The following is a 72089-nucleotide window of genomic DNA, read 5'->3' as shown; positions in this document are numbered from 1 at the left end:
CACATGGGCACAATGTGTTAAGCCCATTTCTGGTGTCCCCCGCCGTGATATTGCTGGAATATTGCTAAAAGCGGCTTAAAACTAAACTCACAACATCACAAATGGGCTTCAGACATTGTACCCATTGGGGGGATTCGAACCTGGGTCTTCGGAGTAAGCGGCACGGTACGTCGAGTCATATTACCACAAGCAACATCAAATACAACGCTTTACACTACTGCGACACTAAACCAAAACCTGTTGTCAACATAGATTGATATTAAACACGGCATCGTAACATCAAAAACACAATAATGCGGATCTCTTCAGTATTTTAATATAAAGGTTCCTCATCAATAGATGGTCACACAAATGTCATATTTCTTGTGGAGTGTTAAGGAAGACAGCAATCAGTTAATTTATTAAATCGTCAGTGTTGCTGTCCCAAGGCACAGAACACACGGCTCACATACACGCAGTGTTAGAGAGACTGTTGTCTGATTGACAAGTAACTTCTGTCAAAGTATCTCGTTGTTGGAAACAGAAGGGTAGAACTGCAACAAGCAACACATACATACCTGTGTATTAGTGCGGGTCCACATTGGTGATGATACCGAAAAGGTAAGCGTATCCTGCCCCACCGATGGCACCAGTCGTAAACATATGTTGTCTAGTCATTTGTTCACCTGATATAATTCGGGAACGTATCAAAAAGTCAAAATAGGGAATTGCATCGCACATCATGTTTGTCAATGATGAATCAAATTTGGAAATTTCCTCCACATGTCTACCATAAAAGTTACTGAAAGCTTTACTCCTAACAATATTCCGTTGGATGTATTACTAAGTTAGGCACAAACCCTTTCTCTGCCTAAGTTTAAACAACTGACAGAATATCAACAAGAATATGTACAACACTGAACTAGACATGACGCTCCTTGTTCAATGTTGGCAGATGAATCGAAACATGTTGCCAAGGTTTCAAGTGCCACTTGCACCTTCTGGGATCAAACCCGATAGTTTATAATAGTTTCACAGCTGAAGTACTGGATATTGTAGAGTTCATATTCTTCTCTGATTCTATTTCCTGCATGACAAGGTAAGGATGTCTTCAACGGGATGACTCAACTCCTAACTAAATGTGCATAATCGGAAATACTCTAGGGGACATCACCCATCCAATGCCAACCAAGTGAACATTTAGTTATACATACCTGGTTTGCTACCAGGGCATTATAAAGTTGAACATGAATATTTACTGAAACGAATAAGATCTACCGTCCTCTGTCCTTTGTGATGAGATTCACAGTAAAGTTGGGCTGAAGGCTTTTTCGTCACAAGGTACATTTTGTTTCATCTCCTTGAAAGGTTCATTTTAATATATATATATATATATATATATATATATATATATATATATATATATATATATATATATATATATATATATATATATATATATATATATATATATATATATAGATAGATAGATAGATAGATATTTAGATAGATATATATATAGATATAGATATAGATAAAGATAGATAGATAGATATAGATATCACGGTAAGTCCCAAATACCTACTGTAAGATCTGTTAAACCTGAATTGTGAATTATTAAAGGCGGTGTCATTCAAAGCCTTATAGTGGTGTTAAAGATTTGTAACCCTACCATGTTATGCGAGACTATCTATAGGGAAGTATACAACACTAACTGATGTTTTAGTTCCTTTTATATTTGTTCAATGTTTATCAGCAGTACGTGCAACAAACGTGTGGTGGAAATCCGCTGGAAATCACGCAGGACGCTCAAGCATGATAAGTCCAAAATACCCACTTTTAGATCTTTTAAATCTGAATTGTGATACTCATCTTTTCTATTGTCCTTTGTTTACAGATTCTTTAAAATAACGTTTCATCTCGATATGGCTGGAATATTATTTACAAGGATTATCGCTGAGGTCGAAGTTGGAGAATGTTTTTTGTGATTACAAGCACTTTGGGTCTGCAGTAATAAAAATACACTGGTCCCATACTTGGTTGCAGATTTGCAAACCAAGGTTTCAAGAAAGTGTAGTATTAGAAATACATGTAATAATTTCATTGTTAAAGTTTGCTAGGCTTGAAAACTGAAATGTTTAATGTACATGTCTATGGAAACATAGAAAAATATGTGGATTTTGATAAGCAGTCTCTGTCACAGACAAAACTCAATGTCTGTTTTATTGACACCTATGTGTCTGCCTGCCTGTCTGCTAATGACAATATGCAATACACAACTTCAATCATTGACCACATGCAATTTGAGCTTGAAACGTATCAGGCTATACACCATAAACAAAATACATTGATTTATGGCTCGTGCACCTGAGTTCTGTCTCTGTCATATTATGTAATTACACAGACAGGCAGGTGTGATACTTGTACACATGACATGTTATTATATCTATGGGTTGCAAACAAACTGCGTCCATTTTTCTCGGATGACTAGATCGGACGGAAACCGGTGCAAACTCAGATTGTCAGTTTCAAGTCCTGCTTTGTACTTGGACGAACGACAGTTTCCAGCCATGCAGTAGTTCACCATCTCAGAATTTGTTGATTGGATCGAACGCAAATACAGAGAGCATGTATTTACAAAACCCAACAGCTCTATATACATGTACATTCTTTATGGATAACAACTTCTTCTATATATATAATTGTATATGATGCGACGTGTCGGTTGTCACTCTTGCTTGACAACGGTATATGAATCCATACCGAAACGTCGCATCATATACAATAAAAGAAGTTGTTATCCATAAAGAATCTTACTTTCTTATTACTCACCATACTTCTAAAATGCCAATCAAACAGATCATCTCTATATACACACAATGAGCGTATCGGCAAATAAACCAGCCAATGTGAGACTTCGTTACACTTGAGTGCACACCCATCCGCTCTGACTGGGTTCGGTCTCCCGGGTGATCCGTTTCGAGGGAAGTAAACCGAAGTATAAAACATTGCACTTTTGATTCGCGATTGTACGCTTATATTTTTTTTATTTTTTTTTTTACACAATCAGCAATGTATTTTATATGCGATAAATAAGTCATAATTGTGTTTTAATTATGTTTGTTTTTTTGGGTTGCATGTGACCTTTAACATTAGGCTACCACGCCGCTGGCGTCTGTCTTCTTTTTTGCTTGTCAAACGTAAGCTATGACTATGACTCCACGACTGAAAATCCGGGAAAGACCAGAAGCTCTCATTGAGGTAACTCCAAATGCTTCTGGGGAAACATCTTCCAGTTGCATGATACTATGACAACATCATAACTGCGAATGTACATGTGGAGGATGTGAGAAATACCTCTCCACCATTATCACGTTCAGATTTGCCAAAATACCTCAGTGGGTGAGTGATTCAGTTTAGTTTTACGCCTCACTCAGCAATATTCCAGCTATATGGGGCGATCTGTAAATAGTCGAGTCTGGATCAGTCAATCCCGTGATCAACAGCATGAGCATCGATCTACGCAATCGGGAACCGATGACATGTGTCAACCAAGTCACCCACCCGATCCCGTTAGTCGCCTCTAACGACAACCATGGGTTACTAAAGATCAATATTCTAACCCGGATCTTCACGGGTCAAAATACCTCAGAAACCTGAGGATGCTAAACCTGGTGAATGAGGATGCTGTCGAATGATTTCATGGCGCCTTAACCAGCTCGCCCACCGCGCCCCATAGTATGACAAGGTAAGTTTCATCAACGGGATGACTCAACTCCGATGCTGTTGAATGATTTCATGGCGACATAGGCATATTTCCGTGGTGAAAAAGCACAACATTCGTATTATTTCACGATAAATAACCCTAACATTCCATCGCAACGTCCCCAGCAGACAAGCGAGTTACGACGTAAATTGTAATAAAAACGTAACTTGTAATACTTTCAGCAAAATGTTATGACCGTTGACGTAAATTGTAATAAATACTGGTGTAAATTGTAATACGCAAATTGTACTAAAAATTGACGTTAAGTGTAATTATTTCAGTTGCGGTAAAATGTAATAAATATTTACGTAAATTGTAATAACAGGTTTAATCATTCGTGAATACGCGTGTGTTTTTTTTCCGTTGCATTTCATACATCATATAAGCTTGCTATTGCGAGGACACAAATGATGGATTTTGTTCAAATTTGGTACCAAGGTGTATTGGCGGGATTCACCGACAGCAGTTGAATTTTGTGACATTGAGGTCATTTTAAAGGTCACGGCGAAGATTTAACGGTTTTGGACAGACAAGGGTGTATGCTCAGCCCCTTTTTGTTTCACTTTTATGTAAAATATTGAAAGTGAATGTCGGTTTGGCGTCCAGCTACATCCAGATGTTATTCATATTTACCTTCTTTAATTTGCTGATGAGACTTGCTGATATTTAGTTTGGGAACAGTGTGAGGAGTCTACAGTTTAAACTAGATATTCTTAGCAGGTATTGTTCAGAATTGAAATTGTCAGTCAATATGCATAGATCTAAAATTGTAGTTTTTAAGAATGGAGGCGGTTTATCTCAGTTCAAAAAGTGGTTTTATAACGGTAGAGTTGTAAAAGTTGTTTCGGGATATTCTTATCTTGGATTGTATTTTAGTAATAGGTTACAGTGGTCGAAAGCGTTTGACAATAGTTCTATTCAAGCCAGAAAATGCTGTCATTACTCCTTAGCAGTATACATTCTTTGAAACCACACTCGCCTCATCTGTACTTCAAATTATTCGATACAAAGATAACATCCATTCTCCTCTACGGGGCTGAAATTTGGGGGCTTAATACTATGGACGAACTAGAAAAGGTACATTTATATGCTTGCAAACGTTTTTAAACTTTAAGTTATCAACGTTGAATAATGGAGTATAAGCCGACTGTGGTAGATATCCTATTCAATTATCTGCTGTTTCAAAATGTATTAAATATTGGTTAAATCTTATAAACATGCCTGAATGCCGTTTGCCTCGAAAATGTTACTAGAATATGATGCGAACGTATGATGTGCAAACGGTGCCAGCTTGAATATCTGGACACAGTGTTTTTGACAGATTAAAATGGGAGTGTCCTTAAACAAACAGCCCCGTCTAATATAAGTCAAGCAATCCACATCTTTGAATGTTGATTATGACGGGAAGTCATCCAATACTATCCTGAACATATTTTATATGATATTATCTGAGGGCATACCATAATCCAAGATGTACAAAATGACAGATCGTTTATATTTTCTGCAATTTTTCAGAAATATTATACCCAAATGTGTTGTGATGACTAATATCGTATTTTAAGTTCAATTACCGATTTCTTGTGAAACATACTCATGATACTGTTTCCAAATTAAGATCTTGTTTATCACGATTTAGTTCCCATAGTTTCCATGGAAACGAACATCACTTTTGTTTTAGGAAACGATGATATAAATACTCAAACTCACTGCTTGCTTGAGAAATGACAAAGGTTCTTTCATCCATATTAAAATCCATCGCCAGCCCTTTTTTAGTGGCTGATAAAAGGTTCGAAAATGTGGGTAAAAATGCATGATAGGATTTATTGGTGTACGTTAGATATACCCGTTAGACCCCTACCCCTCTACATGTATTCCAGAATGTTGTATATATCCGCTAGACACCCCCCCCCCCCCAATCCTCTATAATGCATTTAAGTATGTTAGATATACTCTTTAGAACCCCTCTTTCAACATGTCCCCACTCTACTGGTAGTTAAGTTTGTTTGTTTGAACATGTTTTATTCAGTATAGAAAGGGATTTCGCACAAGTTATTAAAATTCCGCTCCCGACAATTACTTAGTATATGGAAAACTTCATGTGATGCACAATGAACAGAGACAAGACATGTTACACATTAATTGAAGCCCTTACTAAGTACAATGAATTTATGGATTTTACTAAAATTATTTTCAATTATAGTTTGTGGCAGATTAAGGCTACGCTAATATCTACGCTAACTTTTAGTATTTCAAATCCTTCTATCAAATCAAACCGGCAGCTGACACATTTTAGAAAGAAGTGATTGTCATCTTTCACAAGAGTACAAAGTTAAGCTTTACTTTGAGATAAATTGACACGAAAAAGTTCAGCATTTGAAGAACTACATGAGTGTGTAGACTATTAATCTTCCTTTCACCAAATAGGAAATATTTAGGAATTGTATCAATGTTTTTCAGATAATTTAAATTAAAATGATAGAAATGAATTTGTAAATTTTATTGTGGAGGAGAGATTATTCCATACACAAACACAATCATAGATAAATGACTTTGAAGAACTGTGATTCGAAACTTTGGAATAGACAAATTGTATTGAGAAATAGTTTCAGTAGATGGTGGAAGTAAGTCTTTAAGATAATCAGGAACTAGCATGTTATCAATTTTCTAAAGTTTGTGTCAAAAGCTTTTGAAATGTCCATACAAAATACCATACAGTAAAGGTGGCGATTATCTAGGGTTGAGCAAATATTATGATAAATTTCTGAGTTGAGAGTTGGTAGAATGACTAGCAGTAAAACCTGACTGGGATTTACTTAAAATGCTGTGTTCATGGAAATGGTTATGCAAATGCTTTACCATTATTCTTTCAAGAATTTTCCCATGGATATATAATAAACTAATAGGTCTGTATTTAGTTTGGAGGGAATTATCACTTTTTTAAATATAGGAACAGCATTTCCTGTTTTCCACATTGGAGGAAGTACACAGTCACTCAGTGATATATTGTACAACAAAGATACCGGTTCAGTTAACACTCTCACGTTAATGCCATCAGGATCACTAGATGTGTTTGCTGGTAAGGTCTTAATCGTATCGGATACCTTCATTTCGGTTACAATGACATACTGTTAACACAGCGATTGCTAACAGGTGACAAAGTATTGCCGCCTTCATTAACATTTGAAACAGATACAAAATATTCATTTAATGTTTGAGCTTTATCCATATCTGTAAAAACTAAACGTATCCCAGAATCATCAGTCACAAAGGGATCACGTAAATGGATCCCTGATCACGTTATCTAAATTAGAATAGTACCTTTCCATAATTTGCGTATTTACGTTTACGTTATTAAATTTACTTTAAGGATTATTACAATTTACTGCAAGTATTGCAATTTACCTTTTATTACAATTTACGTCGTAACAAACCGTAATACTGGCCATAAATGGTCTGATAGGAGATGGTCTACCAGTAGGTTCTTTGAAATCCCAGAAAACCCATTGGTTTGCCAGCTGATGAAACAGTCTTTGCCTGCTTCTTCAAGGGAGACAATAAATGTTTCCCCATGTCTGTTGTTAAGTCTCTTGCTAGTGAACCCAAGACCCATGCAGTTACAAGAAATTCACTTGTTTTTCAAAACGACGTACATAATCTCAGGAAGGATAAACGTGACACGGTTCTATTAAGACGTCAGGAGGCTTAGTATAGACCGTTACCTCTGTATTGCCAGTTCTCAACTGACCCATGAAGTTCCGGGTTAGAATTGATCTTCAGTAACCTGTGCTTATCGTAAAAGGCGACTAACGGGATCGGGTGGTCAGGTTCGCTGACTTGGTTGACACATGTCATTGTATCCCAATTGCTTAGATCGATGCTCATGCTGTTGACCACAGGGTTGTTCTGGTCCAGACTCGTTGTTTACAGACCGCTGCTATATAGCTGGAATATTGCATAAAACGTGACGTACCATTTTGCTCAAATACCAATACTGAACACACATAAAAGATAGCATCAAGGTTTAATTCAACAGCATTTATATCATTTATGGAAGTCTCTTTAACTGAATAGACGAAATACACAAAAGGAAGAACATGGAATAGTAATAACATTTGTAACAATCTACATATAGATAGTTAAATGGCGGTGTGGTAGCGTAGTGACTAAAGCGTTTAACGCCGAAGATCGGGGTTCGATTCCACACATGGGTACAATGAAGGCCATTTCTGGAGTCCTCCGTCGTGATATTGCTGGAATAGTGCTAAAAGCGACATAAAAATAAACTGTACATAAAAATAATTGACAGTACAATATACTGTATATTACAGATACTAGATCTGCTTTTGAATGAGGCTTGTGCTATACCAAAAGAAATGGTAGTTAATTCATGTAAGCTAAATCTAATTAATATGTTTGTATTTCCACAGGTTTCGAGGTGTGTAAGATAATGTTCCTTCTGTAATGTAGAATATTATGAAGGAAGGGAATCTCTGTTAATAATCATATAGCCTTTTGCACTCATTAAAATATTAGAGCATTTATTTCAATTCTGAAAACTGCGTATATGGTTTCATTAGTTTCTTCTTATTGTTCAACAGAAGGTAACTCGACTTTCCCTTGTCTTTGAAGAACAATAAATGTAAAAGGTAAAGGGAAAATGGAATTTGATTGTACCTTTGTAAACCAAAAACTCTCTCTTCAAATACAGTTGCACAAGCATGCAAATGGTAAAGTAAATTGTGTTCCAGAGAGTTTTTGGAATTGTATCACTAATACCTGAGTACAGCTTCATCTGACATAAATATATACTGGAGGAAACAAATAAGGGAACAAATAAGGTGTTCCTATATGTATTCTAAGGTTTCCTCCCACAGCGCTATTCACTGGAAAATATTAAAGGAGCACTTGAATTTTCATCTGTTCCTTTATTTGCTTACATAAGAAAAATGCAATGTCACATGACAATCACGTTGTACAAATTAGGTCACATTACTAGAATAAATGCATCGAATGTACGTAGAAAGTCATATTTACTATCAGCCTTATGTCAAAAGTTTGTAAACGACGTGATGAGATGACGCAGCTATTTTGTTTTGACGATGCAACGAAACCCATCAACAATCTTTGCATTCGAAGCGATTTATAAACGTTAACTAGAATGATATTTTACACTGCAATCGCAAAAGCGTAACTGATCTCCCCACCCTCATGAACACACACTCACACACGTCTGCACGCACACACGCACGCACATACACACTTGCACTTTTGTTTTACTTTCATTTGCTTTGGGTCCAATTTTACAGTGGTGACACGTGAGATTACATTACTGGCCCAAATATATCCCACCATCGTTGTGTTGGAAATTTGTTTTCCTGTTTTCTTTTTGTTTTTTCAAGCGCCTGAAACCAAACCCAAGTTAAACGATTTGCATTTACAAAACACTGACAATATATAGACACATATATTTGTACATGTATGCTGCGTAACTATGTTGCACATTTTGCCAAACAAATCAATGACAGTGGGTGAAAGTTCTTATTTTGTTAAACATTGTAGACCAAATATTCAAATATATGTATCAAAGTAAAAAATATATATTTATTTCGCATATATATATATATAGCCACATATATATTATATTTTATATATAAATATATATATTTATAGCTCTTCCATATAACCTGGCACGAAGAATATGTACAATAGTTTCAAACCAAGACACCCGCAATCAAAGACTGAATGAACTTAGGACGTTTTTACTATTACGGGAATATCCAAAATCTCTTGTTGAAGACGGAATATATAAAGCTTTTACAGCTTAATAGAGACGATCTTTTGACAGGAACGATGAAACAAACCAATGAGGAAAGAGTAATTGCTTTTTGTATCTACTTATAATCCATTGAACCCAAATGTGTTCCAGAACATAAAACAAATATGTGCATCTTAGAACAAGATGAAAAACTGAAATCTATGCTGAAATCTAGAAAAATAATAAATAGCAAAAGACAAAATCAGAATCTTAAAAGATACTAACAAAAGCCAAATTTATTTCAAAGAAACAGAATTTATCAAATCCTACTGTGTCTAGATGCAACAGAGGTAACTGTGGAACGATGTCGACATATTGTTGAAGGACACTCTGTAACTTTCACGAGACACGGAGAATTCTATGTAAAACAGAATTTTGACTGCTCTTGCAAAACATAATATATGTCATAACTAACATGCACAGGCTGTAATGAACAGTATATTGGTCAATCAGAAAATTTAAGAGCCCGGGTTCGTGTCCACAAACAACAAATAAAGTGTCCTGAAACCCGATGTATCCCACTGAGTGAACATCTAGATGTCTGTGCGAAAGGGAAACGATGTTAAATTTACAATATTTCCTTTTTATCAAGTTCAAAATTCGGACAAAGTAAAACGAATTTTAAAAGAACACTACTTCATAGACAAGTACAAACCAATGTTAAACCATTGCAAGCTGTGACCTTTGTCGCTCTAGAATGTTGTCCCTATTATGACGTCACAATATATATGTAATGACGTCATACTGTAACCGCTACAATCTCCTGAAGATTTTTGGACAACGTATATGTTTATATTTCAATATATATATTATATATATATATATTTGCCTAGAGTCCTATGCCAGAAGGGCAACCTCCTCGTGGTGGGTCATGGGCCGTGGGTTGCGCCCTGTGTCGGTGGAGGAAGGGATCTGGTGCTTGAGGGCAGTCGACCGTGTTCTAAATTCCCTATATGTGGTAGAATCCAAGATTCTATCAATCGGCTTAAGATGTCCGAACCAACCTTATGCATTATATTTGGTAGACAACGAATGTTTGCTATTTATGTCGTATTTACTGGAGTATATCACCCTGTATCCCTGGTGTTTGCATGCTGGATATCACCCCTGATGCAATTATAACACTTACACACTACTTGTTGACACTCGGTGGCGGGTGGGGAGCAGGGGTGACGAACCTTTTACTTCCATCATGAATCCTACAAATTCTGGTTCCGCTAGGAATGATAAAAAAAGGCGTCTGGAGACTGAAGATATTTCAGCTCCAAATCAGCAAGACAATTGGGCACGTTTTGTAGTCATCGAGGCTACAAATGGTGAACCCCTCAAACTGAATCCATTTTTGATTTCAAAGACCATCCAATCGATTTGTGGAGAGGTCAAGAACGTTTCATGTCTTCGGGGTGGTCAACTCCTTGTAGAGTGCTCAAGAAAACAACAGTCCATTAACCTTTTACAACAACATCACTTTGCAAATGTCAGTGTTGCTGTCACAGCACATAAAACGCTCAACTCTAGTAGAGGAATCGTGCGAGACAGAGCCCGTTGCTTGGCGGACATGTCAGTGGACGAAATAGTGGAAGAACTTCAAGATCAAAATGTCACTTCTGTAAAGCGCTTCACAGTCAAGAAGCATGATGGCAGTACTGTTCCAAGCAACACCTACCTGTTTACTTTTCGATGAGTACTGTGCCCAAATCAATCAAAGCCGGCTATTTCAATATCGGAGTGGAGGTGTACATCCCCTCTCTACTCAGGTGTTATTCATGTCAGAAGTTTGGACATGGTTCCAAATCATGCCGTAATGCTCATCGTTGTCATCGATGCAGCGAAGATCATCTGGATTCTGGCTGCTCTAAAGATCCCAAATGTGTAAACTGTGGTGGCGACCATGTTTCCTCTTCAAAATCGTGTCCTGAGTGGCAAATTCAATCAAAAATTCTGAAGTTCAAATATGAAAATAATGTCTCTTTCCTTGAGGCCAAGAAACAAGTTTCCCATCAGTTGACTTCTAAACCTCCTCCGACTGTTAGCTATTCAGCTGCTGTATCGAGAAAACCTCAGTCAGTGTCAGTTTCCTGCCAAACTGATTTGACTTGGATGGAATCTAAAAACACATTCTGTGCAAACTGCTTCTGTCAGCCAGTCCACTATGACATCTGTTTCTCAGACTATAAGTCAATCGCAAGAATCAACTGTAGATGTTGACCAAAATGCTGATAAGTCAAAAAGTAACCGACAACGCCTTAACCGGAAACAATCATCTAAACCCCCCTCTCATGTTGAGAGGCATGCAACTGTAGAGGTTCATAACTCCTTTGAACCCCTGGAGATGGAAGTGACCCAGTCTTCAGAAAACAAACCAAGGAGTCCTTCATCACGTTCGCGTGAAAGATCACCCATAGAACCTCCATGAGCCGATATCCGAATCTAATACAGTGGAATTGCAGAGGACTTAGGACCAATTTTAATGAATTACAATTACTAACACAAGATTTTAAACCATCAGCCTTCAGTTTACAGGAAACACATTTGAAACAAAATGATCAGTTCGAATTACGTCAATATCATTCTTATCATTCTTTTTCACACAGCCAGGCAACAGAGCCACTGGTGGATCTTCCATTTTGGTGAGACAGGGCATTATCCATAGGCCTGTTCCTCTTAAAACCAATTTCCAGGCCGTTGCTGTTCGTCTTACTTTTCACATATAACTATTACTCTATGTTCCTTGTATATCTCTCCATCTTCCACTCTTCAACAGTCCGAGCTTCAAGATTTATTTGACCAACTACCCAAACCCTGTATCATAATGGGTGATCTCAATGGGCACAACCCACTGTGGGGAAGTACTGCTACCAACAATAAAGGGAAAATTCTTGAGGATTTTCTCTCTAATAATAATTTATGCATATTCAACGACGGCTCTAACACATATTTACATCCTGCAACGGGAACATATTCTTCTTTAGACTTGTCAATCACTGATTCAAACCTTTATAACGAATTTGAATGGTCAGTCCATAATGATCTTTGTGGGAGTGACCATTTTCCCACAGTACTTACAGCAATTAACCCTACTGATGATCCGCCTTTAACAAGATGGAATTTTTCAAAGGCCAATTGGCCCTTATTTCAGACCACCTGCCTCGAAAGGCTGAAATCAGACCTTTTCATGGATGTTACTGATCCCATTCAAATGTTCTCGGATAAACTCAAACATATCGCTGATGAAACTATTCCTAAGTCCTCTGTAAACCCACACATACGTAAACCATGGTTTAATGACGAATGCAAACAGGCTAGGAAATGTAGGAAGAAGGCAGAGAAATATTTTCGCCATCATCCTACTGTACATAACTTAAATAATGTAAAAATCAGTTATGCTAAGGCACGACGAACGTTTAAGCACATTAAGCGTCATACTTGGAAAAATTACGTTTCCAAAATAAATTCCCGTACTCAAGGGTATGGAATATGATCCAAAAAAATCAAAGGCAAGGGTTCCAAATCGAGTAGTATTCAGCATCTCAAAGATGATAATGACATACTAACTGAAAAATCTGACATTGCGAACAAGTTGGGCGAAACGTTGGCTAAACATTCGTCCTCCTCAAATTATAATCCAAAATTTCAGACTTATCAAACACATCAAGAAAAGAAAAAAGTGAATTTTAAATCTGATAATGGTGAAGATTATAATGAGGTATTTTCATTACATGAACTTCACACTGCTTTATCTCAAGCTCATGATACTGCAACAGGACCTGATGATATCCATTATCAGCTCTTAAAACACTTGCCTGAATCTTGTCTCGAAACTTTACTTAACATTTTTGACCATATTTGGATAACGGGACATTTTCCTCCTTCATGGCGAAACGCCATAGTTGTTCCTATCCCAAAGCCTGGCAGGGATCATACAGATCCGTCTAATTATCGGCCTATTTCCTTAACTAGCTGTGTTTGTAAAACCATGGAGCGAATGGTCAATAATCGCTTAGTTTGGTTTTTAGAAACCAACAATCTAATTAGTGATATACAATGTGGTTTCCGTAGAAACCGTAGTACGATTGACCACTTGGTTCGTTTGGAATCATTTGTTAAAAATTCTTTTATCAAAAAACAACATGCTGTATCCATCTTTTTTGACCTTGAAAAAGCTTATGATACCACTTGGAAGCATGGTATTTTAAAAGACTTACATGTTTTTGGGTTGCGAGGTCGTTTGCCTCAATTTGTAACTAATTTTTTAACCGACAGACAGTTTCAAGTCCGTGTGGGATCAACCTTGTCAGACTACTTTAATCAAGACCAGGGTGTTCCACAGGGCAGTATTTTGTCCGTGACTTTATTTAGCATAAAAATCAATAGCCTTTCAAAAGTTTTAAGTGATTCAGTTGATGGATCACTATTTGTGGATGATTTTAATGTTTCTTGTAGAGGTAGAAATATGCATACAATAGAGAGGCAATTACAAATTTGTCTCAATAAAATTGAAAAATGGTCACTTGAAAACGGGTTTAAATTTTCTATAACAAAAACAAATTGTATGCATTTCTGCAGAAAGTATAAACCGCATAAAGATCCAGAATTATTTTTAAACGGCACCCCCATCAAAGTAGTAAAGGAGGCCAAGTTCTTGGGTCTTATTTTCGACTCGCATTTGACTTTTCTGCCACACATTAAATCACTTAAAACTAAATGCCTGAAGGCACTTGATCTGTTGAAAGTCGTTTCAAATTCTAAGTGGGGAGGGGACCAAACTACCCTACTACATCTATACAGATCTCTCATCCGTTCGAAACTTGATTACGGCTCCATCGTATATGGTGGAGCCTGTAAAAGCAACCTCAAAATCCTTGATTCTATTCATCACCAAGGTCTACGACTTTGTCTTGGGTCTTTTAGAACTTCTCCTATTGATAGTCTCTACGTTGAGGCTGATGAGCCATCTCTTAGCCAACGACGTATAAAACTCTCCTTACAGTATATAACAAAACTTTATTCTAACGAGTCTAACCCTGCTTTCAGCTGTGTCTTTAATCCTCTTTATGAGGATTTGTACAACAAGAAATCTTCTCTTGTTCCGCCTCTTGGGCTCAGGATTAAGCCATTCATTACTACTGCCGGCATTGAGCTGGAAAATATAGCTCCTTCCCGTCTTCTTTCTTCTCCTCCTTGGCAATTGGTAAGACCACAAGTCGACCTAACATTAACATCGTTTAAAAAGTCAGAAACTAATGACTTACAATATAAACAAGAATATAATCAATTAAAAAGTAAATATAATACCTACAAAACCTTATTTACAGATGGGTCCAAGGATGGTGGCGCGGTTGCTTGTGCCACTGTCATTGGGTCCAAAACCATATCTTCAAGATTACCCAATGACAGTTCAATTTTCACAGCAGAAGCAAATGCAATACTAACAGCTCTTAAATATATAAATAGACACCCTAAATATAAACAATATATAATATTTTCAGACTCTCTTTCTTGCCTTCAGGGTATCAAAAATATTTCTTGTAAACATCCACTTTTAATAGAAATTATAGAATTATATAATGATCTTGCAACTGGCCAATACGACATCGTCCTCTGTTGGTTACCCAGCCACGTTGGCATTTCTGGGAATACAATGGCCGATTTTGCTGCCAAGGCAGCACTCAACAAATCTGTGACACCACTTCTGATCCCATACTCTGATTATAAAGCTAGCATTAGAACTTATATCCGTGATCTGATGCAAAAGAAGTGGGACACCCAAGCAGGTATCAATAAATTACATGCAAATAAAACCAACTATCGGTTACACCTACTTGGGTTGTCAGTCCAGATTTGAAGAGGTCATCATACGACGATGTCGTATTGGCCACACAAGATATACTCATGAGTACCTATTGAAGGGCGAGGATCCTCCGTTTTGTATCCCTTGTGATGAAAGAATCACGGTCAAGCATGTCTTGCTTGACTGTGTTGAATATTCCATCACAAGGGATATCTATTTCACATCACGAACTATGAAGGATCTTTTTAGTACTGTCAGCTCTCATTTAATTATTGCATTTTTAAAAGAATTAGATTTGTTAAACGATTTGTAAATGGATAAATATTTTATCATTGGCAGTTTGAATTAGTAACTTAGATTGTTAGGGGCTGTATCCTCAAGGGGGGTTAAAGTACTGTAAAATTATTGTCCTCCTGAGAGGGTACGTAAGTCCCAAAAAAATTGAAGTAAAATTCTAATCTTCCACTTTTTTAATCGTAGTATTCTTGTCATTTTAATTTGTGGCTTAATTTGCTTACAATCGCCAGCGGCTGAAGAGATGGTGTGAATCCAACTAGGGTCCATGCAGGTAGCTAAGGTACTGTAAGTCCCCATGGACCCTGGTATGGTGATCTACCTTCAGCTGTTGGCGATCTATAGCCCGTTTTTATTTTGTACTGTCTATAGTGATTTAATTTTACGTTAGCGTACTAGTTTTAAATTTATAGCTGTGATGTTCTAGTATTTTTACTGTCCTTGATGACAGGTATTTATGTTCCAACCTCATTGATTTTCATATTTATATAAACTGGATTGTTCTCGTCACAATATTGCTGAAATATTGCCGATGTGACGTTAAATAATAACTCACCCACTCACTCACTCAAAACAATATAATTCTCTGTGGCTATTGAATCAGAGAGCACATATGCATTGCAACAACATTTTTAAAAACAAGGAAAAACGCCATGTAAATATTTTCATTGTATCATTTCATTTGAGGTCGCGAAACACGGTATTTTCAGTGTAAAATAGGGAAATATACTGGCCGTTTAAATCAGAAGTTGTGTATACATATGCGTTATCTGATATGTTACAGTCAATGTATACAATAAGGCAATGTGTACAATGACTGAAATCTTGTCTTCTCAATAATCCGTGTTCAACAATCAGTCACTCTGTACAATAATTGGGTTAATAAATCAGGCAATGTACACAATGCCTGGAAATTTTAGACAATGTACACAATGACTGAGTGAATCAGGCAATGCACACATTGACTGGTTATTTCAGTCTTTGTACACATTGCCTGATTGTAGACATTGACTGTAACATATATACCATTGACAACCAGATCGTGGTTCTATTCTCACCATATCATGGTACACACAACCGCTCCAATTAGGACAAGTACGATGAACACAACCGTCAACACAATGACCAGAACAGAAGGTGTCCTGTCAAAAGACGCTGAAAGGATAAACGGACACAATGGGACAATGGCTTTACAAACACCCGTTTGCTGTTGCTGTGTGAGCACTCGAGCACTTTACAAAAACAAATGATTCAATCTGGGAAATAACACTTAAACAATATGATTGACAAGTTCTATGTCCCGAGAAAAACGAGATCAATTTGTTCGTTTCTATTACCAGAGTTTCAAATTACCATGGCGTTTGTGTTACAAGGCTGGACGAACTGTTGTTATACTTAATAAAGAACGAGATGCACATCTTACCTGCTGTCGTGTCAACATTCTGCTGGACTGGTGTAGTGGACTGCTTATCATTTCGTGGGACTGTATACAAAGGGAAAATAAAACCCGTCCAGGTGAATTGTCTATTAGTAAAATGGAAATATTTTAGAGTTGGTTATACGAAGGGCAATCATCATCCCCAGCAGCAGCGTCCTCGTCAGTAGCATTACCATCAACCGTCAACACAATGACCAGAACAGAAGGTGTCCCGTCAAAAGACGCTGAAAGGATACACGGACACAATGGGACAATGGCTTTACAAACACCCGTTTGCTGTTGCTGTGTGGGGGGCGGTGGGGTAGCCTTGTGGTTAAAGCGTTCGCTCGTCACGCCGAAGACCCGGGTTCGATTCCCCACATGGGTACAATGTGTGAAGCCCATTTCTGGTGTCCCCCGCCGTGATATGGCTGGAATATTGCTAAAAAGCGGCGTAAAACCATACTCACTCACTGTTGCTGTGTGAGCACTCGAGCACTTTACAAAAACAAATGATTCAATCTGGTAAATAACACTTAAACAATATGATTGACAAGTTCTATGTCCCGAGGAAAACGAGATCAATTTGTTCGTTTCTATTACCAGAGTTTCAAAATTACCATGGCGTTTGTGTTACAAGGCTGGACGAACTGTTGTTATACTTAATAAAGAACGAGATGCACATCTTACCTGCTGTCGTGTCAACATCCTGCTGGACTGGTGTAGTGGACTGCTTAGCATTTCGTGGGACTGTATACAAAGGGAAAATAAAACACGTCCGGGTGAATTGTCTATTAGTAAAATGGAAATATTTTAGAATTGGCTATACGAAGGGCAATCATCATCACCAGCAGCAGCGTCCTCGTCCTCGAGATCAATTTGTTCGTTTCTATTACCAGAGTTTCAAATTACCATGGCGTTTGTGTTACAAGGCTGGACGAACTATTGTTATACTTAATAAAGAACGAGATGCACATCTTACCTGCTGTCGTGTCAACATCCTGCTGGACTGGTGTAGTGGACTGCTTATCATTTCGTGGGACTGTATACAAAGGGAAAATAAAACACGTCAGGGTGAATTGTCTATTAGTAAAATGGAAATATTTTAGAATTGGTTATACGAAGGGCAATCATCATCACCAGCAGCAGCGTCCTCGTCAGTAGCATTACCATCAAATACTAACACTACACGACAATATTTTGAACAATAGTTACAAACTTGAATATATATTTTCTGTCCGTTATGAAAGAGCATCATCACCACCACCATCATCTTGTACATATTTAGGCTACACGAGGTTATGTTGAACAATAGTTACAAACCTATTCCTAACAAGTAAAAGTTAACCTTCTTACGGAAAGAAATATGAATAGTACATGTGTAAAACAGTAAACATTATCATGACCGTACTGACACATGCGTTTATGATTCATTATTGTAGCATGTACAATTAATGGGACAAATCTGCGGCGACATGTACCTTTATTGTAACAAATCTGTGGTAACATTTACATTTAATGAGACAAATCAGAGGTAACATTTACATTTAATGTGACAAATTTGTGACAAAATGTTCATTTAATGAGACAAATCTCTGGTAAATTGTACATTTAATGTTACAAATTGCTGTTTTCTGTTGTTTGTTGCAATCTTCCAGCTATATGATGGCGGGCCGATAATAAGGAACAAGAAGCTATCACTCATGTGGACCAACCTTTATCCTTACAAGGAACAAGAAGCTATTACTCATGTGGACCAACCTTTATCCTGACAAGGAACAAGGAGCTATCATTCATGTGGACCAACCTTTATCCTTACAAGGAACAAAGAGCTATCACTCATGTGAACCAACCTTTATCCTTACAAGGAACAAGAAGCTATCACTCATGTGGACCAACCTTTATCCTTACAAGGAACAAGAAGCTATTACTCATGTGGACCAACCTTTATCCTGACAAGGAACAAGGAGCTATCATTCATGTGGACCAACCTTTATCCTTACAAGGAACAAGAAGCTATCACTCATGTGGACCAACCTTTGACTGAGCTTGTTATTGCAGTTGGATTTTTGGAAGTGATAATTCGACAAACGGATAGGAGATATAATATGATACGATATATCAGCGGGAAGTAGTACTCCAGCTTGATATGTGTGGTAAACTTAAAACAATAAAGTGTGATATTTGGTCATTTGTATCATCAGTGTTTTTATCATATCACAGACACTGTCAGTATCGGATGGGGCGTGACCACCATTTGGGTTGATACAGGCCTTGTGCGTATTGTGGATACAAAACAACAGAAAGCAACCTACAGTCGTTTCAAGTGTCATCCAAAAACTGGCAGCGCAGACCTAGCGTTACTGCCCAGTTCTGGGCCCCGTTTTAAAAAGCTCTCGTAGCGCTACGACTATTGTAAGTCAATGTTACTGCATAGGAGGTACGATTGCTACGAGACAATTTACGAGATCTTAGGCTTACGAGAGCTTTGTGAAACGGGGCCCTGGTTTGCTGGTCCTGTCGTTGTCGTCGGCTATCTCATCCAAGATTATGTTCTGTTGGGAGGTGGTTGGGAGAAAGAGCCGGTCATGGCAGTACAGTGATGATGTGCTCCCTAAGAAAGCATGTTGCAACACGTGAAACATGTATGTGGACATTATCTTGGTGGAACGAGGCGTTACGTTCCTGAATTTGTACATAGGGTAGAGCATGATCTAAAAAATCTCATCCCTGTAGCCTAGCCTATGCCATTCAAACCGCCACTACAACATTCCCAGGTTATTTACGGTTAAAAATTGGAATTTATAAACACGTGACACATAAACAACCACTGCGAGGTGATGACATGCGAAAAAGCACGTGAGTGAATATCGTGCTCCCAACAAACACGGACACATCCAAATTATGCGTCGTGAATTTTTAAATGCACAATCGGTCATCCAAATGGTGCATGTTTACAACGGGAATACAGCAACTGTGCATTATTTGATGTTATGCTACTTTTAATGCAAAAGATAATAACATGAGTTGTGGTGTTTTCCTTAATCAATGTTTCACACTGGGCAGCGTGACACGCCCTTGAAGAGATGTGATGTCAAAATTCAGTTCACAAATTCAGTATCGTGTGTTTCAACCATTGCCGTTGATGCAGGCTTGACAAGGACGACGGGTAGACGACACTAAGCGATTGAAGAAACCCTGGGGGAATATTGTCCTATGTAAGAACCAACGCTTGTCCCAATTTAGTTAACGTCAATGACTGATTCGGGTTTGACGTAAACGTCGCTCCATTTCATCCCAAGCTTGCTCGATAGGGGACAGGTCCGGAGAAACAGCTGGCCATAATCTTTCTGAGGCGTGAAGTTACGCCTCTGTCCCAGAATGAACGGCTGCACATGAGGCCCAATGATCTCATTCCTTTATCGCAGACCTGTCAGATTGCCATTGATAATGAGAAGTTGATGCCTCCCCATACAATAACGCCTTCGCCACTATACTGTCGCATGCTTCAGCATACCGTTCACCTCGCCCACTGCACACCCTTGCTCTGCCATCTGAGATGACCCAGGTAAAACATCGACTCGTCAGTGAACAAAACACGATCCCAATCTTGTCTCCTGTACCGAAGATGTTGTCTGCACCAGGCAAGACGTGCCTGTCGATGACGTTGGAGCAAAATTGGACGTACTGCAGGCTTGTGCTTAGCTACATGTGTATTTATTGTTATGTTCATACTTTTCAAATAACTCTTATTTTATGCAATTTAATGCTATGCAAAGTTACTTTTTTTCAATTAGTATATGTTTTGACAGAGCCATCATTGAAATTTAGGCGTATTCAAAATGGAAACAGAAAAGTCATAGGCACTCACCTATCACCATCAAAGTGACGTTATGGGAGTCAAACGTGACTTCGTTCTTTCCAGTACATCGATATGTTCCTACGTCCTCTTCAGACACGTTCTTGATAGTTACGGTGGTATAAGATAGCTGTACACGAGTAGTGTTAGTCACTTGCTTGTCGTCACGGTACCAGGTGACTACTGGAACGGGTCTGTCAAACAATCACTGGACATATACTAACCTCAATTTGAGGGGTTATTGAACAAAAACTTGAAGGTGTACATCATTTAGTGCTGATCAGGTAGTTATATTCCATTGATTTATCCACCAGGGTCCCCGTTTCACAAAGCTCTCGTAAGCCTAAGATCTCGTAACTTTCCTCGTAGCATTCGTACCTCCTATGTACCTCCTGGAGGAGCGGTGGGGTAGCCTAATGGTTGAAGCCTACGCTCGCCACGCTGAAGACGCGGGTTCGACTCCCTTCATAGATACAATGTGTGAAGCCCATTTCTGGTGTCCCTCGCCGTGATATTTCTGGATTATTGCTGAAATCGGCCTTAAACCATACATACTCGCTTCTGAACTAGAGATTAGAAAGACCACCTGAACCACCGTATCTGTCATATATTTGATTATGTAAAAAAACACATTCAAGAGTGACGATAAGTATTCACACGATTATAAACTCTATATAACAAAGATTTAAGAAGATTTTTATCACGTTTAAGATTAGGTGAATTAAATATTATGAAGAAAACGGGTTAAAGAAATAATATCCCAAACGAATTAAGATTTTGTCCATTTTGTAAGAACATTTTAGAGATGAGGTTCATTTTATGTTTATTTGCCCACAATATAATGATTTAAAAACAAGATATATGTTAAATATTGACTGTAAAGAAAGAAATTCTCTAATTCGTCTTCTTCAAAATGAAAACAACAATTATTTATATATGTATGCAAAATATATTAAGGAAGCGTTTATTATTGTAATAATATAAAAATATGTTTTACTTATTGTGCAAATCATTCCTTTGATATTGCATTATACATTGTACATGGGCTTTCTTTCTTCAGCTGAATTATTTACTTTGATTGACATGTGTTTGTGACTTTTTTATAATGATTCATAAAGTCATACTTATGATGTAGTTTTGACGCTACACACAGGAGAGCTATTGTAGCAATATGGAAATAATTTGTTGGCTTTTATTATTATAAATTATTCTACCAGCAAGAGCAAAGATCGAGTAATACATACACCCACTACACACAAGAGTTTTCTGTCAAACACACTGGATGTATGAATAACTTATACCTGCCACTGAATATACACTGTTGTGTGACGTCATGACCAAGAGAAACATTTGTTGCTTCAGTAGAGTAGATGAGTTTGGGACTTGTTTTGGTGACGTTACCTGCAGACAGAACACCATGAGAAGTAAACCTAACAGGACTGGCATAAACCTAGCCGTTACTGTGTAAAGTACACACCAACCTTATTGGTTGACAAAGTAATAGCAGAATATAGACGTACCATAAACATGTTAACGATGATAAACATAGCTCACCTGAGTTTGAATACATCACTATGTGGAAAAATTCGCAATTGTGGTAAATGAACTTGATTTTTAGAATTCGTCCTCTTATTGCTCTTATAACTTTTAAGGTAAGTGAAGAATCATTTCGTTACTTAGGTTCTGAAGGATAAACCTACCGTCCCAGAAGATCAAGATACAAAAAGACATGAAACCAAAACACTTTTTAAATGTTTTTCAGCGTCCATTTCAATGATTACCAATGAACTACCAACCACATCAATGATTGCATTCCAGCTTAAATAAGCCGATCCAATCCATCCCAAGCTAGATATCTTCACCGAAAAAACAAAAGCTACAGAAGGTCGCATGCCACCCTCAAGGAGAAAATAGGTCGCTTACTAAACCCCAAACTGTTCAATGGTCAACCATGAATTACGTACCTTCCATGACGTTCAACGTGACAGGGTGGACAAGTTTCACTCTGCTGTTACTGGAAATCCCGCATCTATACTCTGCAGTATCTGACACATCCACGTACGCAAAGTGAAGATCCCCTTCAAAAATTAAGCAAACCTTCAGAAAGTGATTACATATTTAATAAGGGTATATATATGAGAAAATCACTTTTGGCGTAGCTTTCAACAGCAGTCCAGTTATAGCATGACATGCAAGCTTGATGTGGAAAGCCAGGAATCACTATCATTTCAGTGAAACTCACAAGCACGGAAAAGGTTCTGACATAACTAGAAATATTATCTGGACGAACCGGGATTCAGTCCCACGTCCACAGGTTTCTGCATGGGCAAGGGAGGTAACTCTGTAACAGCTAATTAAGGCGCCTTACTCAAACAGGTCGATCAGTATCCCCCGGGAGTTATGTAGCAAATGGTTCCAATATATTATTTCGGTAACTTGTTGGTAAACTACAGACGAAGCATTGCATTTGTTCTAACGCTTTGGGGTGGTATGGTAGCCTATTTATGAATGCATTCGCTCGTTACGCCGAAGACCCGGTTTCGATTAGTACAATGCTTGAAACACAATGTTTGTGTCCCTCGAAGTGATATTGCTTGAATATTGCCAAAAGCGGCGCAAAACTAAACTCACACGCTCTAACGTTATGGGGAATACGTTCATAGGTTGCTCACCATGTTTGTCCATTTGTCTTCTGCGGTCAGCAGAGATCTGCTTACTGCCTATAAACCAGTCGTGTCTTCCTGGCTCTCCACAAGTCAGTAATACAGACTGACCCTCTGTTACATTTTGTGTCCTATGTCCTCTGTCCTCTGAAAATATCCATGGCATGAATTGAAGTATTAGATTTTAGACTAATTTTAGTATTAGCCTTTCTACTGTACAGTCCGTTTGTGACAAAATGATACCGATGAATTGCAATCAAACACAAAAACAAATAGACGTGCATTAGTGACGTCAGAGACATGTGATTACTGCTGATTGCCAAAGTGAGAGAAAATGAAAGTCTATAATTTACAAAGTCTATGATTTCTTCAAGGATGAAAATGACGGGGTGACCCAAGTATGCAATTACTAAGTACATTCAGCGAACTGCCTGTGCAGCTGGGTCACGTGTCATCTCGCCAGCTCAAAAATTTGTTGAGAACCCGTTAACGCACGTGCATCTCGCTTTTCGCGCTGTTCCTTTAGTTGCCAATGCGCCCTTGTAACAAACTTAGAAAACGCACAAATAAATGATGATAGTTTCTTAAACAACTTTTTCATTTTGTGACAAAATTTATGCAATTTTTTCTAGAGTTGGTCTGTTGTTTATATTGCAGTCCGCGTTGGTTTGATTCTTTTATGTCTTTTGTTTTTGTGTTTGATTGCAATTCATCAATCATTTTGTCTCAAACGGACTGTAATAAGGTTCCACCTTCCAAACACGATCCTTGGTTACAACGGTATGTTGTTAATCACCACGCCTATGTGTCATTCTTGTAACTGAATAAATAATGACATTTTTGTTGACTTTTATTTCAGTATGGTGTTTGGCAACTTAGATCGTTTATTAACGCTTCAATTTCAAACTAAGTGTCATACTTTTTCTGTCTTGATCACTTTTGATAAAAACGCAAATTGATTTGAAAATAAGTTTTAACGACTCAGTAGTGCCTTGTAGAGTATACATGTATGTCGATCACTGTCACTGTGCTTTTATTGCATCAACTACGACAGTGCCCATGACAACGGCTAGTTTTGAAATCTCAAAAGACATTGAAATCATCTCACCGCCACGGTATCCGCTCATTATTGCTAAAACAGTCCAGATCAGCTTTGTTCCTCGCATTCTATAAAATACGAAATATAAAAAGTAATATACTATACCAAAAAAGAAACGCATAGGCGATTTGTATTTTAAAAATCTATTAATTACCTATCGTCAAAATATGTAAAAAAAGTGATAATAACAGGATTTTGCCTAATTCCACAAGTAATAAAATCGATTTTACCTGAAAATGTTGATTTTGATGAGATTTCTTACAAGGATTAAAAAGGCATCGCCACAACGCAACAGAAATCACCTTCCAGTTGAAATTGTACAGAAAGAGCATGCACTGTCTGACTATAAAATTCCAGATTACTTTTGGAAATTGGCATTCGTTTTGAAGGAGTTTCAAGGTCAAATCACTACGCCACGTCTTGACTCTGCGACACGGAACATCGCCATTGAAAGAATGCACGCTGGAGATTACCAATCTTCTGTTGCCAGGCGTCTGAATGTTAGTCTGAGCACGATATCACGGCTTGCAGCTCGTTACAACCAAACAGGTATAACAAATGACCGTCCCCATAGAGGCAGACCTCGAGTCACCACTGCAGCCCAAGATCGGTACATCCGGGTACTACATTTGCGTGATCGTACTGCCACGGGTGAGAGCACAACAGCCAGGGAGCCTGGACATTGGCGGATATCCGGTCAAACTGTACGGAACAGGTTGAAAGAGATTGGTCTGAGAGCCAGGAGACTCGACGTCGGGACCGTGCTACGTGGTCACCATCGCGCTCAACGTCTCCGTTATCTAAAAGTATCCACTTGGTTGTATAGACATTACCTTCTTCTAAACTGGTGTAAAAAATTATGCAATAAAGTCTATTTGTGGACGAGTTATACATGCTTGAAACTACAACATTTTCGCAACAGATTTCTGGCCTATGCGTTTCTTTTTTGAGATAGTATATATCGTATATCTATTGATGGCGGATGAGTAATGATAATGACACACATTATACAAAACTCCTGGAATCTTAATTTCGTTTTCCAGTAGATTTTGCATCATGACGATAATACACTCTGAGAGCAGATAAATATACCAGCATAAACACACAAACACACACACACACACACACACACACACACACACACACACACACACACACACACACACACACACACACACACACACACACACACATATATATAAAATTGGATACTTACATTGGCCTCGTGTTACTGGGTTCACTCTCGGTGTATTACAAACGATGGAACTGAGGAAGAACGATTGAAATCGTGAAATCGTGTTTCCGTTTCTGGGTCTCACATCTGCACAGGGAAAAGAAAACTCAACACAAACAAGAGAACAGCCATGCTTCTACTCATCCACACTTGAAGTCAAGTAGTTTCTTAGCAAGTGCATTGTAACCACTGTCGAAGTGAAAATAAACCCTTTAAAATACTAAATATCTCTAAATATTGGATCTAAGAAACCAACAAGGAAATTAACTTGAAATCGATTCTAGTTTAGTTTTTCCATGCAAAGGCAATATTAACAAATATCCATGGTTCCTTTCATGATGTGACTACGTGTATTCACTGTATGGTTGTCAATGAAATATTTGCACGAATGAACATCTCACCTGTCAATATATCGGCAGTTAAGGCAAAAGTGAGTGAGTTTGGTTTACCTCGCTTTTAGCAATATTCCAGCAACATCACGTCACCATAAATAGGTGAGTGAGTTTAGTTTTACGCCGCACTCAACAATATTCCAGCTATATGGCGGCGGTCTGTAAATAATCAAATCTGGACCGAACAATCCAGTGATCAACAGAATGAGCATCGATCTACGCAATTGGGAACCGATGACATGTGTCAACCAAGTCAGCTAGTGGCACCCCACGAGTCTCTCTCAACAACACAAGCATCTGAATAACGTTCCCAACGGCGTCTCCAGACTCTCACGGCTGGTGACCCTCGGTCTTCACTACGTGGTCAGTCATCTGCAGAGTCGGTGGCCTGGTACCGTTGCCGAAGCCTGTATATGGTTCTGACGTGGACTTGAAAGGCATTGGCAATCAGCCGGGCGGTTGCTCCAGCTTACAATCGTCCAAGGGCAAGGTTTCGCTGATATCTTGCCAATCTTGGCATGTCGTAGCAATTCAACAACGAATGAATGTTCTCCGTTCTGGGTGGATTTTTATAGGGCAAGAAATGGGGAAACGCAAATACATTTCAATTTGCATGGAACGCACATGCATCAGGTTACCATGGCCGTTGTCGTATTCCGTTTGGGTGATCGGAATTTATGCTCACCTGCTTTGTTGCTGGTCATTAAATAGCAATTTTCCTGACGAGGTAGTCTACAGTTAATGGTCTTTGACAACAATAATACCGAGACATTTCAATGACAAATGTTCATGCAATTTTACTTCGGGTGACGTTTCTTTGCGGTTCGGTATAGTTTATTTCCGTAAAATACTGTTCCGACACGCAAACATTTGGATCAATTACTGTCCCGTTTGCTACATGAAACGACCCCACATATAGAAGATTCAAGTGTTAATGAGTGCGATGGAAATAAAATTGATTATTCTACTCATGGTATATTTGAACATGGTTTTACATCCATGGGACAGTACGGCCCGATATATAGATGTCTCACGTGTTAATGTGTGCGCTGGTAATAAAACTTAATTATTCTACTCATGGTATATTTGAACATGGTTTTACATCCATGGGACAGTACGGCCCGATATATAGATGTCTCACGTGTTAATGTGTGCGCTGGTAATAAAACTTAATTATTCTGCTCATGGTATATTTGAACATGGTTTTACATCCATGGGACAGTACGGCCCGATACATAGATGTCTCAAGTGTTAATGTGTGCGATGGAAATACAAATTAATTATTCTACTCATGGTAAATTTTACATCCATGAGACAATACACCACTGTTATAGACCCGTGAAGATCGCGGAAAGAATTGATCTTCAGTAATCAATGGTTGTCAGTTTTACATATTGTATTGTAGTCACATCCTACTGGGCAAGGATTCTCCTTCTGGTTGTCCACAGATGTAACCAATGTATTGAGGGGTAATAACGACTTAGTCAACTGGAACACTGTATATAGTTTCCCTTTCTTGTTCATCTTAGCTATGGATCCATGAAGATCCGATTTAGAATTGGTCTTCAGCAACCCATGCTAGTCGTGAGAGGCAACTAACGGGATCGGGTGGTCAAGCTCGCTGACTTGGTTTGCACATGTCATCGCATCCCAACTGCGCAGATCGATGCTCATACTGTTGATCACTGGATTGTCTCGATTATTTACAGACCGCCGCCATATAGATGGAGTGCAGCGTTAAACAACCAGCCAATGCTGTACCGTGTAAGTGATGGCACATTGTCCTCACAAACATGGTGGAGTGAAGCAACGCTGACGTCATAGAGAGTTCAATGGGTGACCCCAACTAGCAGGGCCCTTGTCCTTCTCCCCATTGCTCTCTGGATACCGTATTTTACCATGTCTTTTGTAAAGGTCACCACAGTTTGTACAAGTTTATTCAACAATAGCTCCAAACATGAAGAACAGTAAACATCAGTTTTACTATCATATCTTGATCACGTACATGGATATGGTCAGAGATCAATGCTTTATCGAGACAAAACCATCATACTGAATGCACTGAAAATGCTTAATTATTTACATGTTAGGGTTGGAATGTTATATGTCACGGCACTGATATTCTGGTGTCCCCCGGCCGTGATATTGCTGGAATATTGCTAAAAGCGGCGTAAAACCATATTCACTCACGTAACAATAACAGATGTCTAAACACAATATTGGAAAAAAGTGTAATGACTATTGAATGAAATTGCAACTCCTTAACGTGTCCACGTGTTTGTGTATGTGAGATAGAGAAAGAGAGAGAGGGAGTGAGAGAGAGATGGGGAGTGAGAGGGAGAGAGAGAGAGAGGTCCTTTTTATCGTAGTATAAAACCGAAACCGAGGAAGAGTTGAACTTTCATGAATCATTTATCATTTAACACTTGACGTGTTCACATTTGCTGCAAAGCTTTCTTTTGTAATAAAACTATTTCCATATTAAAAACAGTCTGCAGCGTCGACTTACGATTCCAAATATATATTGTGGAAATATCCACAACATGTCAACTACACAACATTTGAATCGCCTTGAATGTTGTAATCAGAATGGAACAGCTTTTGAGCTAAGAGTCCTATTTCATTCTTTGAAACCTTCACGGGAAGTGCATACTCGATTCTTCCCCCAACAATCGTGAAAGGCGGCATAGAACGCTGTTCACTCAGTCATCTGATCATCCTCTGCTAGTACTGGTTGCAGGTGGTCGCTCATATGCATTAGTAATTTCGTCCTCGTTAATCGTTGAATAATATGGAGCTTGGTCATCACGTTCTGTCACCTCACCGCTGAGACTGAAACAAGCGATTTGCAATTAGACAAGTTTCCCAACTGTACATATGCATGCACTGGTTCGAGATTCAAGGCCATAACTAATTTGTCTAGAACCCGTAAAGATCTGGATTACAAATGATCTTCAGTAACCCGACTAACGGGATCGGATGGTCAGGTTCTCTGATTTGGTTGACACATGTCATCGTATCCCACTTGTGTAGAACGATGCACATGATGTCAATCACTGGATTGTCTGGTCCAGACTGGATTATTTACAGACCACCGTCATGTAGCTGGAATATTGCTGAGTGTGGCTTTTAACAATTAACAAAGAAACAAAACGAACTAATTTGTCTACATAAATCTTGAGCAGACTGGATGGATGTTTTTGGATGCGTTAAGTGTGTTGAAGCAATAGCGTCCATCCAATGTTTACACATTTGTACTGTTTACGATCGGATACAGTTCCATGTGGATCAAAATCTCACTTGCCGTCTCAAAATATTTTTGCTATCTTCAACAAAACATAACTCACCCGTATTCTCCTTTTCCTGAAAGTACAAGTAGCACACTTTGAAATTTGCCTAAATGTAGACATACGTCAAGGAGGGGAGACAACTTTCATTTGTCTTATTTCTTGCCAGGTGGGCTGTTTTATAATTGAATTGTAATATTTTACCATCTTCTACTAAAGTGATAAGTGTGTCATAAATAGGCTGTATTGCTTGGATGATAGCCCCTTGACAAGAAGGGTACTTATGTTAGTAACGTTATCTTATACTTAGGTAACTTATATTTAATATATGTTATATATGACAATGTAATTACACCGCCCAACACACACTTAAATTGTCTTTAACTCGTAATATCCTGAAACATCGCCAGAAAGAACACTGTCAGTTACTGTGTCGTGAAGAATTCTTTTAAACCTTCCAGGCAAAGCTTGTCACCTTAGCTCTATCTTTTCGCATCATGTAGTCAGTGGGCCTGTGTAATTAAGAATCAACCGTATTACAAAAAATGATAACGTACAATGATATGTTGCCGTTTATCCGCATTGTAGGATGGGCTAAATATTCTTCAACATATTTACCATTTTGGAGACAGCAACGATTGACGCAAGCTGCTACAGAAGATACTAGCGCAAGGAAAGCAAGGCAGGAACCACTGGTGATGGCGATCACTGTATATATCGCTGGCACATCTACATCATCAGCATCTGTACCTTTATCGTTGTAAAAGAAAAACATACATTTTTATAATGACTCAACACTCCAGAATGCGTGTGCCTCTGAAACATCGAACAGTACAAACACGGATGGGACATTGAATAGTCGCCGCACAGAGAACCTTCTTAGTCCGAGTCCTGTTGGTGTAAAACTTCACAGGGCTATTTCGTGGAACTACCAAATTGATTACTCTGTACCTGTCTATGTAGCAACGGCACTGTACGTTATTTATAACGGTATTACCTGAATGTGCAGCGCTTCACTGTCTACACGGTTCTACATAGTGCTGCACTGTAAACGTTGGATTCAAACTACTGGTTATTGAAGTTAACTAAGGACATACCAATTTAATTCACATATTCAATCCCTTGAAATTAAACAAATCTGACGGAGTGGATTAAGGTTACATTCACAATGACGTGATCTCACACGCACACACACATATGTGTGTGTCAGCTTAATGTTGGAGCCAAGCCCGAAGTGCTGAAGGTCTCTATTACTACCGTGAAACCCAAGAAAATGTGTAAGGTGTTAAAAAACGTAGAACTCTAATCGGGGCGAACCGGAATTTGAGTCCACTCTGATATTCACTCACCCTGTTTCAGGTCTGTTGTCATCTCATCACTGTGCAGTGCAGTTGCAACTGTCACGGTAGAACCGGTTTCATCTGTAGGTACACAGAGAGCAAAAAAGTTATCTGAAATATTCATCAAACCAAGCATTTGATAAGATAGTGTTAGCTATATTAGCAGACATTCTGAAGTGAAGGATGACAGATGTCAGAACACATCGTCATCGTTTATCTTCCACCAAACATCTGACTGTTAGTGATTCGTCGTCCACAGACACGTGCCCTAAACATGACTGAGATTATTATTTGTGCATAAAGGAACATTGATACCATGTATAAAAATATCATTAAAACTATTCCAAAATTTCAAGTGCAACACATCACATATTACAGCGTATTCCGACAACATATTATATCTACCAATTTCTTACTATGACAGGGTTGGAGACTTAACATTTAGCAATGCGCTTTCATTCGCGCTATAATATTGAACAACCCGCGACCGTGCTTGTTATCTCTTCGGAGTCTAATTAAAGCATGTATAAAAAATGATATGTTGAAAAACTATGTAAGATGCGATGTGATGTGGTGATAGTCTTTGTGTGTGGGGATGAGCTTACTATATACACACCAACACACACAGAAAGCCATGTTTACTTGTCCCTTATTTAATTCATAGCAATATTTCTACGAGGTCTTAATTACATTATTGTTTCTTCTTGTTTAATGCAGCCATATTACAGCGAAATGATGGACCTAGATTTTCGAAGCTCTCTTAACGCTAAGATAGTCGTAATTGCCATACGTCAACATTAACTTACGACTATCTTAGCGCTAAGAGAGCTTCGAAAATCTAGGCCATGGTCTGTAAGTAACCGTTCAGGTCTGCCTTACTTTGATCCTGTTGTACGGATACCCGTCAAGAAAAACTTGAGGTGTACTCTTCTGTGATGTAACGGTGTACCCTTCTGTCATGTAACGATTTCTACCTTCTCAGTCCAGCCATATTGCAATAATTACCTAATCTAGGGCTGTACTTTTTACATCTAACATTAAACAGAAGAAAGTACTCTATGATTGTAGTAGTTGATGGGATTAATAACAGTTAAATACAACAGTTTATACATACTTTACTGTTTTAATTATCATAGCTATTTGAAAGGTAGTCCACTAAGAGTATCAAAACAGTTGAAACCTTGTGAGGAGATTTTCAAAGGAAAACATATGATGTATCTTCAAACTTAATCCCCCTTGTTGAGTTGATATTATTTGTTGATCAATACAAGCTAGGTCCACTAAGCAGGAGCACTAATTAGGACTGTTCCATTTCAGCCGTGGGTGTTGTCTTAATAAATCTCCCTCATTAGTGTCTAAGAAATGGTTGTCTAAGATATTGCATGGGTGTCTAAGTTTTGGGAGACAACCAGTCTGGACCATTCACATCATACTCATCGATGTACGCAAATGGAATGGCGACAATGAGTTATTCGCATCTTGCGACCAGGTCAGTTGTAAGCCACATCTCCACGGGTGTAAGTAACGCTCTACGCAGTATTCCCGACTACATGTCTTCATGATTTCGGAGAGACAACATGTTCGTATAATAGTAATTAAAACTGCACTCATCGACTGATCTATTGTATCGATATTGGGAAGTGATAGTTACTTACCCGTCACAATCAAAGTGACGTCATGGGAGTCAGACGAGACGCCGTTCTTTCCAGTACATCGATATATTCCTGCGTCCCCATCAGACACGTTCTTGATAGTAACGGTGGTATAAGATAGTTCCGCACGTGTAGTGTTAGTCACTTGCTTGTCGTCACGGTACCAGGTAACTACTGGAACGGGTCTGTAAAAACGGTAGCATTCAAATCTAAATACATATTACATTGTGAACCTTGACTGAAACCATAATCTTATCGAATTTGTCGCAAGAAAAACAGTTCCTGCGTTAATAAATGAGCTGGTGACAAGATACTGTATGCGATGTTGTGTCGTATATATTTTTGTCTCGTAGTAAAAGCTTATTCCTTATATAGTCATTATTATTTATGTTGTTTCGAACAACGGATGACTAGAAATATGTCCTTGGGTCCAAAGAATTCGACATGAATGTACCTTTTTTGTAGTGTTTGTACTTTCGGTTAATGAAACAAATGACCATTTCAGAGAAAGAGTGAGTGAGTGAGTTTAGTTTTACGCCGCACTGAGGAATATTCCAGCTATATGGCGGTGGTCTGTAAATAATCGAGTCTGGACCAGACAATCCAGTGATCAACAACATGAGCATCGATCTGCGCAATTGGGAACCGATGACATGGGTCAACCAAGTCAGCGAGCCTGACCACCCGATCCCGTTAGTCGCCTCTTAAGACAAGCATAGTCGCCTTTTGTGGCAAGCATGGGTTGCTGAAAACCTATTCTACCCCGGATCTTCACGGGCCTTCAGAGAAAGAGCATTTCGTTATGAGCACCTGCCGCTGAAGATACACTGTTGTGTTACAGCCTGTCCTTGTGTAGCGTCCGTTGTCTCGCTCGAATACATGAGTACTGGGCTCGTGTCTGCGACGTTACCTGAAACAAATACCATCAAGAACAGTAGCTCGTGCAATTTCCCGCTTCGCATGCGTCATTAATCATTCACTTGTGTGGCAACGTTGCACTTTTGTGTCAACAGCTGAATGTTTCGCCAGAATGGAGGAAATAGTTTCTGTTGACACTTACTATATCCCGTTTGGCGGTTGGGATACTAGTAGTTAGAACTTTCGCAAGTCACACCAACATCCCCAGGTTCAAACAACCACATAGGTACGATGTGGGAAGCCCAGTTCTTGTGCCCCTCGCCGCGATATTGCTTGAATACTTGCTGAAAGAGGCGTAAACCACACTCACTTATTACTATATCATATGTGTACGTTTTGCTGAAACTTTGGTTTGAAAATACTGAGAAACTCAATGGTATTGATTAATGTACCTTTCGTGACGTTCAGTTGGACCGGACTACCGAGTTGTATGGTAGACGAGGTGGTGACGCCGCACTGGTATACCGCAGTGTCCATGATGTTAACATATAAGAAGTAAAGTGTTCCTGTAACATACAGAAAATCCAATTACATTATGCTGTTAGAGTGAGTGAGTGAGTTTAGTTTTACGCCGCACTCATCAATATCCCAGTTATATGACGGCCGTCTGTAAATAATCAAGTCTGGACCAGACAATCCAGTGATCAACAGCATGAGCATCGATCTACGCAATTGGGAACCGATGACATGTGTCAACCAAGTCAGCGAGCCTGACCAGCCGGTCACGTTGGTCGGCTCTTACGACAAGCATGGGTTACTGAAGATCAATTCTAACCCGAACCTTCACGGGTTTAGTGTTAGAACATTGATCAGGTTAAATGAGGTGAGTATTGGAAGTTTCCAGGTGTTTATGGTAATAAATATGCTATCTAAATGCAACTAAAATACATTTATGGCAAAACTCAGACGAAATGTTTGTTTAATATGTAGCTTGTCCAGAATTAATTATGCTTATGGGCGTTCCTCTTACTGTTGGGCTGTTGTGATGATTTGGTAATGATTACCTTTGGCGGATATTTGTATCCTGGGGTCGACGTTGAGCTGGGAAACATGTCCTCCTTTAAGTCTAAACCACCCAACATTCCCTGGGGGGTGGTTTGCGGCAGGTGAGTGAAACCGGCTGTCCGTCAGTTGCATACTTGCTGATCAGGGGAGCTCGGTTCTTCCATGACTGTGAGTTAGCTGAGAGAAGTAATGGAATAAACATGAAAGGGGCGTATGTAGGTATCTACATGTATATGTGTATCTGTATATTCATAATATATGCACACAAACACACACACATCTTAATAGTCTCCATGATATATATGTGTGTGTATACATATATGTATGTATGTATGTGTGTGTGTGTGTCTGTATAATGGAGACTATTGATATATATATATGAGATTTCTGCAGGTGCATAAGCCTTACATACATAAATGATAAGTTTAGTTGTTTCTTTTTTGTCAAAAGCTCCTGTATCTGCACTATAATATTTCGACAAGGAAATATCTGGACTCATTATTATTTATAAACTCATCTTTTATTTATACATGTATATAAAATATATACATATATGATTGCTTGTTTGTTTAGCTTGTTAGTTTAACGTCGCACTCAGGAATATCCTAGCTATATGGCGGCGGTCTGTTAATAATCGAGTCTGGAGGAGACAATCCAGTGATCAACATCATGAACATCGATCTACGCAATTGGGATACGATGGCATTCATCAACTAAGTCACCGAAGAAGCAAGATGACTAAGAAGAATGCTGCACCAGAACCTACACAATTATTTTACTAATACGTACTCTATCAAATGAGCAATTTTCAAAACTCACTTCATATCATATCATTCATTCCATGAAACAGTTTGATGAAATATGATGACATTTCCGCTTGACTGAATTAATGCATGCCTTGTTTGCTTTATTGATCCATCAACCAAACAAGAAATCTCGTTGTATCCATCGAGATTCTCTGTCCCATTATGGGATTCTGTTCCGGGCTCTGACGCGTAGTTCATATGGACAGAGGTAACTTCCGTCAGCAGGCCAACAAAATAATCATGTCATCCGTAGGTAGAACTAAACACCCAGCTAAATACCTAAGGCAATGTCAAGGCCTTTCTTCACAGCAATGTATCTAAAGCATCGAAAACGTAATTATCAGGGAATGCAAAAGTTGTCATTTTCCAAAGAATGAACCATGTTATATATCCTTGTATACTGAGTCAAAAAAGAAACTTCACATTCTTTCTTCAGGGCACTATAAAAGAACAAGAGATGGTAAGATGGTTAAATTGTTATTATTTCATTGCTGAGATCTGTGAGATGTACTCGATACACTGACAGTGCCATAATCAGTTCCATTAGGCTACACCGCCGTTCCAAAACATGGGTATACAGAATGTCAAGTCACAAGAATAAAAATGCGAAATTTCTCAGTTCAGTATCGTGTATGGCCGGCCCGCGCATTCACCACTGCCAAACACCGTCTCCTCATCGACTGCCTGATGCTTGTGAACACGTGGTTCGGGATTCTGCGCCATTACTCTTGCAAGGCAGCGCCAAGTTCCTTCAAATTCTGAGGTTGGTTCCTAAGACCACGAAGCCTTCTCCCAAGTGAATCCCAAACGTGCTCTATTGGATTAAGGTGAGGGGACCTTGATGGCCAGTCAATGACGTTGATTCCAGCGTTTTGAAGGAAATTTCGTGTCAACATCGCGGTATGCGGCCGAGCATTATCATGCTGGAACTGTAGACTTGGGCCATGAGCCGCCATGAAAGGAACGAGTTCAGGGGTGAGCACCTGGTCGCGGTAAGCAGCAGCTGTGAGGTTTCCACGGATGACCAGAAGTCGGGAACGGTTGTTCCCACAGAAAGACCCCCCACCATGCAACTTCCGCCCCCGAATCTGTCGACTTCCTGTACACAACATTGGGCATAGCGTTCACGACGTCGTCTCCAGATTCTATGCCTGCCGTCCGCGAATCTGAGGGTAAACCTGGATTCATCGCTAAAGACGACTCGATTCCAGTCTCTCTGGGTCCATCGGAGGTGACGTTGGGCCCACAGCAGATGTTGACGTTGATGAAACGGCGTCAATATTGGCCCACGATATGGACGTCGAGAATGGAGATTGGCAGCCCGCAACCGATTTCGAATGGTCTGTGAGGACAGTCAACCTCTAAACATCTCAGCCCTGGTTTGTGTAGCCGGCAGAAATCTGTCACGTAGGTGACGTAGGCCGATTTGACGGTCCTTTGCTCGTGACGTCACACGTGGACGACCCGACCTTGAGCGATCAGAAGTGGTGCCAGTTTGTTGTAGACGACCTCGCAAGTCATACACAGTACGACGGCTGCATCCCATTGCTCTTGCTACGTCAATAACTGATCTTCCCGCTTGCAACATGCCAACGGCACGTTCACGTTGCACATTTGACAATCGTGGCATTTCAAGTACCGTTAGAACTGTGGTTTAAAAGTGTTTTTTCAATTCTTGAGGCCAATGCAAACACGTACATATAAGGAAAACTTCGATTCGAAGATCACGTGATCAACTGCACGTGCAAAACCTGATTTGGCACTAACGTCATTTGCACGACGAATGGATGGGTTTGAGTGGGTTTTGCTAACGTTTTTTCTAGAGTCGAAAGATAGGGATCCGATTTCGGATACATAGATGTATCATCAGAGAAAAATTATTCATTATTTTTCAAATTACATTTTGTGAAGTTTTTTTTTGACTCAGTATATAAAGCTACAAATGATGACATACATGCTGCAAGAACAGTTACGCGAATCAAAGCGTTCTACTCACCCACAATGGCATATACCGCTGTATACACCAATACTGCCAAGCGGATTTTCAGCATGTTTTTCCTGAATGCTACAAGTAAATGTACAAACGATCTAAAGATGTAAAGTTATTGTGTTTTCATCTCCGAATCATTTTGGAATACGTTATTGACGCTATTATTTAGAATAGATGTTCGAAACAGGATTGTGATCAATACATTACGAGATCACTGGCATTGATCGGATCAATATATTGCAAAACGCAATGAAGGGTACGAAAACAAATTGTTGACGTCCAAGAATACGTTAATGCTAATTTATTCACATCATGTTACACACAGATGCCGCACACAATAATGAAAGATCCAAGCCAAGTTAAGTTGAGTTGGGCTTTACGTCACATCGGCATTATTCCAGCCATACAGTGACGAGAACAAGTCTGCATTAATAATCATTGTAGGTACAGAGTCAAAATGAGTTTTATTTCAAAAACATATACTCATTACATTGTCATTTAAAGGTCACATGCAACCAAAAAATCAAACATAATTAAAACACAATTATCACTTAGTCATGACATATAATATACATTGCTGGTTATGAAAAAACATATAAACAAAATTATAAGCGTACAATCGCAAATCAAAAGTGCAATATTGTGTACTTGGGTTTACTTCCCAAGAACGAAGCAGCCGGGATACCGAACCCAGTCAGAGCGGGTGGGTGTGCACTCAAGTGTAACGGCTGGTTCATTTGCATATGCCCCCACGGCTTATTTTGTGTGTATATGTAGAGATGTTGGGTTTTGTAAATACATGCTCATTTTTTTGTGTATAACATTTTGCAATCAACAGACATCAAAACATGTCATGTGTTCAACTATCACACCTGCCTGTCTGTGTAATTACATAATGTGACAGAGACCGAACTCGGGCCATAAATCAATGCATTTTGTTTATGGTGTATAGCCTGATTGGTGTAAAGTTCAAATTGCATGTGGTCAGTGACAGCAGCTGTGTATTGAATATTGTCATTAGCAGACAGGCAGGCAGACACACAGGTGTCAATAAAACAAGACATTGAGTTTTGTCTGTGACGACATATCTATATCACAGTTAGAAATTCTGTCAACGCTAAATAATGACATTGCTTTTAAGTATCGAACTGAGAAAGTGTCTCGGTAAGAAGAACGTGTGGTGAAATTATATAAACAGTTAATTTAGTGTCATAACATACAAAAAGCTCGCCCCTGTGAGATATCAACAAAACATTAGAAAAATAGCTCACACCAAAGCCTTCACCGAGTATTCACGGGACAACCAACTTCCAAGCTGCGCGAACCTATTTCACTGCGCACGAAACCCGTTTTCCCCAGAAAAGTCTGGGGAAAATTAGTGAAACGTTTGAGCTCCGATTTCGCGCGTGTTTTTTCATCGCGTTATTTTTCAACTTTATAAGTTGAATTTGCATTTTTGACGATTTGTTTCGGTAAGTCCATACCGAAAGGTATCAGAATCTGCAAAGTTGTGTTTTACGTCGCATGTGACCTTTAAGGACAGAAAAAGGCATAGCACTAAATTTAAAGGCAGGTAATTTGTTAGTGACATTACACAGTTACAATTTATGATACAGATCAACTTCCCTCAGGTAGTTCACTATCAGTTGAGCGCTCACGCGGGAGAACAGATCTTTCAGATTTGTTGCATCATAATGTGAGTCCCTTGCAGACGATAAGTCCACACAGTCAAGCAGAATATGCTTCATGGTGAAAACTTCATCGCAAGAGACAAACATGGTGGTGGTGGTGGTGGTGGAGGTGGTGGTGGTGGTGGATCCATCCCCATCAGTTTTCAGCAGATAGTCAAGTGAAAACCGCCTGTGGCCAATACGACATCCTCGTAAAATTACCTCATCACGTCCCAAGTAGGTATAACCAATTGTTGGCTTCAGTTCGTACAGTTTATTTCTTCCTACTTGAGTGTCCCACCTCTTTTGCATGCGGTCCCGAGTATAGCTTTTGATAGTGGGTTTGAAGTCACTGTACGGGATCAGCAGTGGAGATAAGGGCTTGTCAAGAGCTGCTTTAGCTGCAACATCGACTTTTGTGTTACCTGCTATGCCGACGTGACCCGGCAACCATCAGAGTACGATGTTACATTGGCCAGTAGAAAGGTCGTTGTAAAGTTGTAAAATATCCAGAATGATTGGGTGACTTGAAGTAACGTTTTGAAGTGCTTGAAGGCAAGATAATGAATCTGTAAAAACGATGAAGTTTTTGGAATGATTCTGCTGTTTAATGTAGGTCAAAGCTGAGAAGATAGCTTTGGCTTCGGCAGTGAAAATGGAACTGTTGTCGGGAATCCTAGAGGAGACAGTTTTGGATCCAATGACTGTAGCACTGGCAACTTGGCCCTCATCCTTGGATCCGTCTGTGAAAAAGGATCTATGGGTGTCATACTTGGAACGTAACTGGTTCTATTCCTGCTGGAACACCAAAGGATTTGTTTCGGACTTTTTGAGTTTAGTGAGGGTAAGATCGACCTGTGGTTTCACCATCTGCCTGCCAGGGTGGCGAAGACAGAAGCCGGTAAGGTGCTATGATATTGAGATCCAAGCCAAGTCTCGGTTGCATCCTTGACGAATCATTCAACTCAGCCATGTGCACATACAGGGTAGTTGTAACGACAACCATCCTCCTGCAACGATTAACACAAAGCACCCTACATGTACAACATATGTTATATTTGGGATTACACTTTCTTAGTAAACTACGAATTCTAGTACTATTTTGGGTTGAGTCGCATCCGGGATTCGAACCCACACCCTCAGAATCTCAGGGACTCAATCCAAAAAAGTACTTAAATTCGTACATTACTAAGAAAGTGTAATCCCAAATATAACATATGTTGCATTTGACCACTTTCTATATGGCATTGATATGATAGCTTTCGGAGTAGTATATACACTGGGGATAACTTTTGCCAAAGGCCTCTGTAAAGCTTTATTTCATAGATAAAGCCTTTATCAGGCCCCGACCCCTATCCCCCCCCCAGTGTATATACCACTTTTGAATCCCCCAACCAACTCCCTGGCCACTATGGCCTTGAATCGCTACTTGGGTGGCAACATGGTGCCGTGAGGTATGATCAATAATTCCTCTCTGACGAACCCCCTCCGCGGCCCGTCTTTCAAGTAGTCCAAGTTCGGTTCGTCGGCTTTGATGTCCACTTCATCTATGCTGTAAGTCTTGACAGACTATGTCGGGTCGGTTGCCCGTTTCCGAGTGTCTCCTTCGAGTTCCACCGACTGGTAGAGGTACCTCACGAGAAGCCGGTCGGGTATCTGTTTCTCCTTCCCACGCGATGGTGCAGCCAGTTCGGCCGTCACTGATTTCAGTTTGATGACGTCGGCCGGTTTCTTGCCGGTGAGACGAGTGGTTTCGTGGTTGATAGCAGACACCACTTGAGGTAGCCACCCTACCCATTCCGTCGATCGTCTCCCTGGGTTGGCCATCTCTCTCGCATACTGATGCCCGAATAAGCGCTCGGCCAAAGTCCTATGAATCTCTCGACTATGGCTTGGCTGCGATGAGCTCCGGCTGTGCCACGCCTGACCTGGACGCCGTGCTTGGTTAGCAGTTGTGACACGGCACCCATGAACTGCCGTCCGGGATCGACTTGCAGCTCTGTGGGCCATGTCAGCGGACTGTGCTTGTATATGCGCTCGAATCCGCGGGCTACCTGGGCCGAGTCTTTCGCGGTTAAGGGTTCGGCTTCTTTGTAGCGGATGGCCACGTCAGCGACGGTTAGGGCATACTTGTACCTCTTGTCGTGGGGTAGGAACAGGAGGTCGGCCTGGTGGATGCTATTGGGCGTCGGCACACCGAATTTTCTTCTGGGCACGTAGCGTGATGCCAGTAGGTAGATCTGCCACAGGGCTTGTTTTTCCAGCCACGCTTTGGCCTCATCTGGGGATACTCTTGCCATTTTCGCAAGCTTATGTATGGCGCTCGCTTCCTTTCAAGTACCCACGCGGGCTGTAGTAAATAGCCTCAAACTTTCTCTGGTTCTGTGACATCGTATACACACGGCTATGTATTCAATTTTCTCCTGCCCGTACGCATACGTGTTGATTCCATCGGTGGCTATCCAACGCTTCGTGTCCATCGGTGACAGGGACGTCTTGTTTATCGTCAGTCAGTATATCCTGTGTCCTTCGATTCTCAGCGTGTTCATCTGATGCTTGAAGGCGTGGGCCCTGAACAGGGCCTCCTTGAACCTGGCATGTTTGATGTGTTGTTTCACCACGTACTTCTTGACACCCTTCGCTTACCGGATCTCGCTATTGTCGGCCTTTAGGATGGAGTACATTTTGGGCCTCAAGCCTATGTACTCGGCGATCGGCATGCCGGCACACTCGTCCTTCATCTTACCGAGGACCTTTTTGTTTACCGTGCTGTGCATGGCATGGTCCTTGGGGTAGTCACTGGTGTCGTATCTGTGTATTTGTGTTTTGCCATGTCCTCGTACGCGTCCTCGGTTCGAATCTCCATCAGCAGGGAGTCCGTGTCCGTGTACAGCACCTCGCACTTGTCGCCGTCCTACTTCTTGAGATCGTTGTAGTAGAAGTCGTACATCAGGTGCTTGGAGAGGTCGAGGATGCTCATCCCAATGTAGACGGGCCGGTTGAACTTGATGTGGCTCTTCCTCATGTGCAGGGCCACCAGATCGTCGGTGAATATCTTGCTCCGGTTGAATGCCGGGCTGGCTATCAGTCTTCAGAGCTTGTCTTCCTCTTTCGACCGGACCGGCTCCTAAGTCACGCATTTCCTCAGGTTCTCCATCGTCTTACCGAACACTGAGTTGTTCATGAGCTTGTAGAGGTTCTTCTCGGAGTCACTGGTGGCCAGCTTTTGCAGGTCCATGTTCATTCTGATGTAGGGCTCCATCCAGGGGGTTTTGGTGAACTTGAGCACCCTATGGGTTTTAGTCAGCCTCATACCCAACGACAGGTACAGCTGCAGGTTGCGATAGTGACTGATGTATTTGGTCTTGTTCATCAAGTTGAGTTTTTCGACGTTGGCTAGCGTATTCTTCCCCAGCAAGTTCTGTTGGTAGTCGGACATCCAGTCTGGGTTCACCATCAAACGTTCTGGGGCCAGGGGGTAGCCGTTGTGTGACTTGTGTAATGCTGCTGGGTACTCCAAGTCAACTTTGAGGATGTAACCTGCCCCCGAATCCGGTGGTATGCTCATGACGTCTATCTCAGGCACCGACTCGAGATACTGGCTCATAGCCCAGCCGTACAGGTTGTTGGCGTCGAGATAGAGGAGATGATTGGTGGATTTGCTAGAGTCGTAGCCCTTCACGTACTTATTGTTGGCTCTTGCGTACTGTTTGACAGCCATGGAAATCCCACCTCGATGAACAGGTGCATGTTGTAATCGGTGAGGAGTTCCAGCTTAACTCCGGTCTTTTTCAGCAAGGCATCCCAAGAGAGACCAGGGCTGCAGTGTAGTACCACGCGGGTCGAGGTGATACTACTTGAAACACGTCTTTCTGAACGTCTCGAACACGTCAGCCAGCAGGAGTACGTCCGTTTTCAAGTACAGGTCGTGGTAATCACCCAGGTTCCTGCAGCCCAGTTTCTCCCATACGTTCTGGGCGTGGTCGTAATCGTCCTGGGTGATAGCCGAATCAGTCAAGTTGCTGTAAAATTCACTGATGGGGGGTAGTCGGGCCTCGGCGAACTTGGCCAAGCTGTCCATGTACTCGTAGGGGTAAACACCCTTCCTCATCAGCAGGGGTCTAGTCTCGGCGTCGGTGTATCGACCAGTGATGGGGAAGGTATCGTTGGCCTTGACCAAACTGTCGAGAGACGACAGCAGGAACTGAACTGAGTCTATGAACCTCAGGCCGTTCAGGGAGAAGGAGATTATTGCAGAGGTTAAAACATAGTTGGGCCTTTATCTTGAACATGCACGTTTATTGGATTATTGTCCGCAGACTCTTTACAATATGCCGCAGCGTAGGTAGAATTGAACTTGATACGGTTCAAACTGTATAAATAAAATAAACAATTATTAAAATACAGCTGAACAATTTCCAATGCTAAATCAATATCTTGACTACTCAGATAAATGCAATGTATCTGTAAATATAACGAAAATATGAAACACGAACCAACGTGCCTGACATGACAAAACTGAAATCATTCTAAACTCATATAAATTCGTCAAACTTAACACGCTTTGTGACCCTATCAAAAATGTTCATCAATATAAATAATAATCATCAACTACCTACAAATTTTCTTGGCCCCTTGCACCTCTACAAAAATGAATCACCGCAGTGACACCAGCCAGGTGCTTTAGTCGACCTCAGTCCGGATCCTTACCGGCGGCAACAAAAACAAAGCCCGGATCAGTTTACCGGTAAAAAACAAATTAATTTTTATCCTTAACAGAGATGTATCCCTCCATGTTGTTGGGGATGCACGTCAGGTTGCCGTCGACCCTTGCGATGATCAAGTGAGAGTCGTACCCTCTCAAGTTGTGGAAGACCACGGGGATGTTGATTGTTTTGGGGTTGATTCTGAGCTTGAGGTTGCACGCGATGTGGGCTGCGCCTCTGTACTCGCCGGTGATGTGACAGTGATCTCTCATCGAATCGCCGTTCAGCGGACCGTCGCACACGTGACAGTGAGTGCTGCAGCCATGAGCTTGCCAGTCTGCTTGGGTCATACGCATGGGAACGACGGTGTACAACCTCTTCCTGATGGTTTTCTCTTCGTGCTGCAAGCACTTTAGAAACTTTTCAGCCGCGTCGGGACCCCTGTACACGACGGGAGCGTTCGTTTCCCCATCACATCAGACGACCACGTATCCGAACCCACAGGTCTCATGCTCCTTCGTTTTGTGCATGTTGTGGGTCGGCCCGATGTCAACTGGTTTGACCAAGGTTTCGAAGTCGGTGTAGCTGATGTAAGGTATGGACATCTGGTTCTTGTGCTTGTCGAATTTTAGGATATTGTCGCCTTCCTTGGGCATGTCGATTCGTATGGCCGTCTGCCCCTGGCCTAGGCAATCCTCCCGGTGTGATCCCAGCAGGTCGGCCCGGGTGAAGCCGTGCAGGCACCGTTCGCAGAAGTGACTCTTTTGCTCTGTGTGCCGATTGGTCGTACAACAGCCTGCTGAAGTGTTTTATCCACGCGTAGTGGCACTTGCCACACCACCTTTGTTTCCGAAGACGTTGATGGCTATGGGGTTCTGCTTCGCGATTCTGGTTACCTGGGATATGGGGGTGGGTTCGTCTATACTGTCCCAGTTGAGCCCGTCGTCTTGAGGGTAGCTCGTAGGTCTGTTCGAGTTAACGTCGGTCAGAAACAAGGCGGACCTGATAGCTACCCTCATGCAATCGTCCCCTCTGTTCTTGACGTTGACTATGGCTTGTTTCTTCTTGTAGTAGGGGGTTAACGATCCGGGACTTCTGAACGTCATAGCGAGATAGACCTTCGCTTTTGTCCACGGCCCACCCGGACCCCCTGTGCGTAAGGGACTGTAACGTAAGCGAGGTGTCGATGGCACCGTCCGGCTGAGTCGCGACTGTTTACCCCGGAAGTGAAGGCTGAACGTTTACCGTCCGTCTGCTGTTTATCAAGTGACATTTTTACCGTGATTTGAAACTTGAGGCTTCCTAGGTCCTTCAGTTCCTCGTTGACTTTGTCAGCAATCAGACGTCGCCGATGTCTATGTTCTTGTCTACATGCATGTGCCAGCCTCTCAGGTAGTTACCTACAGCGCGTTCAGTGCGCACGAACTGTATATCGACGACTCTGTGCTGATGCAACAGTTCGACGAGCTCGGGTTTCCTCATCATCAATAACCCGCCAGACCAAGCTCTCTCGCTTCGAGTTTGAGTTGTTTCACCGTGGGGGGTCGTTGTACGGGGGCGTGCAACAGTGCTACTAGCCCGGCTTTACCCAGGCGGGAATAACCCGCCAGACCCAGCTCTCTGGCTTGGAGTTTGAGTTGTTTCACCGTTGGAGGGGGTTGTATGTCTAGTAAGCTAAACAGCTGGGGTTTCCTCAATCGAGAGTAACCCACTACACCTCGTTCTCTCGCAATCTGCCTGAGCTCTCGGACAATAGTCATTGTTATACCCAGGTGTATACAATCTCTAATTGGGTCACCGGCAAGGGAGGTAACTCCTCCAACCTTAACCAAAAAATAAAGGAGGCTAGTGGAACTTTGCCGTGAGCAGGTGGAGGGCTGGCGCCAGTAGGTCCACTTCAGCGTCATAATCGGCTATACTTAGGTAGACCGTTTTGATTCTGCACTCAACCCGCTCTAATAAACCTGGGGGGAAGCGTTCCAGGTATTCTTGTATGCTTTGTAATGAAGTGTTGAGATATTTTTCTAGCTCAGGTTGAGTCGTGATTTCTAGCCCACCTGTGATAGGGAAAGTATACCTGACGCCCCCCCTAGCCCATGCCACTCTCAGTGTGAACCGAAATTGGAAGCTTCCCAGATCATTCAGTTCGTCTTCGAGTATACCGGTGATCAGAGGTTTGATACCGGTCATGGGTATGCTCTCGGCTTTGTTCATCCGCCAGCTTTTGAGGTAACCTTTCGGGATTATAGTACGCACGAACGCAGGCTCTCGGGTGGTACACATCATTATACCAAGGTGTACACAGTATTTAATTGGGTGGCAAAAAATAATTAGGGCCCTTACACTTCCATCCTGAGGAGGCGCCTACGTTCGTTTATGTAGTCCTTTTTCATCTCGTAGATAAGCTGGTGCCAGACTACGTTTGCCCCGTGGGCTTTACATAGGCATTTAACCCCGATGCCGCACACAGAGCACGTATAGTTCATGAAACACCTCCTGTGGAAACAACAGTACCCCTCGGTCCTGCATCTCCTACCGCATGTCTCGGTCTTCCCCATAAGCACGTACTGACATCGATACAGGGCAGGTGTCATCGTATATTCATATGTGTACCGGGTTTAATTGCTTTGCGATCAGCGCAGTCGCTGCTAGGCCTATCACGACGAAGGCCAGTTCTCGGCCCTTTTGCCCCGGGCTGGGTGCATAGTACTGGGAGAGTGTGGGTTCCTCGAGTGGTTAGAGCTGTTTGCCGGTCAGCAGGTAGTATTCTTTTGCGGCGTCGTCGACGTCCTTAAACGTTCGAAACGGCATGGTTCTCACATGTCGTGCCATTTCCGCTCCGCGTTCGACCCCCGTAGCTTCGAGAACAGGTAATTGCTCCCGGAAAATGCCAGGGCGTTGACTAAAGCCCCCCCGACCATAATAGCGATCGTAGCCATCCTATATATGCCTATACTTACTTCAAAATATTCCCCGGTGTGATCCCTTGCTTCACGAGGATGTCCTTGGTGGCCATCACCATACCCAGGTTCATGATGAGCATGCCCATATCCTGCAGGTCGAAGTCGAGCTTGATAGTCGGTTGTTTGAGGACCATCTTGGTCAACCGAGCGTATCCTACGGCTAGGCCGGCGACCACTGTGGCGTGGTATGCTTCGTTAGCGAACGTTTTCCCCTCAGACATGATGTACTTATTTTCGCGTGGTGCAATTTTCGCGGAATTGACAGTTTAGACTACATCGTGCGGTCAATTATTCGCGCAATCAGTAATTGCCGGAACTGCCAGCTGTCCCTTTGGTCGCCACTAATAGCAGTGAAAACAAACAGAGTGGCTTAACCTGTCAGGCGGCGTTTATTGCTTACTCACAGGATCCTGGGGTCATTGCTAACGGGACTTTCAAAGCTCATCTTTGCATGAATGACATTCTTCGTCCATTTTAACTGCTAGTTCTATTATGTCACATGGTGTCCCCGATCTGCATGACAACGCCAAACTCTGTACCGCCAGGATTGTACACGACTTCATTGCAGCCAACAACGTCAGGATGTTGCCATGTCCTGCACGCTCGCTTATCACGTTCCTCATATAACTCCTCTGCGATGCCATGTAGTGTTCCTACAGCAAACAATCTGCCGCACCCGAATAACCATTCACCTCCTTACTCAGATACCAGTGAAACCAAGCTTCGTTACAAATACTGCAAGATTAACAAAATACCTATTCTTCGTAGAATTAGGCTTCAGTAAATACTTCATAAGCATTCAAAACTGAATCTTTAACAACCACAGTGTCCAGTGTCGTGTTTGTGGTCAAACAATGATTTGTCTTCATACAATCGTGTGTGTTTTAATTGAAACTAAGTGTTCCTACTCACAAGACAGGATTTCACATGTTCTCGTTTAAGTTCAATAGAACAATTGACTTGCCTTTGCATGTGTGTACGCCGAATGTCAACGCTTGGAGAGGACATGCGCACCTTTCACGAAAACAGAGTGTCATCAATCTTCGATATTGACCTCGAAACACATACTCGAGGTACAATCGGATGTTTTGTTAGTCAGAGATTTCGTTTGACCATTGGATAGGGTTTTGTCGCTAATATTTTCAAATTTATACAATGTATTCTACAACAAGGCTATACATTTTAACTCTTAGAACTAAATCTGCGCGTCACAACACACACACACACACACACACACACAGACACACAGACACACACAGAGAGACACACACACAGAGAGACACACAGGCACAGACACACACAGACACACAGAGAGACACAGACACAGACAGACACAGACACACACAGACGATACACACACACACACATTGATGTGAAAATATCGGATTACCGTACTTCAGATTAGCGTGCGACCCCAATACTCCTTCTGTCCTGAAACTATGCAAAAGTACAGTACCATCCTAAATGCTCTACGGAGAGACTGGACGAATTGCTATCTCTGTATATATTAAAAAGTGAATAATTTCTGTTTGGTTTAAACTTGCTACTAATGTAAATCAAAATAAAATGTCAATTATAATTCACAATGTCATTATCACAAATGCTAGAAAATACTATGCATGCTTCACCATGGCTTGCTAATGTTAAACGTATTTATTTATTTATTAAATTTCTACCATGACTACGGTATCAGACGACGACTCACATTTCTTTGTTTTTCTTGTGTATTGAGAGTCCCGGGAACGCTAAATTCAGTGTTCACTGTAGCATGACCGTTCCCGCAAAAGCGACACCTAAGTTGAGGAGGTTTGGTCCAGATTTCGCTTTCCCGTGCCATAACCACACACACACACACACACACACACACACACACACACACACACACACACACACACACACACACACACACACACACACTGTACATACATACATACATACATACACACACACACACATATATATACATGCATGCATGCATACATACATACATACACACAAGATGTACATACATAAATAAACACACATACATACACGCACGCACGCACGCACGCACGCACGCACGCACGCACGCACGCACGCGCACGCACGCACGCACACACACACACACATACATACATACATACATACATACATACATACATACATACATACATACATACATACATACATACATACATATAAAATCGGATACTTACATTGGTCTCGTGTTACTGGGTTCACTAGCGGTGTATTACAAACGATGGAACTGATGAAGTGCGATTGAAATCGCGAAATCCGGTTTCCGTTTCTGGGTCTCACATTTGCACAGGGAAAAGAAAATACAAACAATAACATGATGAGAACAGCCAGGCTTCGACTCATCCACACTTGAAGTCAAGTAGTGCATTCTAACCATTGCAGAAGTGTAAATAAACCCTTTAAAATACTAAATATCTGTAAATATTGCTAACCAATGCTCTGTAAATCCCCTCTAGTAAGTGAGTGAGGACTGTTGGATGGACTATTCCAAACAATTTGGACTAGTCCAAACACACGCACACACACACACTCATACACACGATAACGTATAGCATATCGCTATTAAAATCTATGCTATCTCACCCCATTGTACGAGGTTTCTGAAATATATTTTATATGTATGAACGACGTCGTCAGAAGAAATCAGTATATACTGAACCGCAAAAGAAACGTCACCTTGGAGTCAGTGAGTTTAGTTTTACGCCGCTGTAAGCAATATTCCAGTAATATCACGGCGGGGGACACCAGAAATGGGCTTCAGTCACCATGGAGAGAACCTTTTTAAATTATTAGAATTAGAACCTTTATTTTTCCAAACACTTTAAACATACTTTGAGATATAGGAAGAAGATGAAACTTGGCAAGAATGATTATCAAGGTTGGAATGAAAATGTCAAATGTTCTTAATAAGAAACAACACACTATGCTGTTCGGAGTGGCCATCAAAACTCAGTATCTCGTATGTCCGCCATGTGCATTGATTACTGCCGTCCAACGTCGGTACATGGAATGGATGAGGCGCTTGATAAAGGCCATAGGCAGTTGACCCCATACTCTGAGGAACGCCTGACGCAGTTGATCTTAGCGCTTAGTCAATGTTAAAGTATGGGAGTTACGATCATTCTAGCGCTACGATCGCTTTGAGGAACGGGGCCCAGCTGCAGTTGTCGCTCTTGGTCGTACGTCATTCAGCCATCGTTGAATCTCGTCCCACAGGTGCTCAATGGGTAGTAAATAGGGACTGAGGGGAGGCCACTGCATGGTCCTGTGCTGTGTTGCCCACTGTAGACGATCCTGACGATGAAGTGGTGTCAGAATTGGTCCTCCGTGTGACCAGTGACAGTTGAGATTTCTGCTTTTCAATCGTGGACGCACGGTCTCCGCACTAAACTGACGTTGGGTTGTTCCCGTGGTCTGTCGAGCTGTTTCCGCAACAGTAACAAAGCGACCTTGAAGATGTCGCACAATGTGACGATCTTGACGTCGGCTGGTGACCCTCGGTCTTCCACTACGTGGTCGGTCATCTGCAGAGTCGGTGGCCTGGTACCGTTGCCGAAGCCTGTATATGGTTCTGACGTGGACTTGAAAGGCATTGGCAATCAGCCGGGCGGTTGCTCCAGCTTACAATCTCCAAGGGCAAGGTTTCGCTGATATCTTGCCAATCTTGGCATGTCGTAGCAATTCAACAACGAATGAATGTTCTCCGTTCGGGGTGGATTTTTATAGGGCAAGAAATGGGGAAACGCAAATACATTTCAATTTGCATGGAACGCACTAAATAGCAATTTTCCTGACGAGGTAGTCTACAGTTAACGGTCTTTGACAACAATAACACCGAGACATTTCAATGGCAAATTTTCATGCAATTTTACTTCTGGTGACGTTTCTTTTGCGGTTCAGTATAGTTTATTTCCGTAAAATACTGTTCTGACACGGAAACATTTGGAACAATTACTGTCCCGTTTGCTACATGAAACGACCCCACATATAGAAGGCCAAAAAATATGGTCATGGCGCAAACACTTGCACAAAGCCAGTAACATGTGGTCATTGTAGCGAGACGTCTCATGTCACGGAAGACTGTGACAGTGACTTTAAAAAGTGCACAAACTGTTCAGGTAGCCATTCTTCTTTTTCAAAAGACTGCAAAATGTGGACAAAACAAATGGACATTAACAGAATTAAATTCACACAAAACATTATCTTTGCTGATGCAAAAAAAAACTGGTTGAATCTACATTGCCAAATGAAACATATGCATCTGTCACTAAGACACCCTCTGAAATCAGGCCAAAAGGTAAAAACATCGCCAGTATCCACATCGTCGGCAACCTGCCAAACAGATCTGACTTGGGTCAAAACGAACAAGCCAGAAATTGTCACACCCGTGCGTTCTACGCATACTTCGGAATCATGTATGTCTACACAAACTGTGGAACCACTTCCTTGCACGCCCCAAACCCACTCAGAAGCAACTTATGATCGTGATACATCTTCTCAGGCGTCTCAAATGTCTCAGTCTACCAGTAATGTTCAACCAATCGTCAGAAGCAAAGGCAAACCGAAGCAAGATTCTTTGAAAAAAAAGTGGCAGAGCCCCAAAAGGTTCCGATGATAAAGTCAAATTATACAACAAATACGGATCACTTGAGGACATGGACGTGTCCGAAAACGTCCATTCTAGGGCACATAGCTTGTCGCCCTCGAAAACGGTGCGGGGTAGATCCCCAATTAATCCGCCTAAAAGATAGGTCTATCTAACAATATCGTGCAGTGGAACCGTAGAGGACTCCGGACAAATGTTAATGAAATACAGCTATTAATCCAGGATTTAACACCATCAGCGTTCTGTCTGCAAGAGACGTATCTGAAACAGACAGATAATTTTAACTTACGTCAGTTTGAAACGTATCATTATTTTTCCCCTCCAGGTGATAGAGCCACTGGAGGTTCTACTATCCTTATACGACAGGATGTTATTCACAGCCCTGTTACACTTAACACTAATCTCCAAGCTGTTGCAGTGCGACTTACTCAGGGTGTAGCATTTACGTTCTGCTCTCTGTATATTCCGCCTTCATCGAACCTTCAGCTGACTGATCTTCAATCACTCTATGATCAACTCCCAAAGCCATGTGTTATTATGGGTGACCTATACGGTCACAACCCACTCTGGGGCAGTACTAACACTAATACTAAAGGTAAAATAATTGAAGATTTCATTTCCAATAATGACCTGTGCATACTTAATGATGATTCAAGCACCTATCTGCATCCTGCAACTGGCACTTATTCTTCTCTGGATTTGTCTCTTGCAGATTCTAACCTCTTGAATGAATTTGATAGGTCTGTTCATAATGATCTTTGTGGAAGTGACCACTTCCCAACTATCCTTTCAGAAATAACTCCATCTGATTCTCCATCGTATACAAGATGGGACTTATCGAAGGCTAACTGGTCTTTATATCAAACTATATGTAAATCGAAACTGCGACCTGAATGTTTCAGTGATATAACTGATCCCATTCAAACTTTTGCTGACGTTTTAAATGAAATAGCTGATGAGTGTATACCAAAGTCCTTTACGACTCCACATGTACAAAAACCATGGTTTAATACAGACCAGAAAAAGCGAGGAAAAAGGCAGAGCGTTATTTCCGCCATCATCCAACTGTCCATAACTTAAATAAATTTAAAATACTCAATGCAAAGGTGCGTCGTACCTTTAAACAAAACAAACGACAATCTTGGAGAAATTATGTCTCCAAAATTAATTCACGCACGCCAATGTCTAAGGTATTGAACATGGTTCAAAGAATTAAAGGCAAAGGTTCAAAATCTGCTGTTCTCCATCTTAAAGATGGTGATAATTTAATTACTGACAAGTCTAAAATTGCAAATAAAATTGGCGAAACTCTTGCCAAAAATTCATCATCGGCAAATTATGTCCCTGAGTTTCAGAGATATCAGGAACAACAGGAAAAGACAAAACTTAATTTCGAATCAAATAACGGTGAAGACTATAATGAAGTGTTTTCATTACATGAGCTACATACTGCTCTCAAGCAAGCTCATGACACTGCAGCGGGTGATGATAATATACATTAATTACCAGCAACTGAAGCACTTACTTGAACCATGTTTGATGACACTTTTAGATATATTTGACCAAATATGGACGTCCGGAGAATTTCCTCCTTCGTGGCGTAATGCCATTGTAGTCCCAATACCAAAACCTGGCAAGGACCATACAGATCCGTCGAATTACAGACCGATATCTCTAACTAGCTGTGTCTGTAAAACCATGGAACGTATGGTGAATAATAGATTAACTTGGTATCTTGAAACCAATAACCTTATAACAAATATTCAATGTGGTTTCAGGAAAAATCGTAGTACCATTGATCATTTGGTACGCTTAGAATCCTTTGTTAAAAATGCTATAGTAAATAAACAACATGCTGTATCAATTTTCTTTGATCTTGAGAAAGCTTACGATACGACCTGGAAGCATGGTATTTTGAAGGATTTACATGATTTTGGTTTAAGAGGCCGTTTGCCTCTTTTTCTAATACAGTTTTTAAAAGACAGGCAATTTCAAGTCCGAGTGGGTTCAACCCTGTCTGACCATTATAATCAGGATCAGGGTGTCTCACAAGGCAGTATTTTGTCTGTCACATTGTTTAGCATTAAGATAAATAGTTTATCAAAAGTTTTAAATGATTCAATTGATGGATCATTATTTGTGGATGATTTTTCTTGTCGCGGTAAAAATATGCATACTATTGAACGACAACTGCAGTTGTGTTTAAACAAAATAAATAAATGGTGTCTTGAATACGGCTTTAAATTTTTTTAACTCAAAAACTAATTATATACATTTCTGCCGTAAATATAAGCCTCATAAGGACCCAGAACCATCTTTAAATGGCACTCCCATCAAAGTTGTAAAGGAGGCCAAATTCTTGGGCCTAATTTTCGATTCCCATTTAAAATTCCTGCCACATATTAAATCCCTTAAAGCTAAATGCCTGAAGGCACTCGATTTGTTAAAGGTTGTCTCCAATTCAAGTGGGGAGGGATCAAACTACCCTCCTTCACTTATATAGATCATTGGTGCGATCTAAACTTGATTATGGCTCGATCGTATGTGGCGGAGCCTGCAAAAGCAACCTTAAGCTACTTGATTCTGTTCACCACCAAGGTCTCAGACTTTGTTTTGGATCATTTAGAACTTCTCCAGTTGACAGTCTCTACGTCGAGGCCGATGAGCCATCTCTTACGCAACGCCGTATAAAATTATCCTTGCAGTATGTAACAAACCTATATTCTAATGAGTCAAATCCTGCATTTAACTGTGTTTTTAATTCTTTTTATGAGGATCTGTACAACAAAAGGCCTTCTCTTGTTCCGCCTCTTGGTTTGAGAATTAAACAATTCATTTCTGCTGCCGGCATTGAGCTGGAAAATATATCCCCTTATCGTCTTCTTTCTTCTCCTCCTTGGCAACTGGTGAGGCCTGAAGTTGACCTAACTCTGACAAAGTTTAAGAAATCTGTAACTAATGAATTACAATATAAACAAGAATATAATCAATTGAAAAATAAATATAATACATACAAATCCTTATTTACAGATGGGTCCAAGGATGGTGGCGCGGTGGCATGTGCTACTGTCATTGGATCCCGAACAATATCTTCTCGACTACCAAATAACAGCTCTATTTTCACAGCAGAAGCTAACGCCATATTAACAGCCCTTAAGTATATTAGCAAACACCGTAAATATAAACAATAAAAATATTTTCCGATTCTCTTTCGTGTCTTCAGGCTATTAAAAATCTTTCTTGTAAGCATCCACTGTCATTAGAAATTATTGAATTGTATAATGAGCGTGCTACTGGCCAATACGACATCGTCTTTTGTTGGTTACCAAGCCACGTTGGCATTTCTGGTAACACACTGACACCACTTCTGATCCCATACTCTGATAACAAAGCTGCTATAAGATCTTATATCCGTGATCTGATGCACAGGACAGCCAAGTAGGTATCAATAAATTACATGCAATAAAACCAACTATCGGTTACACCTACTTGGGTTGTCAGTACGACGAAGAGGTCATCATACGACGATGTCGTATTGGCCACACAAGATATACTCATGAGTACCTATTAAAAGGTGAGGATCCTCCGTTTTGTATCCTTGTGATGAAAGAATCACGGTCAAGCATGTCCTGCTTGACTGTGTTGAATATTCCATCACAAAAGGGATATCTATTTCAAATCACAAACTATGAAAGATCTTTTTAGTAATATAAGTCCTCATTTAATTATTGCATTTTTAAAAGAATTAAACTTGTTAACTGATTTGTAAAAAGATACATATTTTATTATTGGTAGTTTAGATTAGTAACTGAGATTGTTAGTGGCTGTACCCTCAAAGGGGGTTGAAGTAGTGTAAAATTATTGTCCTCCTGAGAGGGTACGTAAGTCCCAAAATTTTCGAAGTCAATTTAAACTTGCCATGATTTTTAAACGTAGCATTCTTGTCATTTCAATTTTGGCTAACATTTCTTACAATCGCCAGCAGCTGAAGGGATGGTGTAAATCCAACTAGGGTCCATGCAGGTAGCCAAGGTTCTGTAAGTCCCCATGGTCCCTGGTATGGTGATCTACCTTCTGGTGTTGGCGATCTATAGCTTGTTTTTATATTGTATTGTCCAAATAGTGCTATCAGTTTTAACTCTCCATACTAGTTTTAGTTGTAATTGTGATATTCTAGTTGTTTTACTGTCCTTCGTCGACAGGTTTTTATAACGTACATATATTCCATTTCAATGTCAAATGTTCTCATTTCACTTTTTATTGTATAAATTGTTTTCGTCACGATATGGCTGCGATATTGCCGATGTGACGTTAAATATTAATTCACTCACTCACTCGCTCACATATAGAAGATTCAAGTGTTAATGTGTGTGCTGGTAATAAAAAATAATTATTCTACTCATGGTAAATTTGAACAGGGTTTTACATCCATGGGACAGTACGGCCCAATACATAGATGTCTCAAGTGTTAATGTGTGCGATGGAAATAAAAATTAATTATTCTACTCGTGGTATATTTGAACATGGTTTTACATCCATGGGACAGTACGGCCCGATATATAGATGTCTCAAGTGTTAATGTGTGCGATGGAAATAAAAATTAATTATTCTATTCATGGTAAATTTTACATCCATGAGACAATACACCCACTGTTATAGACCCGTGAAGATCGTGGAAAGAAGTGATCTTCAGTCACCAATGCTTTTCAGTTTTACATATTGTATTGTAGTCACATCCTACTGGGCAAGTATTCTCCTTCTGGTTGTCCACAGATGTAACCAATGTATTTAGGGTCCTAACGACTTAGTCAACTGGCAATGGAACACTGTATATCGTTTCCCTTTCTTGTTCATGTTAGCTATGGATCCATGAAGATCCGATTTAGAATTGGTCTTCAGCAACCCATGCTAGTCGTGAGAGGCAAATAACGGGGTCGTATGGTCAGGCTCGCTGACTTGGTTTGCACATGTCATCGCATCCCAACTGCGCAGATCGATGCTCATGCTGTTGATTACTGGATTGTCTGGTCCAGGCTCGATTACTTACAGACCGCCGCCATATAGCTGGAGTGCAGCGTTAAACAACCAGCCAGTGCTGTACCGTGTAAGTGATGGCACATTGTCCTCACAAACATGGTGGAGTGAAGCAACGCTGACGTCATAGAGAGTTCAATGGGTGACCCCAACTAGCAGGGCCCTTGTCCTTCTCCCATTGCTCTCTGGATACCGTTTTTACCATGTCTTTTGTAAAGGTCACCACACTTTGTACAAGTTTATTCAACAATAGCTCCAAACATGAAGAACAGTAAACATCAGTTTCACTATCATATCTTGATCACGTACAAGGATATGATCACAATACAAGTGACCAATGCTTTATCGAGACAAAAGCATCATACTGAATGCACTGAAAATGCATAATTATTTACATGTGAGGGTTGGAATGTTATATGTCACGGCACTGATATTCGCCAATTGTCACCTGCACCGTAACAATAACGGGGCGGTGGGGTAACCTAATGGTTAAAGCGTTTCCTCGTCACGACGAAGACCCGGGTTCGATTCCACACATGGGTACAAAGTGTCAAGCCCATTTCTGGTGTCCCCCGGCCGTGATATTCACCCACGTAACAATAACAGATGTCTAAACAAAATACTGGAAAAAAGTACAATGACTATTGAATGAAATTGCAACTCCTTAACGTGTCCACGTGTTTGTGTGTGTGTGAGAGAGAGAGAGACAATATGAAACTGTGACAGGGATATTTCCTGACTCTCAGGGCTATTACATTACATGTACACTAATATTAAGTAGGGACCATTCTATCGTAGTATAAAACCGAAACCGAGGAAGAGTTGAACTTTCATGAATCATTTATCATTTAACACTTGAGGTGTTCACAATTGCTGCATAAGCTTTCTTTTGTAATAAAACTATTTCTATATTAAAAACAGTCTGCAGCGTCGACTTACGATTCCAACTATAAATTGTGGAAATGTCCACAACATGTCCACTACACAACATTTGAAATCGCCTGGAATGTTGTAATCAGAATGGAACAGCTTTTGAGCTAAGAGTCCTATTTCATTCTTTAAAATCTTCACGGGAAGTGCATACTCGATTCTTCCCCCAACAATGGTGGAAGGCCAGGCGGCATAAAACGCTGTTCACTCAGTCATCTGATCATCCTCTGCTAGTACTGGATGCTGGTACATTGGTGTATGCTTTCTGAGTGGTCGCTCATATGCATTAGTAATTTCGTCCTCGTTGATCGTGGAATAATATGGAGCTTGGTCATCACGTTCTGTCACCTCACCTCTCAGACTGAAACAAGCGATTTGTAATTAGACCAGTTTCCCAACTGTACATATGCATGCACTGGTTCGAGATTCAAGGCCATAACTATTTTGTCTAGAACCCGTAAAGATCCGGATTACAAATTATCTTCAGTAACCCGACTAACGGGATCGGGTGGTCATGTTCTCTGACTTGGTTGACACATGTCATCGTATCCCACTTGTGTAGAACGATGCTCATGATGTCAATCACTGGATTGTCTGGTCCAGACTGGATTATTTACAGGCGTTTAACAATTAACAAAGAAACAAAACGAACTAATTTGTCTACATTAATCTTGAGCAGACTGCATGGATGTTTTTGGATGCGTTTAGTGTGTTGAAGCTAGCGTCCATCCAATGTTTACACATTTGTACTGTTCACGATCGGATACAGTTCCATGTGAATCAAAATCTCACCTGCCGTCTGAAAATATTTTTGCTTTCTTCAACAAAACATAACTCACCCATCTTCTCCTTTTCCTGAAAGTACAAGTAGCACACTTTGAAATTTGCCTAAATGTAGACACGTCAAGGAGGGGAGACAACTTTCATTTGTCCTATTTCTTGCCAGCTGGGCTGTTTTATAATTGAATTGTAATATTTTACCATCTTCTACCAAAGTGATAAGTGTGTCATAAATAGGCTGTATTGCTTGGATGTTAGCCCCCTTGACAAGAAGGGTACTTATGTTAGTAAAGTTATCTTATAGTTAGGTAACATATATTTAATATATGTTATATATGACAATGTAATTACACCGCCCAACACACACTTTCATTGCCTTTAACTCGTAAAATCGCCAGAAAGAACACTGTCAGTTACTGTGTCGTGAAGAATTCTTTTAAACCTTTCAGGCAAAGCTGGTCACCTTTGCTCTATCTTTTCGCATTATGTAGTCAGTGGGCCTGTGTAATTAAGAATCAACCGTATTACAAAAAATGATAACCTGCAATGATGTGTTGCGTTTATCCGCATTGTAGGATGGGCTAAATATTCTTCAACATATTTACCATTTTGGCGCCAGCAACGATTGACGCAAGCTGCTACAGAAGATACTACCGCAAAGGAAAGCAAGGCAGGAACCACTGGTGATGGTGATCACTGTATATATCGCTGGCACATCTGCATCATCAGCATCAGTACCTTTATCGTTGTAAAAGAAAAACATACATTTTATAATGACTCAACACTTCCAGACTGCGTGTGCCTCTGAAACATCGAACAGTACAAACACGGATGAGACACTGAATAGTCGCCGGGCAGAGAACTTTCTTAGTCCGAGTCCTGTTGGTGTAAAACCTCACAGGGCTATTTCGTGGAACTACCAAATTGATTACTCTGTACCTGTCTATGTAGCAACGGCACTGTACGTTATGTATACGGTATTACCTGAATGTGCAGCGCTTCACTGTCTACACGGTTCTACATGGCGCTGCACTGTAAACGTTGGATTCAAACTACTGGCTATTGAAGTTAACTAAGGACATACCAATTTAATTCACATATTCAATCCTTGAAATTAAAACAAATCTGACGGAATGGATTAAGGTTACATTCACAATGACGTGATCTCACACGCACACACACAACATGTGTGTGTCAGCTTAATGTTGGAGCCAAGCCCGAAATGCTGAAGGTCTCTATTACTACCTTGAAACCCAAGAAAACGTGTAAGGTGTTATAAAACGTAGAATTCTAATCAGGGGCGATTCAGGTCTGTTGTCATCTTATCACTGTGCGGAGTGCAGTTGCAAACTCTCACGGTATATCTGGTTTCATCTGTTGATACAGAGCAAAAACATTATCTGAAATATTCATCAAACCAAGGCATTTGATAAGATAGTTTTAGGTATATTAGCAGACATTCTGAAGTGAAAGATAGTCTTAGGTATATTGGCAGACATTCTGAGTGAGTGAGTGAATGAGTGAGTTGAGTGCATTTTACGCCGCTTTTAGCAAGGGGACACCAGAAATTGGCTTCACATTGCACACATGTGGGGAATCGAACCAGGGTCTTCGGCTTGACGAGCGAACGCGTTAATCACTAGACTACCCTACCGCCCGGAGACATTCTGAAATGAAGGGTGGTCTTAGGTATGGTGACAGTCACTCTGAAGTAAACGATAGCCTTCACTATATTGGCAGACACTTTGAAGTGTAGGATAGTCTTAGGTGTATTGGCAAACATTTTGAAGTGAAGGATAGCCTTCAGTATACTGGCAGGCATTCTGAAGTAAAGGGTAATCTTAGGTATACTGGCAGACAGAAGTGTAGGGTAGTTTTAGATATATTGGCAGACATTCTTAAGGAAGGATAGTCTTAGGTATATTGACAGACATTCTGAAGTAAAGGGTAATCTTAGGTATATTGACAAACATTCTGAAAGTGAAGGATAGTCTTAGATATGTTGGCAGACATTCTGAAAGTGAAGGGAAGTCTTGGGTATATTACAAGACATTCTGAAAGTGAAGGATAGTCTTGGGTATATTGACAAACATTCTGGAAGTAAAGGGTAATCTTAGGTATATTGACAAACATTCTGAAGTAAAGGGTAATCTTAAGTATATTGACAGACATTCTAAAGTGAAGGTAGTCTTAGGTATATTGACAGACATTCTGAAGTGAAGGATACTCTTATGTATAATGACAGACATTCTGAAGTAAAGGAATCTTGGGTATATTGGCAGACATTCTGAAAGTGAAGGATAGTCTTAGATATATTGGCAGACATTCTGACAGTCTGAAGTATAGTCTTAGATATATTGGCGTTGACATTCTGAAAGTGAAAGGAGTCCCTAAGGTATATTGGCAGATATTCTGAAGGGTGAAGGATAGTCTTAGGTATGTTGGCAGATATTCTGAAAGTGAAGGATAGTCTTGGGTATGTTGGCAGAAATTCTGCAGAAAGTGAAGGGTAGTCTCTTGGGTATGTTGGCAGAAATTCTGAAAGTGAAGGGTAGTCTTAGGTATGTTAAGAAGACATTCTGAAGAAAGTGAAGGAATTAGTCTTAGAGTATATTGAGAGACATTCTGAAAGTGAAGGATAGTCTTAGGTATAATGATTAGACAATCTGAAGTGAATGGGTAATCTTGAGTAGATTGACAGACATTCTGAAGTGAAGGTAGTCTTAGGTATATTTGCGGACATTCTGAAAGTGAAGGGTAGTCTTAGGTATATTGGTAGACATTCTGAAATGAAGGTTAGTCTTAGGTATATTGACAGACATTCTGGAAGTGAAGGGGTAATCTTGAGTAGATTGACAGACATTCTGAGTGAAGAGGAGTAGTCTTAGGTATATTGCGGACATTCTGAGAAAGTGGAAGGGTAGTCTTAGGTATATTGGTAGACATTCTGAAGTGAAAGAGGTAGTCTTAGGTATATTTGCGGACATTCTGAAAGTGAAGGATAGTCTTAAAGGTATATTGACAGACATTCTGAAATGAAGGTTAGTCTTAGGTATATTGAGAGACATTCTAGAAAGTTAAGGATAGTCTTAGGTATACTGGCAGACATTCTGGAGTGTAGTGTAGTCTTAGGGATATTGGCAGTCAGTCATTATGAAGTGAAAGAGCAGTCTCAGGTATATAGGCTGACATTCTGATATTCACTCACTCTGAGTCAGGTCTTGTACCTGTCACAGCAGATCTGGTTTTCATCTGTAGGTACAGAAGAAAGCAAAACGTTATGTGACATATTCATCAAACCAACGGATTTGATCAGTCAGTTTTATGCATACTGGCAGACATTCTGAAGTGAAGGGTAGTCTTACGTATATTGACAGACATTCTGAAATGAAGGGATGACAGATGTCAGAACACATCGTCATCGTTTGCTTATCTTTCCACCAAACATCTTGACTGTTCGTGATTTGTCGTCCACAGACACTGCCTTACTAAACATGACTTAATCGAGATTATTATTTGTGCATAAAAGGAACATTGATACCATGTATAAAATATCATTAAATTTATTCACAATTTCCAAAACAACACATCACATATTACAGCGTATTCCGACAACATATTATATCTACCAATTTCTCTACTATGACAGGGTTGGAACTTAACATTTAGCAATGCGCTTCTCATTCCTTGCTACAATATTGAACAACCCGCGACCGTGCTTGTTATCTCTTCGGGGTCTGATTAAAGCATGTATAAAATGATATGTTGAAAACTATGTAAGATGCAATGTGATGTGGTGATAGTCTTTGTTATGCGGGGATGAGCTTACTATATACAATAATTCAACACACTGTTTCATTTGGCGACAATGAGTTATTCGCATCTTGCGACAGGATAAGTTATGTAAGCCGTGACCAGGTCACGAGTGTAAAGTAACGCTCTACGCAGTATTCCCTGACTACGTCCCCTGCTGATTTCGGAGAGACAACATGCTACTCGGATAATGGCTAGTAAAACTGCACTCATCAACCCCTGATCCACTGTATCGATATTGGGAAATTGAAGCAGATGCTTTTTACCCGTCACAATCAAAGTGACGTCATGGGAATCTGACGAGGACGCTGTTCTTTTCAATTATATCCGATATATTCCTGCGTCCCCATCACAGACATCAGTTCTTTGATAGCAACGGTGGTATAATATGGCTATTACATCGAGTAGCATAACAAATTTGTTTATCGCCACGGTACCAGGTATCCACCTTAGAACGGAGTCCAGGGAAATCGGTAGCATCCGGAGTAACCAGCCATTACATTGTGAAACTTTGACTGAAACCAACCATAGAAATCTTATCGAATATGCCAGCAAGAAAAACAGTTACCACGTTTATAAATGAGCTTCGCGACAAGATAATTGCATGCGATGTTGGAGGCCCGAATTTAGTTCTGTCTCGAAGCATGTGCTTATTCTTTATATAGTTTTCATTTTTTTTTAGATAGATACAATGTGTGAAGCTCCATTTCTCAAGTCCCTCGCCCGTGATATTTCTGGAATATTGCCGAAACTGTTCCTTAAAATATACAAAACTCACTACAGAATCCATAGGAAGACACCGAAACGACCACCTGGAACCACACCATATCTGCCATTTTATTTGACCACGTAAAGAAAACATCCAAGAGTGACGATAGAAGTATCTGGCACGATTATAAGCCTTCCTCATACTTAACGAAGATTTTAAGTTAGATTTTATCACCTTGGAATTCAGGGTGAATTATTAATTAATTAAGGACGAAAAACGGTAAAAGAAATAAATATCCCAAACAGAGTGGATTTTGTCCATTTTATGGGAGCCTTTTTAGAAGATGAGAGGTTCATTTTTATGATTTTATTTATACAATATTGATATTTAAAAACAAGATATATGTTAAATATTGACTGTAAAGAAAGACATTCTCTAATTCGCCTTCTTCAAAATAGAAAACAACAATTATTTTTTTATATGTATGCAAAATATATTAAGGAAGCGTTTATGCAACGTAGCGCATTATTATTGTAATAATATAAAAATATGTTTTGCTTATTGTGCAAATCATTCCTTTGATATTGCATTATACATTGTACATGGGCTTTCTTTCTTCAGCTGGATTATTTGCTTTGATTGACATGTGTTTGTGACTTGTTTATAATGATTCATAAAGTCATACTTATGATGTAGTTTGACGCTACACACAGGAGATATTGTAGCAATATGGAAATAATTTGTTGGCTTTTATTATTGTAAATTATTTCACCAGCAAGAGCAAAGATCGAGTAATACACCCACTACACACAAAGAGTTTTCTGTCAAACTTACACTGGATGTATGAATAACTTATACCTGCCACTGAATATACACTGTTGGTGTGACGTCATTACCAAGAGAAACATTTGTTGCCTCAGTAGAGTAGATGAGTTTGGGACTTTGTATTGGTGACGTTACCTGCAGACAGAACACCATGAAAGTAAACTTAACAGGATTAACCTAAACCTAACATTTTTAGAATTCGTCCTCTTATTGCTCTTATAATTTTTAAGGTAAATGAAGAATCATTTCGTAACTTAGGTTCTGAAGGATAAACCTACCGTAACAGAAGATCACGATACAAAAAGACATGAAACCGAAACACGTTTTTCAATGTTTTTCAGCGTCCATTTCAATGATTACCGATGAACTACCAACCACATCAATGATTGCATTCCAGCTTAAAAAAGCCGATCCAATCCATCCCCAGCTAGATATCATCACCGAAAAAACAAAAGCTACAGAAGGTTGCATGCCACCCTAAAAGGAGAAAATAGGTCGCTTACTAAACCCCAAACTGTTCAATGGTCAACCATGAATTACGTACCTTCCACGACGTTCAACGTGACAGGGTGGACAAGTTTCCTCTGCTGTTACTGACAATCCCGCATCTATACTCTGCAGTATCGACAGACACATCAACGCACGCAAAGTGAAGAATCCCTACACAAATTAAAGCAAACCTTAAGAAAGTGATTACATATTTAATAAGAGGGGTATATATATGAGAAAATCACTTTTTGGCGTAGCTTTAAACAGCATTCAGTTATAGCACGACATGCAAGCTTGATGTGGGAAAGCAAGGAATCACTATCATTTCCAGTGAAACTCACAAGCACTGAAAAGGTTCTGACATAACTAGAAAATATTATCTGGACGAACCGGGATTCAGACTCACGGCCACAGGTTTCTGCATGGGAAAAGGTACGTAACTCTGTACAGGTAATTGCGGCGCCTTACTCAAACAGGTCCATCAGTATTCCCGGGTGTTATGTAGCAAATGGTTCGAATATATTATTGTGGTGACGATGTAGGTGCTGTGCACAGAGCACAGGTGCACGAATCAGTTGAAGTTAAGCAACGTCCAGTTCTGAGAGTTCGTCCAGACTTCTGCGAGATTTTCTAGGACTTCGGTTCTGCCCCATAACGAAGCACATGTGATACATGTGGTCCCACCTTAGGCAAATGAAGTTTGTTGTAAATTGCCTCTGTTCACCCAGCAGAAAATGGGTACCCGGTTGGATTTAAGCGCTGAAATGGATTGCTCCAGGTACAAGGTCACGTTGATAAACCGCGGGATACGTTTGCACTTCCGCAAGATGTTTAACCGTATACCGATTCCATTGCGACGGCTGGAAGTTGACGCATTACGCTTTAGAACGGTATGTGATGCGGTGAATGCAATCAATTCCATCGGCATTTTGGGACTTCGATTCCGCCGACTGTTATGTGAGGCCATTTCATCCATCGACGATCGTGCTGAACAAACAACTGACCCTTCATCAACTTTTCACGATACGCCACCTTATTTATACCGGCCCTTTCTTTATCCGGTCACCAAAGGGTAAAACACCAAACGCTCCCCGATCAAAGTGATGCGGTGCGTACGGCCAGAAATCCGGCGGGAGACAGAAAGTTCTATGATGCAGGCTGGAAACAATCGGAAGAAATATCATACGGCATGATTGATACCTTCAGTTTTTGATTTCAGTTTGGCTGTGGCTGCGGCTTCCAGGCTTCAGGCTGGTGGGTTACCGACTTTGTCGATGCTGAATGCGGGGTTATTCATTTCTGGCTTCAATTGGCGCTATTTTCGTATATGAACCGCGACCGAGATCGTTTCGCCAACTGGGTTTCAGAATTCGAAATTTTATATAACGTTCAAAGCGCTGGTAAAACCGGTTTGAGAATGCGCAGCCGCGACTTCATAGAGTACGGGAACGTATCATGCATAAGGCTCATGTGCGCGGTCCATATACTCTTCGCTGTACAAAGCACGGTAGGACACTGCGCGTTCGTACCGGAGCAGTTTTGAAGTCAGGAAGACGTTCCAGAATCATCTATACGGAAATATGACCAAAGCCGATCAGATCCATTTTGCGAAGGCGCGACCTTCGCTGTTCAAATGCGAGAATATAAACTATCATTTCATACCGACGATTCGAGACGGAAACCGAAGCAGGCTGATTCATTTTCAAAATTTTTGGATGATTCGATTCAAATCAAGAACTCAAATTTCGGAAGTTGCCAATCGATTCTTCAACCTGATGCTATTCGCGCTATTGATCGCAACTCAGCAGCCATGGGAACGGAATCAAGCGCTGCTGAAAGAATCGGAAGATACCAGCGGTATCATAAACTACCCAACTCAGACGCATAAACACCCTCGTTTCGATTTTTCCAGCGAAGGAATTTCATTTTCCATTTACATTATGCCAGAAGCTTTCACCGAAACAACCGGCTGTTTCCGGTGAATTTTGTTCCCGTGGCTCCGCAGAAGCACTGCAGGCGCGGAACGGCTGAAGACGTTCAAACAACAGACACTGGATTTGATTTGGCTTTCACCGAACCGCAAATCAAACAAAGTCAGTTACTGTTTATGCGATACCGCTACGCTTTACCCGGCGCCATCATTGGTGCGTATTCTTTATTCACCAGGCTATAACGGGATCGATTACGGCTTCTTGCGAGGTCACCGAACGCCAAATTCTGAAATTACGCCGCCGAATTTATTCGGTTTGAACCGTTTCGCTTACGGTTACGCCATGAGAATCGATTTCCTTTGATTCATTTACGCGGTTTGCCAGACGGTACGTTAAGGAAATCATGAAATTAGGTTCCGGTTTCTACAGATTAATCACAATTACTGGGGAAAAACTAACACAAACAATAACGTGTCAAAGGATCAGCGGGCATCTCATCATCCGCAAAGTCAAGTGGTTTCATGAACAAGTGCGTTGAAAGCCATTGCAGAAGTGAAAATAAACCAGCACAAAATGCACTAAATGTCTGTAAATGTTGCTTCAACCAATGCTCTGTAAATCCCCTCGAGTAAATTGGAATTGAGGACTGTTGGGTGAAGACTCGATTATTTTTAGACCGCCGCCAAATAAACTGGAATATTACAGGTGGATCTAAGAAATCAACAAGGGAAATTATCTTGCAGATCGATTCTGGATTTAGTTTGTCCATGCAAAGAGACAAGTATTAAACAAATATTCGCGAAAAGTTCCTTTCATAGACGCACAGAAATGAAACGGCATAATTTTACCTATGTGGGGAATCGAACCCGGGTCTTCGGCGCTATCCGCTCTGTACACCTTCGGCGTGCGCACGGTCATATATAGTGATGTAACAAAGATTTGGAATACTGTGAGGTCTGTAACAGCAATGTAAAAGCTGTTGTATGGTAATTCCAGTAGCTAACCCTATAAAGCTACATCAATCTGGACCTAGTCAAACACATGCACACACATACACTCTCACACCACATACTTACACGATAACGTATAGCATATCGCTATTAAAATCTATGCTATCTCACCCTATTATTTACGAGGTTTTGAAATGGAGCATGTTTCGTATAAATATATTTTATATGTATGTACGACGTCGTCGGCAGAAATCAGTATATACTGAACCGCAAAGAAACGTCACCTTAGGTGAGTTTTCTTTAGTTTACGCCGCTGCAAAGCGTATTCCAGTAATAACCACGGCGGGGGACACCAGAAATGGGCTTCAGTCACCATTGAGAGACCTTTTAAATTATTAGAATTAGAAGACCTTTATTTTTCCAAACGCTTTAAACCTACTTTGGGATCTAGGGAAGAAGATGAAACTTGGCAAGGGAATGATAATCAAGGTTGGAATGAAAATGTCAAATGTTCTTAATAAGAAACAACACACTATGCTGTCTGGTTATGGCCATCAAAACTCAATTGTATGTCGTGTGTCCGCCATAATGCATTGATTATTGCCGTCCAACGTCGGTACATGGAATGGATGAGGCGATTGATAAAGAGGCCATAGGCAGTTGACCCCATACTCTGAGGAACGCCTGACGCAGTTCAGCTGCAGTTGTCGCTCTTGGTCGTACGTCATTCAGCATCGTTGAATCTCGTCCCACAGGTGCTCAATTAGGAGATAAACCTAGTGTGTTTGAAAATCAGGGCATGCTTTACTGAATTGATGGCGACTAAATATTTCAATTGAAACCTCACTCACGCTACGCGTTCGGTTCCCAATTGAAATTTAGTCACCATCGGAATCAATTATATCTGTTTCAAGCCACACTGAAGTCTCCTATTCTACATGAACCATTTAAAATCGAACTACCTCGCTCTGCGGATGACACTGCGTAATCTGGCATGGGACGAGGAGGCGAGGTGAACTCGTCTGTGAAGGGGCGGTAGGTGCCGTTCGTATTTTTTTAACATTACAACATAACAATATTCTGTCCAAAATTAATCAGCTACTGTTTATTCAATACGAATTATGTAATACCCGAGATCTTGGGGTTTTCATCCCAACTCCACACGGCTAAACCAGCTTATTGTTTTATTATGCCGTGAAACTGTACCCCACAGGCGACACTATAATGGAATCGTCTGACCACTACTTATTTTCTTCGAAGTAGACAGTTACGTAACAGTTTGAAATGGCGGACGAGCCAGTGTTTACATTTTGCGAGGTTGAAATTTGGAAGTGACAGTGGGCAATACTTGACTGACTGTCGAATCGAACCCTGCAGAATCGAAGGATAGATACTCCTGATCAACCTACGACCTGTAATAACTCATCAAAGACTGTTGATTTTTATGACTGGCCGATCATGATTTCGCGTACTGCCTCCACCCCGGCATGCGACAAAGGGTGACAGTGCTGCTGCGACTTACTTGTGATTCCTTGGAACTTTGCTTTCATCGTTTGGGACTGGACTGTGTCCAATCGTTTTCAAAGTAGATGAACATAATGGCGTGACAACCTTGCGGGGAAGCTGGCAGAGAGCAGAATTATTTTGTGAACGATGCAACGGGAAATGATGGAGATATGACTATGAGTGGCATAAATGTGGTGTTCGCCAGACCGTTAGATCTATCTTGCGAATTTCCCATTCTAAACGGAATTAAATATACCATTTACCCGGTAGGTTAATGTTTACTAATGTTTTTGCTGCATATTTTTGTATAGATAGGGATGTATTTTTACAAGGCTTTCTGATTTATATGTTAGATATTGTTTTGTTTATGTGTATTGTAGTGAGTTTGAATATTTTTATAATAGAAGGTAATATGATAATGGGGTTCCCTCACAATTGTGTGTGTGAGTGTGGGGGGGATCATATAATTGTATTTTTCGAGATTAAATAAATGTTTCATCAGCATTTCCATCCACGTCTGTTGTGTTGATATTAGTCATGTTGGTGGTCAAGCTGAAGTAGTGCGGCAGTGTTCTAAACGTGCGCAGTGAAGCGCAATGAAATCAAACGCATTTTCCAATTCCCTATGTGGAATATTCGAAAGTCAGCGTCAAAATCCATGGAGTTGTTGTTATGATCCGCCGTCATTGTGGTCAAACGGAAGTAGTTCTCACAATAAGATTTGTCAATGCGCGGTGAAGCGGCCTTACAATCAGATGAGCGTCAATCCACAATTGATGCCGTCTGATTTTCTGAACAACCAATCAGAATCTAGTATTTTCTTGATTCATGGTAGAATGGGTATTAAATAGGGACTGAGGGAGGCCACTGCATGGTCCTGATACCATTATGCTGGAGGAAGTCTCTTTGTTGCTCTCGCATTGTGGGCAAGGACGTTATCATGCGTGGACTCAAGACTTGATCAATGTACCGAGCAGCTGTGACACCATTGCCTCTCCCTGGACCGATGTTCTGGAATACCACAGGCTCGACTTTCTGTGCAAGACCAATTCAACCCACACCACGATATTCCAACCCACCACGATGCTAGTGGCACCCACGAGTCTCTCTCAACAACACAAGCATCTGAATAACGTTCCCAGCGGCGTCTCAGACTCTCACTCTGCCATCTGCTGTTGAGATACAGTAACGGCTCTCGTCTGAAGAGGACCCTTCTCCACTGTTGGTGGCGTCAATGCAGGTGCTGTGTTGCCCACTGTAGACGATCCTGACGATGGAAGTGGTGTCAGAATTGGTCCTCGGTGTGACCTGTGACAGTTGAGAGATTTCTGCTTTCCAATCGAGGACGCACGGTGTCCGCACTAAAGTGACGCTGGGTTGTCCCCGTGGTCTGTCGAGTTGTTTCCGCAGCAGTAACAAAGCGACCTTGAAGATTTCGCACAATGTGACGATCTTGACCTCGGCTGGAGGTGACCCTCGGTCTTTCACTACGTGGTCGGTCATCTGCAGAGTCGGTGGCCTGGTACCGTTGCCGAAGCCTGTATATGGTTCTGACGTGGACTTGAAAGGCATTGGAAATCAGCCGGACGGTTGCTCCAGCTTGCAATCGTCAAGGGCAGGTTTCGCTGATATCTTGCCAATCTTGGCATGTCGTAGCAATTCAACAACGAATGAATGTTCTCCGTTCTGGGTGGATTTTTATAGGGCTAGATATGGGAAACAAATATACCGAGATATTTCAATGACAAATTTTCATGCAATTTTACTTCAGGTGACGTTTCTTTTGCGGTTCAGTATAGTTTATTTCCGTAAAATACTGTTCCGACACGGAAACATTTAAATTACTCTCCGTTTGCTACATGAAGCGACCCACATATAGAAGATTCGAGTGTTAATGTGTGTGCTGGAAATAAAAATTAATTATTCTACTCATGGTAGAATTTGAACATGGTTTTACATCCATGGGACAGTACGGCCCGATATATAGATGTCTCAAATGGTAATGTGTGCGATGGAAATACAAATTAATTATTCTACTCATGGTATGTTTGAACATGGTTTTACATCCATGGGACGAGTACGGCCCGATACATAGATGTCTCAGGAGTGTTAATGTGTGCGATGGAAATAAAATTAATTATTCTATTCATGGTAAAATTTTACATCCATGAGACAATACACCACTGTTATAGATAGACCCGTGAAGAAGATCCTTGGAAAGAAGTGATCTTCAGTCACCAATGGTTGTCCAGTTTACATATTGTATTGTAGTCACATCCTACTGGGCAAAGGATTCTCCTTCTGGTTGTCCACAGATGTAACCAATGTATTTAGGGGTACAAACAACTTAGAAGGCTTTTGATTCTGTTGACAGAGATCAAATGTGGAAATGTCTTAGAAACAAGGGGTCTTAAAGGGAAAATGTTTGATATTATCAGGTCAATGTATTCAAATGTAAAGTCTTGTGTTCGATGTGATGATGCTTTCAGTGACTATTTTGATTGTCCTACTGGTGTACGACAAGGCTGTGTTCTAAGCCCAATACTTTTCTCATTCTTTATCAACGAACTATATTTTGACGTTATACAATCTGGCAGACATGGCATCAATTATTTCCTGATCTTGTTGAACTTTTTATTTTACTTTTTGCCGACGATGTGATCCTTATGTCAAGTACTGTTATTGGCCTTCAGAACCAAATTGATACACTTTCATCTTATTCAGATAACTGGCGACTTGATGTTAATCTTGAAAAAGACAAAATTGTTGTTTTCGTAAGGGTGGCCCAACGGAAGCTACAGAAAAGTGGTACTTTAAATGTGAACGTATGACTGTTGTTAACGAATATAAATATCTAGGGATACTGTTTACACATACACTAAATCTGAACAAATCCATTATTAATTTGGCAATTAGAGGGAAAAGGGCCCTACTTCAATTGCTCTCTGTTATACCAAAAGTTGGGGTTGTTGGTCCCAATATATTTTTCAAATTGTTTGATTCCCAAGTACAGCCTATTCTTCTTTATGGGTCAGAAATTTGGGGCAATAAGGAATTTTATGCCATTGAAAGGTTCACCTTCTTGCATGTAAAGGTTTTTAAATGTTGGGATGTCTACCCCTAATAATATGGTGTACGGTGAATGTGGGAGATTTCCTTTGTACATAATTTCTTACTCTCATGTTTAAAGTACTGGTGTAAAGTAATAAATATGCCAGAACATCGTCTGCCCAAAAACCTACAATATGATTGTCCATCTTGATAATATTGGTAAAAATACTTGGGCAACCCGTATTCATATTCTTTTGTTTAGATACGGCTTTGGATTTGTTTGGCTATCCCAAACCCTGGGCGACGTTAATGCATTTATCAAACTCTTTCATTACCAGGGCTATTGATATCTTTAAACAAGACTGGCATTCATCTTTATATGAAAGTTCAAGATATGATTGCTATCGTGAGTTCAAATCTTTACTTGAACCTGGAGTCGTATTTATACAACTTACATTAGTAAAAGCTTCGTAGTGTTTTCATGCGCCTGAGACTTGGCCTAAATGGTTTATATATCAATCAAAGGAAGATATTCATCTATTATAAAATCACAAAGGTTCTGTCCATTTTGTAATACTGTAGAGAATGAATTACACTTTCTATTTCTTTGTCCTGCATATAATGATTTAAGGCAACTGTATTTTCCACAATGGCTACAATCAAATATTAATGCTACAAAACTGTATTCAATACTTTCATGTAAAAGCATCCCTATTACAATATAAGGTAGCTCTATTTATTTATCACGCGCTTCTATTGAGGAAGAGATTCAATGTAACGTGTGTGTCGCCTGTTTGTATA

General features: G+C 40.6%; 1 protein-coding gene and 1 long non-coding RNA gene across 2 annotated transcripts; both read right to left on the bottom strand.

Moving 5' to 3' along the window:
* Positions 1-16699: 16699 nt before the first annotated feature.
* Positions 16700-50257, bottom strand: LOC124276236 (brother of CDO-like). The gene is made up of 7 exons (XM_046711907.1): positions 50060-50257; positions 34511-34547; positions 33899-34012; positions 33399-33498; positions 32592-32773; positions 18045-18104; positions 16700-16800 (listed from the first exon to the last, which is right to left on the bottom strand). The coding sequence occupies exons 1-7, from the start codon at positions 50255-50257 to the stop codon at positions 16700-16702; spliced, it is 792 nt and encodes a 263-aa protein (XP_046567863.1).
* LOC124276188 lies at positions 22229-23724 on the bottom strand. The gene is made up of 3 exons (XR_006898442.1): positions 23594-23724; positions 22886-22999; positions 22229-22322 (listed from the first exon to the last, which is right to left on the bottom strand). It is a non-coding gene; the product is annotated as an uncharacterized LOC124276188 (long non-coding RNA).
* Positions 50258-72089: the final 21832 nt, after the last annotated feature.

Source organism: Haliotis rubra, unplaced genomic scaffold (assembly GCF_003918875.1).
Source record: "Haliotis rubra isolate DU_JTF1 unplaced genomic scaffold, ASM391887v1 Scf207, whole genome shotgun sequence".
Lineage (NCBI taxonomy): Eukaryota > Metazoa > Mollusca > Gastropoda > Lepetellida > Haliotidae > Haliotis > Haliotis rubra.
The sequence above is the reverse complement of the archived record's forward strand: the minus strand, read 5'-3'. Positions and strand labels throughout refer to the sequence as shown.

Bases quoted from the DNA above. Each gene is read 5' to 3' on its own strand.
- LOC124276236 (XM_046711907.1), bottom strand. From the start codon at position 50,257: ATGCCTTTCAAGTCCACGTCAGAACCATATACAGGCTTCGGCAACGGT. The intron at 34,013-34,510 runs GTAATCATTACC...TGTATGTTACAG, and splicing joins GATACAAATATCCGCCAAAG to GAACACTTTACTTCTTATAT. The intron at 16,801-18,044 runs GTAAGATGTGCA...TTATCCTTTCAG, and splicing joins GGATGTTGACACGACAGCAG to CGTCTTTTGACAGGACACCT.